This window comes from Oncorhynchus masou, chromosome 31 (genome assembly GCF_036934945.1).
Source record: "Oncorhynchus masou masou isolate Uvic2021 chromosome 31, UVic_Omas_1.1, whole genome shotgun sequence".
In the NCBI taxonomy this organism is placed as follows: Eukaryota; Metazoa; Chordata; class Actinopteri; order Salmoniformes; family Salmonidae; genus Oncorhynchus; species Oncorhynchus masou.
In genome coordinates, this window is record NC_088242.1 from 34,129,157 (window position 1) to 34,200,829 (window position 71,673).

At 42.3% G+C, this 71,673-nt stretch overlaps 4 protein-coding genes across 4 annotated transcripts in view; 2 read left to right on the forward strand and 2 right to left on the reverse strand.

Annotated features, from left to right (window-relative positions):
* The first annotated feature begins 521 nt into the window (after positions 1-521).
* fra10ac1 (FRA10A associated CGG repeat 1) lies at positions 522-17,256 on the forward strand. Its single transcript, XM_064950834.1, has 14 exons — positions 522-615; positions 1,522-1,601; positions 1,702-1,794; positions 1,889-1,934; positions 2,205-2,281; positions 2,400-2,483; positions 2,563-2,647; positions 3,651-3,696; positions 13,517-13,630; positions 13,895-13,937; positions 14,078-14,205; positions 15,734-15,784; positions 16,341-16,428; positions 16,536-17,256. The coding sequence occupies exons 1-14, from the start codon at positions 586-588 to the stop codon at positions 16,576-16,578; spliced, it is 1,008 nt and encodes a 335-aa protein (XP_064806906.1). The 5' UTR covers positions 522-585; the 3' UTR covers positions 16,579-17,256.
* A 501-nt stretch (positions 17,257-17,757) lies between these two features.
* On the reverse strand, positions 17,758-40,191 carry pde6c (phosphodiesterase 6C, cGMP-specific, cone, alpha prime). Its single transcript, XM_064952910.1, has 22 exons — positions 39,675-40,191; positions 38,090-38,242; positions 29,653-29,742; positions 29,231-29,371; positions 29,012-29,086; positions 28,832-28,899; positions 28,615-28,681; positions 28,460-28,507; positions 28,108-28,257; positions 27,860-28,003; positions 27,550-27,615; positions 27,283-27,429; positions 26,724-26,831; positions 25,404-25,513; positions 25,191-25,278; positions 23,893-23,993; positions 23,673-23,780; positions 23,477-23,540; positions 23,247-23,321; positions 23,045-23,128; positions 22,528-22,672; positions 17,758-19,610 (listed from the first exon to the last, which is right to left on the reverse strand). The coding sequence occupies exons 1-22, from the start codon at positions 40,140-40,142 to the stop codon at positions 19,561-19,563; spliced, it is 2,550 nt and encodes an 849-aa protein (XP_064808982.1). The 5' UTR covers positions 40,143-40,191; the 3' UTR covers positions 17,758-19,560.
* Positions 40,192-52,956: 12,765 nt separating this feature from the next.
* rbp4 (retinol binding protein 4, plasma) lies at positions 52,957-54,762 on the forward strand. The gene is made up of 6 exons (XM_064950835.1): positions 52,957-53,047; positions 53,276-53,395; positions 53,552-53,688; positions 53,793-53,899; positions 54,092-54,304; positions 54,470-54,762. The coding sequence occupies exons 2-6, from the start codon at positions 53,294-53,296 to the stop codon at positions 54,487-54,489; spliced, it is 579 nt and encodes a 192-aa protein (XP_064806907.1). The 5' UTR covers positions 52,957-53,047; positions 53,276-53,293; the 3' UTR covers positions 54,490-54,762.
* A 10,086-nt stretch (positions 54,763-64,848) lies between these two features.
* LOC135523861 (centrosomal protein of 55 kDa-like) overlaps positions 64,849-71,673 on the reverse strand; it is an 11,330-nt gene continuing 4,505 nt past the window's right edge. Inside the window, exons 6-9 of the mRNA XM_064950837.1 lie at positions 70,964-71,286; positions 67,351-67,422; positions 65,400-65,531; positions 64,849-65,265 (exon numbers count right to left, since the gene is read on the reverse strand). Of these exons, the coding sequence (XP_064806909.1) occupies positions 65,068-65,265; positions 65,400-65,531; positions 67,351-67,422; positions 70,964-71,286 (725 nt within the window). The 3' untranslated portion in view covers positions 64,849-65,067. The remainder of the gene's footprint in view (positions 65,266-65,399; positions 65,532-67,350; positions 67,423-70,963; positions 71,287-71,673) is intronic.

Below are 71,673 nucleotides of genomic sequence, written 5' to 3' on the forward strand. Positions count from 1 at the left end.
GGGGGTAGATATTCAGGTCCCGCTGGGCCGCAGGGAAGTCAAGTCCTTGGTCGGGGCAAAAGGGCGTGATCTTTGGCAAAGGGAGTGGGATGCAAATAGTAAGGGGAGGCAATTTTATTGCGTGCACTGGTCAGTAAAGGAAGAGGTGGGGAGCATGGGATGTAGAAGAGAGGAAGTTGTGTGGAGTAGACTACGGTTTGGGCACACAGGTTTGAATGCCACGTTGTGGATGATAGGGAGACATGAAACCACGCTGTGTGATGAGTGTTTAGTGGAGGATACGGTGAGCATAGTTTGTGAACTGTATGACATAGAGAGGGAGATATTGTGTAAAAAAGTTAGACGTTGGACAGGGTTGGAGTTTGGGGGGTGTAGTTGGGGGAGGAAAGTGGTGTCTAGGGCTCTATTTAACTTTCTTAGAGGAACAGGACGAATGAAGATAATTTAATGTAGGTAGGCTGTGACTAGCCTCCCACTCCAGTACAGTAGGTGGCGTTGTATGCACCTTAAACGTCGAATGCAATCTGTCAACCCAAAGAAGAAGAATACTTTCCAATGTAAACAAACCGTAGGCTAATCGTGAGCATGGCGAGAAATATGGACAGTCTCGTAAAGGTAGTTGTATCTCGACTTTATCTTAGGTCAGACAAAATGGACTGCTTAATAGTGTATTTATACTTGATCCATTTGTTTCATCCATGTCACATATCTAGCTGTATCTGGATCTAGTCAACACGCTAGAGTCAATGCTTTATGGCTAGCTGCACATGTTACACATTGGGTGCAACTTAGGAGACGACGCTAGCTACTTATATACTGTACCTTGCCCTACAAAAATGCATATTGACGACAGCAATGGCCATGGTCAACAGCAGCAAGTAGCTAAAGCTAGCAAGCAAGTTACCTGGCTATTACATTTGGGCGAACGTTAACTCTAGCCAGAGTCAAAGTAAAGTGAGTGCCAATTTCTCAATTCCTTGCTCTATGTCAAATGTAGTTACCTAACCAATTCAGCCCCACATCCTGACCTTCACGTTGCAGATGTTGACAAAACAGCATCCTAACCAAGTTAGCCCTTCACTGCAATGCAGCCCTGGTGTGATGTTTCATCCAGTCTGCTGAGATGGCCATTTGATAAAGCTGACCTTGTATTTTTGTATTTAACTAGGCAAGTAAATGAAGAAGAATTTCTTATTTTCAATGATGACATGGGAACAGTGGGTTAACTGCCTTGTTCAGGGGCAGACCAGGGGCAGAACAACAGATTTTTACCTTGTCAGCTCGGAGATTCGATCCTGCAACCTTTCGGTTACTAGTCCGATGCTCTAACCACTAGGCTACCTGCCGGCCACATTGAGTCACACATGCTTCCAAAACAACTAATATTTCATAAGCTACCTTTCCTATTTTTGTAGATTTAGCCTACCTGTGCTTGATGGCTAAACAATAGATTATAGGCCTACTATCGTGGGGTCTAACAAGCTATATGGCATGATGACAAAAAGGTTACTTTTCTTGCAGGTCCATGGAGGCGGAGGGTATGACTCCGACTTCAGTGATGACGAGGGCCAGGGGGAGACGTCTCAACGTGGAGTGAAAAGGTAAGGGCCAGATGACCATATAGCAAACTAAAATCCAAACAATTAGCCTACTTCAAGATACTACATACCATTTTTTTTTCTCATTAATGTTGACTTGCAGGAAACGTGAGGATGATCTTCTGCGGAAGCCCTTTCAGAAAGGAAGACACACAAAGGTGGCACATAGGGATGTTGCCACTCATGAATATGACAGGTACAGTATCGGTCTCTTTCATAATGAAGCATCGTTGCCTGATGTCAATTATGTTTTCTGTTAGTGACTGCAAGTGTTTTGTGTTCCCACACAGAGAGGAAGCCAGAAACCGACGTCATCACCTGATATCAATGAATGCTGTATCCTTCTAAAATTGACGATGAAGAGTTTTCCCAAGTAAGAAAATGATAAAAGGTCCCCCGTCGCATGTTAGAGTGCATTGTGATTGACGATTCATGTTTGGGAGTGTGTACCTGCCAGAATAGCAGCAAAGTTCCCCCTAAATGTGCTTCACCCAGCAACAATGTTCAATATCTGTTGTTTTCTCCCCCCAGGATGCAATATTAATTCAGTTCCTTATTATTCTACATGATTTTATTATCATTGATTCCCTAACCATTTACCTTCAGTTTGAGAGACATAAAAAGTTTGTCAGTGACTACATATTGTATTATGGTGGGAAAGCGGAGGATCTCAGACGCTCCACGTAAGTTTTGCTTTTGTTTTTAATGTTGCCTAATATGTGGAGTAGAGATCTTCCTAATGATACATTTCTGTGTGATATGAAAAAATGCTGACACGTCATTTGTCATTGTAAACCTAAGGGCCAATGATAAATCGGACCTGGATGTGGTGCGTGAAAACCATCGCTTCCTGTGGCGGGATGAGGATGAAGAAGAAATGACATGGTAAGTACTGTGAAACAAAATACTTTTATTTGCCACTGTTGGAAATATTGGTCACCAATAGCTGCTCTTTTCTTATCAGGGAGAAAGAACTAGCAAAGAAGTACTATGACAAGCTCTTCAAAGAGTACTGTATCGCTGACCTAAGCAGATATAAAGAAAACAAGGTATGTGGTATTTTTTTGTATTATATACAGTACCGTTCAAATGTTTGGGGTCACTTAGAAATGTCCTTGTTTTTTAAAGAAAATCACATTTTTTTTGTCCGTTAAAATAACATAAAATTGATCAGATATACAGTGTAGACACGGTTAATTTTGTAAATTACTATTGTATATTGTAGCTGGAAATGGCTGATTTGAAATGGAATATCTACATAGTCGTACAGAGGCCCATTATCAGCAACCATCACTCCTGTGTTCCAATGGCACGTTGTGTTAGCTAATCCAAGTTTATAATTTTAAAAGGCTAATTGATCGTTAGAAAACCCTTTTGCAATTATGTTAGCACAGCTGAAAACTGTTGTTCTGATTAAAGAAACAGTAAACCTGGCCTTCTTTAGACTAGTTGAGTATCTGGAGCATCAGCAATTGTGGGTTTGATTACAGGCCAGAAACAAATAACTTTCTTCGGAAATCGTCAGTCTATTCTTGTTCTGAGAAATGAAGGCTATTCCATGTGAGAAATTGCCAAGAAACTGAAGATCTCGTACAACGCTGTGTACTACACCCTTCACAGAACAGGGCAAACTGGCCCTAACCAGAATAGAAAGAAGAGTGGGAGGCCCCGGTGCACAAATGAGCAAGAGGACATTAGTACATTAGTGTCTAGTTTGAGAAACAGACACCTCACAAGTCCTCAACTGGCAGCTTCATAAAATAGTACCCGCAAAACATCAGTCTCAACGTCAACAGTGAAGAGCTGACTCCGGGATGCTGGCCATTAAAAATCAGCGGTTTCCAGCTACAATAGTCATTTACAGCATTAACAATGTCTACACTGTATTTCTGGTCAATTTGATGTTATTTTAATGGACAAAAAAAGAGTGATTTTCTTTCAAAACAAGGACATTTCTAAGTGACCCCAAACTTTAGTGTTTATGTAAGTGCGCATACATAGTGTTCTATTGGTATTATGTGATTAATGAGGATGACTGCGCTTTTCCTCCAGTTTGGATTCCGATGGCGCGTAGAAAAGGAAGTCGTCTCTGGCAAAGGTAGTCTTTATTACATTTTAAATTCAGAGACATTTATACATTATAAATGTTTACATTGATGAAAGTTCTGTTTATTCGTTTGTTGTTTATTCAGTTAATGGCTTATACAGTTCACCATTAAAATACCAATACCTGGAGTCGGGGACATAAGTTTGTATCAACCAACAGCTCTAGTCAGAAGTAATGCGACACTCTACCACTAGATGGCAATAAAGGTCAAGGCGTGCTTACTTTGACTCAGCTTTCAGGGGTTGACAACCCTGTTCTTGTAATACCACATGGCAGGCACGTAAGGTTTTTAGTTTACCTCTTTGGATTTCGACTGGGGAGAGGAGGGTGAAATGTATCCAACCACTAAGAATAGTCAGTAAGCTTAGTTGGTGAGCTGATTTCTAGAAGTAGGTGTGGTATCTGGTTGGAACAAAACTCGATGGTGCCTGCGGCGCTCCAGGATCAGAGTTAACCACTTTTGGTTAACATTAATTTCGGAAACCCAGAAATAAAATCTACCGTAATTGTGTCAGACGCTCGATTAGGTTCTGGGGGAGATGTATGAGAAAAGACACTAGATACTAACTGAACTAGCAAAGTCTCCACTCCCTTAAATGGAAACTCTCAGCCAGAGCATGGATTGGTCATTGCATTCTATTATGTGGAAAATAATCACCAGATAAATGTATTTCCCCAAAACAAATAGATGTGTGATGTCTGCCATTGATCCTTCCAAATAAATCTCCTCCTTCCCTGGTACTCAGGAAGTAACTACACAAATAGAGTAGCCATTCAATTATCCACTTGTAAATTATTTTAAAAAGCTTTGTGGATGATCGCTTTGTGGATGATCGCTTTTGTGGATGATAGAAAGTATAAATAGATTAGGTTATTGGGAAATGCTACAAGGTGAGTGCACTGAGAGACTTTAAGTAATGCATTGAACAGATCTATTCTTGCCACTCTGAGAAAGCTGAATAAGCCAATATGCTGTACCAGATTAAGTCACTCTAGCTAATCCCGCCCTTGTATTTTAGTTTACTGCTATTTTGTAGGCAGTGCCACGGGATTAAAAGGCTGACTCAGAACATCAAAGTTCACAGCCGATGCTCTGTTCTATCATTCCCTCTTCATTGGGATGCAATGACCAATCCATGACCTCGAATCTGATCGTCTACATGTGTAAGAGGCCAGTCATGTTCTCTCTCTGGCCAATGCTAGTCATACTTTAGTTTCATGCTATCTCTGTGTCACAGGTCATGTTGCTTTGGGTTAGGTCAAGTATTGATCTAATCATGTGTAATGAACGTTAGTTACCCATTTTGGCGACACCAGGAAAGATTCAGCAACAGCACTTCTTTCTTACTATACACAAGGTTTTATAGCAAGCCTTTTACAGCTGTTGTTTTGCCAAAGGGGTCATAAATCTTTTTTCACCCTCTATACAGCACAGCATTCATTTGATAAGAAAAGGACCCGATGCTTTTGTTAAAAGGACCGTCTCTCCACAGCCTTATGTTTCTGTCTTCTCCGCACTGGTGGCGGTGTCATAGGAAGGCCCAAAACAATTGTCAAAGACTCCAGTCACCCAAGACGTAGACTGTTCTCTCTGCTACTGCACGACAAGCAGTGCCGGAGCACCAAGTCTAAGTCCAAAAGGCTCCTTAAGAGCTTCTACCTCCAAGCTATAAGACCGTTGAACAATTAATCAAATGGCCACCCAGATTATTTACATTATTTACCCCCACTTTGTTTGTACACTGCTGCTACTCGCTGTTTATTATCTATGCATAGTCACTACCCGTACCTACCCTACCCGTACCTACATGTACAAATTACTCCGACTAACCTGTACCCCCGCACATTGATTCGGTACTGGTACCCCATGTATATAGCCTCGTTATTGTTATTTTACTTTTTTTTTGTACTTTTTAAATTATATCTTAACTCTTTCTTGAAATGCATTGTTGGTTAAGAGCTTGTAAGTAAGCATTTCACGGTAAGGTCTACATCTGTTGTATTGGGCGCATGTGACATAACATTTGATTTGTTCTCGTGTCTGCCGCTGGAGCGCTAGGGCCCCTAAACCCTCTTACCGTCTGAGCCTTAGTATACTGTTTACATGCCATCTGTCTTAGCTAAGACCATGTCTGTCCATCCCCATATGGCAATGGTGTGTCCGCCTACTTTAGCATGTGACAATGTGTGCTCCTTGAAACCGAGTTGACACAATTCAACAAAGTGTGTCCTAAATCAACACTGTTGCCAACCAAGCTGGTGTTTGGAGAATCCCCCAGTCTGAAGTAGGTAGGGCCTACGTCATGGTGAGACTGGAGTGTAAACCGTAGAATCTGTCGAGACTGAATGGGATGCGTGGGATAACGAGTAGTTCCGATGTTTGGGTTTTAGTCACTGGTTATTTGGATGTGTCAGGTTTGGGTTTGGCTGAGAGTTTCCTTTTTGCAAGGGCAGAGACTTCGCGAACCAGAACTATCCATTTGTAACATGTATAGACCCAATTACGCAAGATTTTAGTTCTGGGTTAACCGAGATTAGTACACATGTGAAGATGTATTGATCAAGCAAGGTCAGTAGTTCATCTTTCGACATGTCTGTCTGCAATCACTTTGTAATTCCATGAGTTGGATACTTTCTGTTCAAAGGTCCCAGACATAAAAACATGTTCGCTTATATAATATTCTAAATAGTTTATTTTGCTCACTTTGAAACAGCAGATATTGTAACGTAGACGCAGGGAGTCAGGAAACCGGTTCAAATGGCGAGTTTAATAATAGCGAACATGGAGAGTACAATACAAGAGAAGCATCCGGACATAAAAACTGAACCAATACTGCCTGAAGAGAGATGCTAGGGAGTGCTAGATAAAAGGGAAGTAATCAGGGTAGTGATGAAGTCCAGGTGTGTATCGTGATGGGTTGCCAGGACCGGTGGTTAGTAAACTGGCGACGTCGAGTGGGGGAGCAGGAGTAGACATGACAAATATGCTTTTTAAAAAAATTTTTATCGGGCAGACCCCCAATTCTGAGTGTTGGACCACTGAATCCACTGTTGACTCAAGCAGCATCAGCATTGTTTTTTATACAAACAATATTTGTGAATTATTTATGACATCATCATCATTTATCTCTTATGTCGAGAATGTTTAGACCACTGCGCTACTCGGGAGGCTGACACCATCCACATCTGATGCTGTGAGTGCACGCCGCTGGTCAAAGGCGAGCGATGAACTCTTTATGTTAATCGCTCATGTGAACCACAATCCAGAAGCTGTGTTTGAGCATTTAGAAACGTCAATAATCATTGCTTGCGATGCAGCTTTCAAAACACATGGCCCATGTCTTTTTTTAAAATTATCTCTTGCTAAGGCCTCCCGGGTGGCTCTGTCGTAACCGGCCGCGACCGGGAGGTCCATGGGTCAACGCACAATTGGCTTAGCGTCGTCCGGGTTAGGGAGGGGTTGGCCGGTAGGGATATCCTTGTCTCATCGCACACCAGCGACTCCTGTGGCGGGCTGGGCGCAGTGCGCGTTAACCAAGGTTGCCAGGTGCACGGTGTTTCCTCCGACACATTGGTGCGGCTGGCTTCCGGGTTAGATGTGCGCTGTGTTAAGAAGCAGTGCGGCTTGGTTGGGTTGTGTATCGGAGGACGCATGACTTTCAACCTTCGTCTCTCCCGAGCCCATATGGGAGTTGTAGCGACGAGACAAGATAGTAGCCACAAACATGCGGTGCGCATCAGGAGAGGGGCGGCAACTCATTCGGCCGCACCCCAACCCTGTCACGAACGGCTCTTACTCACCTGCCAAAAGAGGCAGGCTATCCCGGGCCAACCGAAGCTCCATGAAATTGGGAAGAAAACGGGGTAAATAAAAAAAAAATATGTTTTTATCTCTTGCTGATATGAAAGAGAAGGTCCTTATGCTTCCAAAACCGTACCGCAAGTGATGCGGTACGGTTTTGTTCAGACCAAGCATCGAGGCTCTTAACAAAACTCCCTCGTACAGAAGACTCCTTCGTCCAATGATTCTTAGGGGTAAATGTAATGGAACTGAGAGACGTGATCAGGGGCTAGTTTTGGGAACTGTTGTTGGTGGAACTTTTACAACATGTTTTTGGAAAGTCAAAGGGCATAGAAGCTAGCCACAGTGTGTCCAAACTAAAAGGACACTAGAGATCCATTCCAGTGAGATCATACGCTGTATCTCTAAGACGGGGCGGGGCCTCTCCCTAGAGAGTAACTCCCTTTTCATTGCTTAACATGCTTTATAATCACAGCTACCAGAGTCGTTCCACGGAAAAGAGTGCCTTTTGGGTAGTGTAATTCTTAAAAATAAAAATACATTTATAAAACTTTATTTCACCTAATTATAATATTCTGACATAAAGAGCACATGTTCCACTTCATAAAAGAAACATGTTTTCCTATCTCAAAAGGTCAAAATAAGTCAAATTACAATTAAAGTGACAGGAAAAGGGCCAATTAAAATCATCAACCCTGTTAAGGTCGACTGAATCTTTATCTTAAATCAGACATAACTCCCCTTGTGACGGGGAATGGAAGCATGTTGTGTACAACAGGGAGGGGCAATTGAAAGCAAGCGTAACAAAAATGTACTTGTTAAAAAAAATTAACAAGTACATTTGTGTGTTATGCTCGACTCTCCGTTTTCTACCACAAAACAACAAGAAAATGACAAAAAAAAAATTGGAATCAGCTCACCTTCTTTTACACTATGATTTGACTATTAGATGTTCAATGTTTTTGCTATTAAAACGAGAGTTCAGTTTACGTGACAGGGTTGACCTCAAAATGAAGGCGAAACGTAAATTAATCCCTTATCGTATGAAATAAACATTCATCTTCACAAATTACTTATGTAAATCAACAACATAGGGCAAAACTATGGTTTTACAATGATGGTGAAAGCTTGGAGAAATGTTGGGGTTAAGTGGGTTAAAATCTTCCACGAAGTCAGAAAAAACATGAGGTGGAAACATGCCAGAAAGCAGATAGTTTTTTGCATAATTTTTTTTTTTCATATAAAAAATGTGATGTATTAAATGTTCCATGTGGTTTATTTAAAGGTCACTTCATTTAATATAACAGGCTTTTAAAAGTCAATATTAGTGCACAATTTCAATTTCTACTATTGTTAGAACGACTCGCCAACATCCGGGAGAATGGAGCCTTATCTGGCTGATAAGGTGTTCATTAGCCTGCACGTGCAGCTCATGGCATGTAGCCATCTCCAGCGGCCTAAAGTCATGTTGACACGGTCTCTCTAGAAGTCACCGCTAACTCTTGTTGCTTATGCTTTTCCATTGGTAAGTATAAATCACAGCTGTCAGCATCGGAGAGAATGGTCTTTATTCTGGCAGATAAGGCCTTCACGTGAAGAAGGCAGCTCATGGCATGTTGCCAGCTCCAGCAGCCTGGGGTCAGGTGAGGTCTTAGGACTCCTAAACAGCAGGATGACAAGAAAGAAGGGGGGAACAGTCCCGGCCGCTCATCACACTTTTCCTCCTGGGCAATCTGGAGGATCCATCATTAAGCCTGCTAAAGGCATGGCCACTGGCCAGTTCCTGCTTCATGTCTCCTGCTGTAGGAGGAGAGGACTAAAATGAGCCCTGGTGGTGCAAAATAACGTTAGACCGCAACAGTAGGAACCTCGGCAGGTCAACCACAGCTCTTAACTGTTGATAGGAATGGAGGTGTCTTCTGACTAGTCACGTCCTATATACAGTGCCTTCAGAAGTCGTAAATACCCTTGACTTATTACACATTTTGTTGTGTTACAGCCTGAATTCAAAATTGATTAAACATATTTTTTCTCACCAATCTACACACACTACCCCATAATGACAAAGTGAAAACATGTTTTTACTTTTTTTTTTTAATGGATTGAAAGTGAAATACAGAAATATCTCATTTTCAGAAGTATTCACATCCCTGAGTCAATACTTTGTAGAAGCACCTTTGGCAGCGATTACAGCTTTGTCTTTCCACATCTGGATTGTACAATTATTCTATTAAAAATTCTTAAAGCTCTGTCAAGTTGGTGGTTGATCATTGCTATACAACCATTTTCAGGTCTTGCCATAGATTTTCAAGCCATTTTAAGTCACAACTGTAACTAGGCCACTCAGGAACATTCACTGTCTTCATGGTAACCAACTCCAGTGTAGATTTGGCCTTGTGCTTTAGGTTATTGTCCTGCTGAAAGGTGAATTAATCTCCCAGTGTCTGATGAAAAGTAGACTGAACCAGGTTTTCCTCTAGAATTTTGCATGTGCTTAGCCCCGTTTTATTTTTTTTATCCTGAAAAACGTAACGATTAGAAGCATACCATAACATGATGCAGCCACCACTATGCTTGAAAATATGGAGAGTGGTACTCAGTATGTGTTGTATTGGATTTTCCCCAAACAACACTTTGTATTCAGAACAAAAAGTTAATTGCTTTGCCATATTTTTTGCAGTTTTACTTTAGTGGCTTGTAGCAAACAGGATGCATGTTTTGGAATATTTATATTCTGTACAGGCTTCCTTCTTCTCACTCTGTCAATTTATGTTAGTATTGTGGAGTAACTACAATGTCCTATCACAGCCATTACACTCTAAATGTTTTAAAGTCACCATTGGCCTCATGGTGAAATCCCTGAGTGATTTCCTTCCTCTCCAGCAACTGAGTTAGGAAGGAAGCCTGTATCTTTGTAGTGAATGGGTGTATTAATAACTTCACCATGCTCAAAGGGATATTCAACGTCTGTTTTTGTTAACTCATCGACCAATAGGTGCCTTTCTTTGTGAGGCATTGGAAAACCAACCCGGTCTTTGTGGATGAATCTGTGTTTGAAATTCCCTGCTCCAACTGAGGAACTTTACAGATAATTGTATGTTGGGGTATAGAGATGAGGTAGTCATTCAAAAGTAATTTTAAACTCTATTATTGCACACAGAATCCATGTAATTTATTATGTGACCTTGTTAAGCAAATTGTTACTCCTGAACTTATTTAGGCTTGCAATAACAAAGGGGTTGAATACTTACTGACTCAATATAGTTCAGCTTTTCACTTTTTATTCATTTGTAAAAATGTCAACAAACAGAATTCAACTTTGCCTCCTAAGTGGCGCAGTGGTCTACGGCACTGCATAGCAGTGCTAGCTGGGCCATTAGAGATTCTGTGTTCGAGTCCAGGCTCTGTTGCAGCCGGCTGTGACGGGTAGACCCATGGGGCGGCGCACAATTGGCCCAGCGTCGTCCGGGTTAGGGGAGGGTTTGGCCGGCAGGGATGTTCTTGTCCCATCGTGCACTAGCGACTCCTGTGGTGGGCCGGGTGCAGTGCACGCTGACACGGTCTCCAGGTGTACTGTGTTTCCTCTGACACATTGGTGCGGCTGGATTCCGGGTTAAGTGGGCATTGTGTCAAGAAGCAACGCGGCTTGGTTGGGTTGTGTTTTGGAGGACGCACGGCTCTCGACCTTCGCCTCTCCCAAGTCCGTATGGGAGTTGCAGCGATGAGACAAGACTGTAACTACCAATTGGATACCACGAAATTGGGGAGAGAAAGGGGTAAAAAATATATACAGTGCCTTGCGAAAGTATTCGGCCCCCTTGCACTTTGCGACCTTTTGACACATTTCAGGCTTCAAACATAAAGATATAAAACTGTATTTTTTTGTGAAGAATCAACAACAAGTGGGACACAATCATGAAGTGGAACGACATTTATTGGATATTTCAAACTTTTTTAACAAATCAAAAACTGAAAAATTGGGCGTGCAAAATTATTCAGCCCCTTTACTTTCAGTGCAGCAAACTCTCTCCAGAAGTTCAGTGACGATCTCTGAATGATCCAATGTTGACCTAAATGACTAATGATGATAAATACAATCCACCTGTGTGTAATCAAGTCTCCGTATAAATGCACCTGCACTGTGATAGTCTCAGAGGTCCGTTAAAAGCGCAGAGAGCATCATGAAGAACAAGGAACACACCAGGCAGGTCCGAGATACTGTTGTGAAGAAGTTTAAAGCCGGATTTGGATACAAAAAGATTTCCCAAGCTTTAAACATCCCAAGGAGCACTGTGCAAGCGATAATATTGAAATGGAAGGAGTATCAGACCACTGCAAATCTACCAAGACCTGGCCATCCCTCTAAACTTTCAACTCATACAAGGAGAAGACTGATCAGAGATGCAGCCAAGAGGCTCATGATCACTCTGGATGAACTGCAGAGATCTACAGCTGAGGTGGGAGACTCTGTCCATAGGACAACAATCAGTCGTATATTGCACAAATCTGGCCTTTATGGAAGAGTGGCAAGAAGAAAGCCATTTCTTAAAGATATCCATAAAAAGTCTTGTTTAAAGTTTGCCACAAGCCACCTGGGAGACACACCAAACATGTGGAAGAAGGTGCTCTGGTCAGATGAAACCAAAATTGAACTTTTTGGCAACAATGCAAAACGTTATGTTTGGCGTAAAAGCAACACAGCTCATCACCCTGAACACAACATCCCCACTGTCAAACATGGTGGTGGCAGCATCATGGTTTGGGCCTGCTTTTCTTCAGCAGGGACAGGGAAGATGGTTAAAATTGATGGGAAGATGTAAGTCGCTCTGGATAAGAGCGTCTGCTAAATGACTTAAATGTAAATGTAAAGATGGATGGAGCCAAATACAGGACCATTCTGGAAGAAAACCTGATGGAGTTTGCAAAAGACCTGAGACTGGGACGGAGATTTGTCTTCCAACAAGACAATGATCCAAAACATAAAGCAAAATCTACAATGGAATGGTTCAAAAATAAACATATCCAGGTGTTAGAATGGCCAAGTCAAAGTCCAGACCTGAATCCAATCGAGAATTTGTGGAAAGAACTGAAAACTGCTGTTCACAAATGCTCTCCATCCAACCTCACTGAGCTCGAGCTGTTTTGCAAGGAGGAATGGGAAAACATTTCAGTCTCTCGATGTGCAAAACTGATAGAGACATACCCCAAGCGACTTACAGCTGTAATCGCAGCAAAAGGTGGAACTACAAAGTATTAACTTAAGGGGGCTGAATAATTTTGCACGCCCAATTTTTCAGTTTTTGATTTGTTAAAAAAGTTTGAAATATCCAATAAATGTCGTTCCACTTCATGATTGTGTCCCACTTGTTGTTGATTCTTCACAAAAAAATACAGTTTTATATCTTTATGTTTGAAGCCTGAAATGTGTCAAAAGGTCGCAAAGTGCAAGGGGGCCGAATACTTTCGCAAGGCACTGTATATATATATATATAATTCCATTTTGACATTATGGGGTGTTGTCTGTAGGCCAGTGACAAAAACGATATAATCCATTTAAAGTTCTGGCTGTAACACAACAAGGTGTGAACTAAAGATACAGCCATGTTTATGCACCTTTCCTCCAATTGAGAGCTAATTTGACTTGATTAGTAGTGACAAATGTGATAATGAAGTGCACAGGGAAACACACCCTTGTTGAGCTTTACATTGGCATTTCTCGCATCGTATTCAGACTATCCTATGTGCATAATCTGCCTTAAAATAGGTATAATACTGGGTGACTTCATACACTTGAAAATATTTCCCCCTCAGTCTGTTCTCTTTTAATGAAACCTGCCCAGATGCAGGTTTCCGAGGTTTTGCACACAAAAAACTGCAAAATGCAGGTCATCATGAGAGTACATTTTGTTTTTACACGATACAGATTATTACTCAATCACTCTCTATTGCTCTACTCTGTGTGGTATGGAAATGCAGTTGAATCCTGTTTCTGTTGTGTTGACCCTCTAGGCCAGTTTCTGTGTGGGAACAAGCGCTGTGAAAAGGAGGATGGCCTGAAGAGCTGGGAGGTGAACTTTGCCTATGTGGAGCAGGGAGAGAAGAGAAATGCACTGGTCAAACTCCGTAAGAGCTCTGTTGTTTACTGGCCGTCTAAACTAGGGCTGGGAATTTTAAATCCTCGCTCCAGTATCACGTTGAAGCGAATCGCATTCGTAAAGCCAAAAGAATAACTCCCTTCTTTCATTGTGATCCCCGAGGAAACTCCGACATGCGAAATCAACTTAGTTTACTTAAAAGTAAATGTAGCAGTCTGTCACAGTAATCATTTCCTAGGTCACATCCTCGATTCCAATTGTTTGCCATACTGACCGAGATGGTATTTTCTAGGACTCTGCCCCGAGTGCTCCTTCAAACTCAACTATCATCACAAGTAAGTTGAATCTCTAATTGTTCCTTGTCAGTTTATCATCGTCTATTGAAGACGTGGTCTCTGGCCCCTTTTTGTGCTGTCAAGATGTCACAGTTAATGTTTGACGATTGGCAGAATTGAAACAAGTGACTTTTTTCCAGGAGAAAGGAGGTGATCGCCAAGAGAAAAAGACCAAAGTCGTCTGAGGAAAATGAAGTTGAGCCACAGTCAAAAAGATCCAAGAAAGGCTCCAAGAAACACAAAAGCAAACATAAAAGGAAGCACAAAGGCAAGACTCCCCCGTTTCATATCTTTGTACAACCATGGTTATAGGTAAACGAAAATAACAGGCCATGGTGATAAAATTAAAAGTGCAGAAGGTGTTTGTACTAATGTCTTGATGGTGTAAATGTAATTAGGATTTGCCAACTCACAACCATGAACAACTTGCAGTGAGTATACCAAACATTAGGAACACCTTCTTAATATTGAGTTGCTACCCCCCTTTTGCCCTCAGAACAGCCTCAATTTGTCAAGGCATGGACTCCACAAAGTGTTGAAAGCATTCCACAGGAATGCTGGCCCATGTTGACTCCAATGCTTGCCACAGTTGTCAAGTTGTCTGGATTTCATTTGGGTGATGGACTGTTCTTGATATACATGGGAAACTGTTGAGCGTGAAAAACCCAGCAACGTTGCAGTTCTTGGCACAAACCGGTGTGCCTGGCACCTACTACCATAACCCGTTCAAAGGCACTAAAATATTTTGTCTTGCCCATTCACCCTCAGAATGGCACTCATATACAATCCATGTCTGAATCTTCTCGAGGTTTAAAAATCCTTCTTCAACCTGTCTCCTCCCTTTCATCTACACTGATTTGAAGTGGATTTAACAAGTAACATCAATATGGGATCATAGCTTTCACCTGGCTTCACCTGGTCAGTTTATGTCATGGAAAGAGCAGGTGTTATTGTTTTGTACACTCAGTTTTGTACACTCGGGGCTCCCGAGTGGCGCAGCGGTCTAAGGCACTGCATCTGTGCTTGAGGCGTCACTACAGACCCTGGTTCGATTCCAGGCTGTATCACAACCGGACGTGATTGGGAGTCCCATAGGCTGGCACACATTTGGCCCAGCGTCGTCCGGGTTTGGACGGGTGTAGGCCGTCATTGTAAATAAGAATTTGCCTAGGTAAGTGAAGGTTCAAAATAAAAAAATAAAAAATAGGCCTACTACAGTGTTGAGATATTAGGGCAATTCCATGTTAACAGTGACACTGAGACTCAGATTTTTCACTTTTAAAATGCGTGTCAAACAAAAACCAATGAAGTTAAACAAACCATTCAACTTTATGCACAAGGGCTACTTTTTAAAGATGTCCACTGAACTTTACAAAACACATTTACTGGAAGAATTGTGCAGCTGCAGAAACAGACTGATAGTACACACAGCACAAACCATCATTCTGTTACCAAACATTTCATTTGCGCTGTTCTTAAAGTACATTTGTTTTTGTGAAGTTGTGAAAAGTAGTCCTCATACACAGTTGTACGGTTTGTTTAACTTTTCAATCATAGGTTTTTGATTTTACATTTTAAAGTGAAAAATCGGACTGTGTTACTCTTACTGTGGAATTGTCCATTACATAATAGCTGAGATATTACATAATAGCTGGCTGAACACTTTTTGCTTGTTAATGACCCTTCAACGGTCATGTTGCTTCTTTTTTGTTACTCAATGTCAACTGCGCATAGTTGGCTGTCCAAGTTAAACTGACTGATCCCTTCCTGTGTTCCCCTTCTCTCTCCCCTTGCAGACCACTCCTCCCCCAGTAACTCTGAGGACGACTCCCAAGAGTCAGACAAAGGTACCGTTCGTTCTCACTCTCCACCTCCCTACTAAAGTCGAGCAGTTTATTATCTTACACCTTCAGAGCAAGCAGAACAGACTGGGCCTAGTGTCCACATTCATTACAGGTGCCTTTTAAATACCTTTTAAAACATGTGTGCGAGCTTGGCCCTTAAGCCTCAGGGGAGTCTTCCCTGCAACCCCGCAGAATGTCCGACAACGGTCATGCTATTATTGTGGCTTCGATCCATTCACACTGTCAGCTGCACTTGAAGTATGGGCCTGCTTACCCTCGGTTGTCGGTTTAACATGAATAAAAGCCCGTCGTTGCACACGAAGGCCAAACTCTAAAGCCAAGGCGCAGACCAAGGGCCATATACTCTTATACGTTTAAGTCGGGACTTGACTCTTCAGACCCTCTTCAAACCTTAAGCACTGTACCTATTTTTTGTGCTGCAGTTGAAGCTTGTTATACGTGTTTGTTTTATGAAAGCATTATGATTGAAAGTAGTACATGAAAATCTCTTGATGAATAACATTTTTCTGATTTGTATGGTCTCCTTCCCGCCCTGTAGCAGAGGGAGAACACAGTGAGGAGCCAGATAGCCTGTCAGAGGCAGACCACTGGAAAGGCCCAGCCCCCACCATGGAGGAGAAGTCCAGGTGAGCTTAGCACTCTCACATTAGCTCACCTTTACAATGTCCTGTTAGGCCTTTGGCCACTAATACCAGCCATTTAAAGTCTGACGTGACTGTTTTCTGTCTTCCAGGGAGGAGAAGTTTGACGAGTACTTTGAGGACATGTTTCTTTGACCACCCTGACCTTGGATTTCTGCCAGCAAGAGTCTACGTGTCCAGACATTGATGTTATTGATTTGGTGTTAGAAGTTGTCCTCGTTGAATATTTGAGTTTATCTGAAGCTAAATAAAATCTGTTTTTATTTATTTTTTTACAACTGAAATAAAGACTACGATATGCATAGAGTGGCATGTAAAACCACGAAGAACTGCCAAGAAAGATCAATATCAGAAAACTAGAGGAAGCAAAATATTCAACCATTGTAGTAGAGACCAAATAAAATCCAATGCATTGGAAAGTGCATGTATTAACACATCGTTAATGTTCTTCCTGTGTGGTTATAGTTGACCAATGTTCTGTCTATAGGGTTATAGATGTCCAAACCAATGTTCGATGCTGTAGCGCTACGATTTGGAAGCTGTGAATTATGCCTGAAGTGGCCCGTGTGCTCTTTTCGTCAGGAAGTTCAGATGAGTGTCCATTGCCCGGGGATTAGACACAATGGCTTTAATCTTCAGTAATTACTCTCTTCTTTCTAAAGGAGTCCACAGATACAGTGAGTTAACCTGCATGAACGGTTATCATGCGTTAAAGAGGAAGTCGACCATAGTACATATTCTACTTTGATCGGTGTATCTCTGTGCTAATTTAATAAATGTGCCCTATTACCCAATTAAAGAGTTTGGATGTCATATTACAATACTGTAGGCATATGTTGTCACAGAGATAAGATTGCATTTGATTGAATAACCGTTTGCTCTGAATTGTCCTTGATTGAAAACTGTACACTGTCTTACATACTATATGTGTCATATAGTTAATGCAGTGTACTGTTTAAAAAAAAGTGCTCTATAACGGCTGTATATGATGACACGGGATGATATTGATCAGGAAACACCTCATGCAGGCATCGCTCAAGGTGCTTACTCAAAGTGCGTCAAAGTGCATTGGTCTCGACAGCAGCGCAATTGGCTGATCTTCTTTTCCCAGGGCTAATCCAGCTTTATAGGGTAATCTCCATGCACGATACAGGAGTCATGAGGACTGTCTACCCCAAAGTGTTTCAAGTTAGTCCTGTGTCTACTGTATATCAATTTGCTATTCCATTTCAAGGGTAGTGGGTAAAATTGTTCAATTCAGTAGGCAAGTTTAAAGAATGTGACAAGAATCCCACAGACTTCGATGAATGCCTTTATTTTGTTATCATGTTACATCTCATGACACGTACATACAGTAGAATTCCTTTCATCAGACATCAAATGTCAAATTCTAATCTCTCAATGATAACGCAATAGAATTAGTAGATATACATTTTGTGTCCTTTAAACGTACGCGCAGAATAGAGTGCTTCTCATACCGTTCGCCTTATCCCATTGTGGAGCCCAAACCCAAGCAGCCTGCCCTGCCTAGCACCTCTAGGAACAGAAATTCAGAGAACCCATTTAAGATGAAGAGTGTCTGTCAAAGCCACCCTCATTGGATTACTGCTCTTGATTGATTTAATGAGGGCACGTTGCATAAGCAAGGGAGTCAAACTTTGCCTGCCCTGTGTTTCCTGCTTAGGGCAACTCATGGATGTCTCCGCAGATGTCTTGGCCACCTGTTACAGTAGGTCAAAAGGAGATTGCTTGGCAGGATTTCTAAGGAGGTTTTCTTTATGGAAATCCCGTTGCAATTCACTTTCTCATTGTTGCTTAAATACATTTTTACACCGGTCCTCAAATAAGCCTCAAATGGTCAAACAAAGAGAAGAGGAACTTTGGTCTGACTGAGGCCACATTGCAGGCTTGTCCCCATCGAACAAACATGGTGCATTTCACACACAGTAGATATAAGACTTCGGTAGCCTGCTTTATCTACAGTAAGTAGGGTATTTAAAGTTTCAAGCTGTGCAGATCTCAAAAGCCGACTGACAAGTAAACTCAATCCCATCAAATCATCTTATGGTCAGGTACCTGGAGATATTTACAACGCTGGTGGAGCCTTACCAAGGATTGCCTCCTAATAGCAAGCACAACAATTTGGGAAGGGGGGGATTGTAGGTTTCATTTTCACATATTTTACATATATGCGATGAACTACATTTCTTTGGAGCATAAACATAGATGATACAGTAGCATCATCTCAATTTTCTTTTTAAAGATGATTGAATTGCAATTGATGACACACCAATATATTATCGTCATATATATTACATTTTCAAGTTATTGGGGGAAATGTGCAGTTTAAAATTGAACACAAAGTTTGCAATGGATACCTGATGCTCAAATGTGACTTCGAACCATATCAGTTCATACAATCTAAAGACTTAGGCTTTGAACTGACTCAGCTCCACTTGTAAAATACATGAAGTAGAAAATCTCTGACAATCAAAAAATATATACTTTTGCATATCAACATAAATGCAACCTCACAAGGCTCAGGAGTGTGTACACATTTTGAGCATTGCTATTATATTAGCCCTCGGGTAAAGTCAATTGTCATTTGCTAAAACAAGTTTCAAGTTTGAGAAGTTTGAGTTTTTCCTGTTCTAATAAAACAGCTCAGTTATAAAAGTTTGCCCACTGAACTGTCCCCCTAATATCTTTATGGATCATCAGAGTATGGATACAAATGTCCAGGGAGATATTTCCCAGAACAGAATACATGTCTAAATATATTAAATACAGTATATGCCACTTGACAGATGTTAAGATGTAATGTTTGTTTCATTACTTGGATTATGTTAGTTGTTGATAAAGTCGTACCTATAGTTATCTGCGAAAGGTAAGCTCTACTTTAAGTGCGCTGTCAAGATATGGTAATGCATGAGCTGCGGGTACATCTGCGATGAGTGTGTCGATCCATCAGGATTGGCTTATCAAGTCCTGAGAATGAGGGGAAGTGATTAAGTCAGTCCACACAGGGACACATCTTCACACGGTCTCCCCACTGACTGCTTGCTGCGCCCAGGGATCCTCTGCCACACGGCCGGGACTGGGGCACAATCCAGGAGGTTAGGCGATGGTGCAGGTCTTGGACTTTCCAACCTCTGCTACCTCCTCTACTGTTCAAACAGAAAGCAGGACAGCAAGGCAGCAAGCAGCAACAACATACACGACAAGACAAATCAAATTTTTAGATTGATTTGTGTTCATAGCAAGACAGCAAGCAGCAAGATAAAGAGTAAGAAGGTGGTCTTAGTTTGTTGATACCTCAGTTAAGTTATCTTCAGGGGCGGACTGGCCATCTGGCATTTTGGGCAAATTCCAGATGGGCCGGTCCGTTTTCAGCCCTGTCTGACATGTTTAGCCCAGGCCTGTCTAAAAAAATGGTCCGGTGGCCTGCTGTGCCACTGGTGGCTTGGCATCTGTGTGCATGGACAAACTTTAGGCACTGTGTCGAAAAGAATGGTATGCTATTTACCGGTGTTGCTATTTCTTGGGAGATTGTACAATAGTGTTTCTTGCAGGGTTTGGTCCATTCTGCAAATAGCCCTTTAATTCAATTGTTGAATTATAATTGGCCACAATAGAATATAATTTATATCAAAGTGGCAATCAGCACTTGAAACAATAGCAAAGCGTACACCCCACCCCTGTTATGGTAAAAAGCTGAGGGATGGGCCTGGAGAAATGTTACCACTCTGAAATTCATTAACAGAGCTATGGATGCAAGGACTGACCATCTATGATATCACAAATATACTTTTTACCATGTTTTGACGCTATGCAGTGTTTGTTACATTTACTTTGTTTACAGACATTGGATTAAAGCAAGATTATATTTTGGTTTCGGACAGTTGAACTAAGCTCATAAGGCATTTATAAGTTATATTCTTCAAGAATCAATAGGTATATATAATTAATTTATAAGTCCACAAATGGTTGTAGCAACTGCAAATTTAATTCAATAAATATGTTATGGTTAATGTCTTCTATACATCACTATATCACTTTATTAAGCACCCTTTGGGGGATTAAAAAAAAGTATGTGGACACCTGCTCTCCGAACATCTCATTCCAAAATCATGGTCATTAATATGGAGCTGGTTCCCCCGTTGCTGCTATAACAGCCTCCACTCTTCTGGGAATGCTTTCCACTAGATGTTGGAACATTGCTGCTGAGACCTGCTTCTATTCAGCCACAAGAGCATTAGTGAGGTCGGCACTGATTTTGGGCGATTAGGCCTGGCTCGCAGTCGGCATACCAATTAATACCAAAAGGGGTTGAGGTCAGGGCTCTGTGCAGGCCAGTCAAGTTCTTCCACACCGAACTCGACAAACCATTTCTGTATGGACTTTGCTTTGTGCACGGAGGCATTGTCATGCTGAAACAGGAAAGGGCCTTCTCCAAACTGTTGCCACAAAGTTGGAAACACAGAATTGTCTAGAATGTCATTGTATGCTGCCGCGTTAAGATTTCCCTCCACTGGAACTAAGGGGCCGAGCACGAACCCTTAAAAACAGCCCCAGACCATTATTCCTCCTGCATCAAACTTTACAGTTGGCAGTAAGCGTTTGGGCAGGTAGCATTCTCCTGGCATCCGCCAAAGCCTGATTCGTCCATCGGACTGCCAGATGGTGAAGCTTGATTCATCACCCCAGAGACCGCGTTTCCACTGCTCCAGCCGACAGCTTGGCATTGTGCATGGTGATTTTAGGCATGTGTGTGGCTGCTCGGCCATGGAAACGCATTTCATAAAGCTCCCGGCGAAAAGTTATTGTGCTGAAGTTGCTTCCAGAGGCCGTTTGGAACTGAGGACAGATGATTTTTTTACACACAACACGCTTCAGCCCCCGTCGATCCCATTCTGTGAGCTTGTGTGGCCTACCACTTTGTTTCTGAGCCATTGTTGCTTCTAGACGTTTCCACTTCACAATAACAGCACTTACAGTTGACCTAGGCAGCTCTAGCAAGGCCATAAATTTGACGAACTCACTTGTAGGAAATGTGGTATCCTATGACGGTGCCTCGTTGAAAGTCACTGAGCTCTTCAATAAGTCCATTCTACTGCAAAAGTTTGCTAGATTTTTTTTACACCTGTCAGCAACGGGTGTGGTTGAAATAGCCGAATCCACTAGTTTGAAGGGGTGTCCACATACTTTTGTAGATATAGTGCATCTGATCTTATACAAATGTTTTAAAAAATTGAGTGCACATACACTGAGTGCACAAAACATTAGGAACATGTGCTCTTTCCATGACGTAGACTAACCAAGTGAATCCAGGTGAAATCTTTGAACCCTATTGAGGTCACTTGTTAAATCCACTTCAATCAGTGTAGATGAAGGGAAGGAGACCGGTTAAAGAAGGTTTTTTAAGCCTTGAGACAATTGAGACATGGATTGTGCATGTGTGCCATTCAGAGGGTGATTGAGGCGGCAGGTAGCCTAGTGGTTAGAGCATTGGGCCAGTAACTGAAAAGTTGCTGGATCGAATCCCTGAGCTGACAATATCAAAATATGTTGTTCTGCCCCTGAACAAGGCAGTTAACCCACTGTTTCCTGGTAGGCCGTCATTGTAAATAGGAATTTGTTCTTATTAACTGACTTGACTACTAAAATAAAAAAATGGGCAAGTTAAAGATTTAAGGGGTGTCAGGTGCACTGTTTTGAGTGCGTCAAGAACTGCAATTCTGCTGGGTTTTTCATGCTCAACAGTTTCCCTTGTGTATCAAGAATGGTCCCCCACCCAATGGACATCCAGCCAACTTGACACAACTGTGGGGAGCATTGGAGTCAACGTGGGCCAGCATCCCTGTGGAACATCCCTTTACGAGTCCATGCCCTGATGAATTAAGGCTGTTCTTAGGGCAAATGGGGTTGCAACTCAATATTAGGAAGGTGTTCCTAATGTTGTGTACACTCTTGTTACATTCAATTCAAAATAGAATTTCAATTCATGGGTTGAATTGAATTTCATTCAAAATTGACTCCAACCCTGATTTCTTGGCTGAGACCTGACTGTATTTCAAAAGTTACCTGCTGGTGCTTCAAGCTTCTTTTTCTCTTCTTCAATGGCCGCCATCTTGGCGGCGTGGATGTCGGCCAGCTCTTTCCAGTTCTTTAGGTTGTTGTTCAGCCCATCAAACATTGGGGTGATCTCTACATGGAACCTCGAGAATTCCTGCACACAAGTAGGCCCCATTATTGCAAGCATTCTCGTGCTCGGGACTGTCACTCAACCTGACATATTCCTCACAGTGCAAAAACATTCCCGCTGTGGAGTTCAGCTGATGCAAACTTGAAGATGGATAGGCTTACTGGTCACTCATGGTGGTCTAAACTGGATGACCTCCTCACTGAAGATGACATTGATGGTTCACAGAGACACTGATCTCATCTATTTTTCGAAGGATGATTCCGTTTCCAAAAACAATTGATAGAACATTATACCCAATGACAAATTACACAAGCTGAGTTCTTTCTAATCAACAGATTCCAATGAATTAAGACACAAAACAGGGCTTTGTTGAGTTTCAACCAGCCAGGCAGTTACCTTGTATACGAACGCACACACAAACTGAATGAAACCGCACTGCATCTTGGGTAACTCCGCTGCACAGTTTCTGTCCATCATGGGCTGAGGATCAATGAAATTAATGGGGAAGATCAACTCAAACAGAGAACGAACAAAAATGTGTGATTACTCTATAAACATATAGTATATTGTAAAGAAACAGGGGTTTTCACAAACTCACAATGGGTTGCTGATCGAGAACAGACCTTTCCAAGTCACCTTGCTCCCAGAACTCAGCTGCGACCATTAGAGCCACCTAGGAGGTAGATAATTAATGGAAAAGATTGTGTCAGTACTCATTTAAACATCAGAGCATCCTGTGGTCTATATTGTCTTGAGGAAATTGGGATATATATATGTCTTTGCTGTGTTGTTTTGTTTCATGACATGGTGGACAGAAATATTATCCACCTTGCTCTGGACCTCCCATGGTTTGGTGATGGCAGACAAGTCACAACCTGTCATCATCATGGCCCTGATACACAAGAAGGTTATATCGTTATATTAATTCATATTATGTAAGAAACCGAGAACTGCGACAATGTGCACAACTGCCTCAAGTGTAGTAAATCCCTGAGATGGAGGAAAGAATAACATTCCTACTCACATGATAATTTCCTTCCTGATGGCGTTGTTGGAAATGTGCTCGATTTTGTCCTTCTCGGTTTCCATTGGCTCAGTGGCGTTCACAATATTCTGGAACATTGTTCTTTTTCTGGGGGCCAGACCAACAGTCAAGTTAGAACATTGCACACATGAAAAGTGATACTAATTCAGTATATTTAAAAGCAGCTATATCAGAGACCATAACAATTGTAAAAACCCACTTGAAGTATAAAGCCAGATCAGTGGCGATGATGCAGACGTCAAACAAGTGCTGTACAGTCTCAAACTGGCGCTTCTGGAGATTCACAAAAATGTTCAGGCTCTGAAGGGGGAGTAGAGAAAAAAGTAAGAATTCAACTCCCACAATTACCTTGTATGCAAACGCTGGCCAAAAGTAGTGCACTATGTAGGGGTAGCGGGTAGCATAGCTTTGCCATGCTTGCTTTGCTCTGACTTCCCTTATTTTGCTCTGCTCTGCCTTGCATGCTACCTCAGGGAGTGACGCCCCTGCCCCACGCGAATCTCGGGCTCAGCTGGCTCCGGCTGACAGCACCCGGTTAGGGCCCCCACCCAGGGTTACAGGAAAATATAGGGTAGACTGGGCTCTCAAACCCTGGTGTGCAGCCAGTCCAGGAGATGGACAACTCCAATTACAAAGCCACAAGTCCTCAACGGCTGGCAAGGCGGATACAGGAGTCCTATCTCCCAAACGGCTGGCAAGGCGGATACAGGAGTCCTATCTCCCAAACGGCTGGCAAGGCGGATACAGGAGTCCTATCTCCCAAACGTCTGGAAAGGCAGATACAGGAGTCCTATCTCCCAAACGTCTGGCAAGGCGGATACAGGAGTCCTATCTCCCAAACGGCTGGAAAGGCGGATACAGGAGTCCTATCTCCCAAACGTCTGGCAAGGCGGATACAGGAGTCCTATCTCCCAAACGTCTGGCAAGGCGGATACAGGAGTCTTATCTCCCAAACGGCTGGAAAGGCGGATACAGGAGTCCTATCTCCCAAACGTCTGGCAAGGCGGATACAGGAGTCCTATCTCCCAAACGTCTGGCAAGGCGGATACAGGAGTCCTATCTCCCAAACGTCTGGCAAGGCGGATACAGGAGTCCTATCTCCCAAACGTCTGGCAAGGCGGATACAGGAGTCCTATCTCCCAAACGTCTGGCAAGGCGGATACAGGAGTCCTATCTCCCAAACGTCTGGCAAGGCGGATACAGGAGTCCTATCTCCCAAACGTCTGGCAAGGCGGATACAGGAGTCCTATCTCCTCAACGGCTGGCAAGGCGGATACAGGAGTCCTATCTCCCAAACGGCTGGCAAGGCGGATACAGGAGTCCTATCTCCCAAACGGCTGGCAAGGTGGATGAAGGCGGCAACTGATAACTGGCAAAATTGTATGCACTCACTACTGTAAGTCGCTCTGGATAAGAGCGTTGGCTAAATTACTCAAATGTAATAGGGAACAGGGTGCCATTTTGGCCACAACCGTAACAGGAGTCGGGGTCTCGAACCTCCTCAGCCATGAGCGTCTTGCTATATTCCAGATGGTGCCTCTCCATGATGGAGGATCCGTGCAGTTTGGCTAAAGGCGATCCACTCCTGCAGGTCAGAGAGAACGGTAACACAATCATTAGACCGCAAACAACACCTTCCAAACCAAGAACAGACAACTAAACAGTGATTATTTAGAGAGTGGTTAGGTAGATAAACAGAGGGGGTCTTACTTTGTCTGGTATAAGTTGTTGGTCCCCCTGTGGTCAATATCGTGGCAGAATGCAGCAGCCACCATGGCGAAGGCATCCAGGTCAGAGTAATATTTCCTCAGTCTGCCTGTCTGAAGAAGCAAAAGGGTGGTCTGATTCATTATCAAACAAAATGGGAGGGGTGGGGTGATCCACTATCGAACAAAATGGATGTGTCAGGTGATAGGTCAATTATCATTAGTGGGCAGCCTTTGGTTGGCATCATCAATGTTTCTCTAAATAAATAGCAACTTTGAACTACTCTTCTTTTGGTGATTTAATGTCCAGATATTCTGCACAATCTACACTTAGCCATGTACAGTGCAGTGAAAAGTATTTGCCCCATTTCTAATTTTCTCTACTTTTGCATATTTTTCGATACAGAATGTTATTAGATCTTCAACCAAAACCGACTATTAGGTGAAGGGACCCTGAGTGAACAAATAACACAACAATTTCATATTTATTTCAGTAACAAAGTTATGCAACACCCAATGCCCCTGTGGGGAAAAGTAATTGCCCCCCTTACACTGGTTGTGCCACCTTATGCTGCAATGACTCCAACCAAAGGCATAGTGGTGCCCATGTCATCCAAAAAGTTATACTTTTGACTCATCTGTCCATAGAACTTCCTTTCAAGAGTCTTGATGATCATCCAGGTGCTTCAAGGTGCTTTTCGACCATCTTGAGTCAACGTTTTCCACGTTTTGGACATTATGTCTGGCGAAAACCAAGCACTGCATTCCACAATAAGAACCTTATACCAACAGTCAAGCATGGTGGTGGTAGTGTGATGGTTTGGGGATGCTTTGCTGCCTCAGGACCTGGATGACTTGCCTTAATAGAAGGAACCATGAATTCTGCTCTGTGTCAGAGAATTCTACAGGAGAATGTCAGGCCATCCGTATGTGAGCTGAAACTGAAGCGCAGCTGGGTCATGCAGCAAGACAATGATCCAAAACACACAATCAAGTCCACATGAAAATGGTTCAAAAGTAACAAATGTGAAGTTTTGCAATGGCCTAGTGAAAGTCCAGACCTAATCCCAATTGAGATTTTGTGGCAGGACTAGACACGACTAATTCATGCTTGAAAACCCACAAATGTTGCTGAGTTAAAGCAGTTCTGTATGGAAGAGTGAACTCAGGTTCCCTTTATTTAATATTACATTTCAGTTGAAGATCTGTTAACAGTATCAAAAATATGAACAAATTGAGAAAATCAGAAAGGGGGAAAATAATTGTTCATGGCACTGTAGGTATCAGGTGGTATTATTGGTACTGAAGGAGTAGAGGGACTCACCTGTAGAAGACAGAACATGGTCTGGCCCACATTGAAGCCGTGTCTCCAGTTGTGGTAGGTGATGTCACGGTAACCTTTCCGGACAGTGTACATCCATCGGGTCAGGGTCTGGTTGTACATGTGGAGAGGAAACAATTAGCCATGACTTTACTAATGATCTATATCAGTGGTTCCCAACCTTTTTCGGTTACATTACCACCAACAGAATGTTTCTCTGCCCGGAGTACCCCTGAAGTACCCCCTCATGTGCATTTTACCAGTAGGCCTATGGTCTCATGAGTCTTCTCAAGTAGTGGATGGTCCTAGTGCCCCTGGTTGGGAACCACTGCTCTATTTGACCAAACCAGTAGGACATGGCCTTGTATTTGGAAAACATTAGGCTCAACAAAATAAATTAGATACCAAAAAGGCAAAAGCTTTGTTAATATATTGAGTCATGTACAGTACATACATTGCATGCATTCTGGGGACACGTAATGTATAATGCTGAGGTCACAACAAAATAGATAACTCTGAAATGAATATGATTGTTTTACTAGCCAGGGGCTTCATGACTGACCTCTGCGGGCACTTTGAACTTCTCCACCACATTCAGCTCAAAGAAGCAGCGAATTCCACACATGATAAGGCCGTGCTCTGTCACAGGGAAGTCACTGAAGGAGAACAGCAGCAGGTCTACGTCTATGGCCACGGGGCAGTTCGATCTCTACAGAAGGGCAAAATAATAGCCATATATTTATTGATTGATCATTCAAAACACCACTCTGGGCTACATTATCACTGTGTCTCTACCCACTTTCACTGACAGTCTTATACATGGTCTTACCAAGAGCTTGTACATCTCTTTCTGGTCACAGTCCTCTGGTTCGGCATCAAACTTCTCCTTTGTGTTCTGTGGAAAGAGAAAGGGGTGAAATAAAATAAAAAAACATGAGCTGGCGCACACCCAGAGAAAACTATTTTATGTAGAGGTCCTGACTAACGGCAGATCAACTATGAGCTATAAAAAATAAAGAGTCGCACACTAATTCTGTTTATATTTATTTTTATTTTTATAGCTTAAAGAGAAAAGAGTATCAAAGGTTTGTCCCATGAGGCTAGTTTCCTCTATGAATCTAACATGTCTCAGGTCTCACCAGGATACTCTGCATTTCAGTGTTAGTGCATCTGCTCTGACACATGAGCATCTCCTGGGCGATGTCCTTTCTCCACTCCATCCTGTTCAGTCTGTCGTACGTGTCGCAGTTGAGCACCGACCATCCCAGGAACTGAGTGAGGGCCTGGAACAATGCAGACAGGCATTTACCACCTCATACATTCACATGTAACTCATGACAGAATTTATGAGTGAAGTGGTTGATATGACTGATGTCTATGCACTCACCTCAGTGATCTGTTCGTCGTGCTCATCAAATGGTTTACCATCTTTCCTGTTGAAGAAAGTGGCAATACCCACGATTTCTTCCTTTTTGTTGACGATGGGAAGGGACAAGACGTTCTTGATGACGAAACCTGACTCATCCACAGCCTCTTTCTGAAAGACAAAACAGCATGAAGTCGATTTGTAAACACTTTGAGAATTATCCCCAGAATATTGCATTTTAGGAATACAACACCAATCTGAGGGCTGGTGGTCCTCTTCAAATAGCACGTGTTGCTGAGGACTCAATATATTGTAACACCAAGGTCATCCTATACCTAATACCATCCATCCAATTGGGGCCCAGACTCCTCACCTGGAAGGTGAAGTAGTCATCAGCGGCAACATTCATCATGTTACAAATCTGCAGGGGAAGAAGAAGACCTATTTCAGTAAAATCCCTGTCTACAGTAGGCCCTACATGCTTGTGGATAATGTATGGACTACATGCACTCTTTCACATCAACTTACAAAGCCATTCTCAGAAACATAGGTGGGGAGCCCACTGACCAGGGCCCAGTGGTCAATTGGAGGTCCCCTGCATGGAACAGAGGGAGGTAGTAAGAGAGTGAGTGATAGGTTTTGGTACTTTGAGACTTTTTGTGTTCATTCAGAGAGCATAATAATAATAATAATAATAATAATAATAATAATGAATGATTTCTAACAAGAAGCTACTGGTATTTACGGTATGACTTTGATTTCCTCTTTGGGTCCTTCTAAGAGATAGTCAATAATCTTGTAGAAGATGACTTCCTGCAGACGCACAGAACAACAGTCACCGGCTGTGATTGTGCCATAGACAAGGCAGTAGAGGAAAGAGCAGAATGCTTGGCGAAAATCATATCAAAGGAAAATCGGTCCTTACCCTTCCGTCGGGGGTCTTTGGTCCACTGTATGGCGGTACGTCTCCCAGCTTCACTGGCCACTCATCGTAGAACTCCTGCATGAATAGAGGGAAGACAGCAGTCAGGACTTCAGTGTATCCATTTAGCAACCACAGAGGGAGCAGATCCAAAATGGCACCGATATCAAGACAGTGACAAAACAGCAATATGCCTCAGCATATTATACACTAGTAGCAAACCTTCTCTTTGGTCATGTCCAAGAGGCCCACAGAGTATCTTTCACAATTGAGGTAGATTCTCACAGTGTACAGAGCTTTGTGGAACTGTCTCTCAATGTCTGTCAACTCTTCAAACACTTTGCTGGCAGACCACAGAAGTACCTAGTGAAACAAATGGAGCAAAATTAATCATTTTCTTTAGGGAAACTGTTATAGTGGAATAACATGGCTGTACAGGAAACTTTAACTGATATGATGATATATTATGATTATCATTGATGTATTACTGATATATTATACCACTCATCTTATCATCTTATTCTTGTTTCAGACACTAATAGAAAATTCCCCTGGTGAACTGTGTCTTTGTATTCAAGGGCCAGCATGATTGACACAGTTGACGGACAGCTCATGTTGAATGATGGGGTTCACTGGATTCTTACCTGACTCCTCCTGGATTCCACGTTGAACATATATGCAGTGTGATGCTGCAGGGCAATGACGTGTGCAAAGACCATGTACTTGTTCCAGAGCTGAAAACCAAATCCAATGAAATCAATCATCAGTACAGCAGACAGGCATTCATCTGAGGTGATGTCCAGACTACTGATGTCATACATCCCACACACCGTGCAACATTGAATATGCAGTATCGCCACTTCTCATGATCGAGAGAGAACCTCATAGTTTTGTGGCAGTATCAGTGTGGCTTTTAATCAGTTGAATTATATGGCAAAACATTTGTTTCCGCCTAAATAGACATACCAAAACGTATTTAATTTTCATGAGTTGGTCATAAACAACAAATGGTAAAGTTGCATAGTTTTATAAAGGTCTGGAACTCACCTTTCTAGTAAAAATAGTTATTAATTGCTGTGGTGTACTCACTTTGTAGGACACAAGCTCAAGTACAGTATATGATTTTCTTCCTATTTAGGTAAAGTGGGGCATTAGGGCTTGAAATGACTGAAATGCTTTCTAAATATAGCAACAATCACATTATAAATGACTTAATACAAGATTTCACATTTCTTAGAACTGTAAAATAAATATGATTATACTTAGTGACAGTTAAAGGATTACTATTTTCCAGAAAATGTATCAAGTTTCCATACCAGGATAATTCAATAATAATTTGATAATGACGCTGATGGAGATGGCTGTCATTTTACGATCCCGTAACTCTATGATTACATTGAATCGTACTACACCGGCTTTGACGCTCGTCGGATGTGGCAGGGCTTGCAAACTATTACAGACTTCGAGCTGCCCAGTGACACATACCTACCAGGCGGGATAAATTACTTCTATGCTCGCTCGAGGCAAGTAACACTGAAACATGCATGAGAGCACCAGCTGTTCCAGGTGACTGTGTGATCACGCTCTCCATAACCGATGTGAGTAAGACCTTTAAACAGGTCAACATACACAAGGCCGCAGGGCCAGACGGATTACCAGTACGTGTAATCCTGATCATGAGCTGACCAACTGGCAAGTGTCTTTACTGACAATTTCAACCTGTCCCTGACTGAGTCTGTAATACCAACATGTTTCAAGCAGACCACCATAGTCCCTGTGCCCAAGAACACTAAGGTAACCTGCCTAAATGATTACCGACCCGTAGCACTCATGTCTGTAGCCATGAAGTGCTTTGAAAGGCTGGTATAGGCTCATATCAACACCATCATCCCAGAAACCCTAGACCCACTCCAATTTGCATACCGCCCCAACAGATCCACAGATGATGCAATCTCTATTGCACTCAACACTGCCCATTCCCACCTGGACTATTCTATTCATTGATTACAGCTCAGCATTCAACACCATAGTGCCCTCAAAGCTCATCACTAAGCTAAGGACCCTGGGACTAAACACATCCCTCTGAAACTGGATCCTGGACTTCCTGATGGGCCACCCCCAGATGGTGAGGGCAGGGAACAACACATCTGCTACGCTGATCCTCAACAAGGGGGGCCCCTCAGGGGTGCATGCTCAGTCCCCTCCTGTACTCCCTGTTCACTCATGACTTCTTGGCCAGGCACGACTCCATCACCGTCATCAAGTTTGCCGATGACACAAAAGTGTTAGGCCTGGCAACCGACAACGATGAGACAGTCTATAGGGAGGAGGTCAGAGACCTGGCCGTGTGGTGCCAGGACAACAACCTCTCCCTCAACGTGATCAAGACAAAGAAAAAGGAGGACTGAGCACACCCCCATTCTCATCGACAGGGCTGCAGTGGAGCAGGTTGAGAGCTTCAAGTTCCTTGGCGTCCACATCACCAACAAACTAACAAGCACACCAAGACAGTCGTGAAGAGGGCACAAAAAAGCCTATTCCCCCGCAGGTGACTGAAAGGATTTGGCATGGGTCCTCAGATCCTCAAAAGGTTCAACAGCTGCACCATCGAGAGCAACCTGATTTATTTATATAAACAATGGAATTATTGATATCAAAAATGCGTTTCTCCATTGAATCCCATGGGGAATTATCGATACCAAACATTCCTATAGGATTGTAATATCTTGTCACCCCAATCAGAATCCTAGTAGAACATATTTTCTTAATTGAACCCATTAAATGATAGTTTGTTGTCATTTGTTTCAGTACAAAAAGCAACTGTTGTATATTAATTTCAGTTTTATTCACCACCACAATATGGGAGATATTCAAGGCTGTAAGTTCATTTACAGTCTGACCACCAATACAGTACACCTTTTTCAACAAACTCTCCAAAAATCACTTGAGTTATTTGATATGATGCTTATTCATGCAACTTCGTGTCTTTGAATTAGACATTACAATATGACATACAATACTATAGACAATGTTACAATAACATGAGATGTTTGGGGGGGTTTTCCCCTTAGAATGTACAGAATCTTTACATTCCTTATATGCAAATAAAAAGTAGAAGGAAAATAACTGTTTAGGTACAGTAGCACAAAGATAAGCATTTATTTCATTTTATATAGTTGAAGTTGGAAGTTTACATACACCTTGTCCAAATACATTTAAACCAAGTTTTTCCACAATTCCTGACATTTAATTCTCGTAGAAATTCCCTGTCTTAGGTCAGTTAGGATCACCACTTTATTTTAAGAATGTGAAATGTCAGAATAATAGTAGAGAGAATTATTTTTGTCAACTTTATTTCTTTCATCACATTCCCAGTGTGTCAGAAGTTTACATACACTCATTTAGAATTTGGCAGCATTGCCTTTAAATTGTTGAACTTGGGTCAAATGTTTCGGACAGCCTTCCACAAGCTTCCCACAATAAGTTGGGTGAATTCTGGCCCATTCCTCCTGACAAAGCTGGTGTAACTGAGTCAGGTTTGTAGGCCTCCTTGCTGCACACGCTTTTTCAGTTCTGCCCACAAATTTTCTATAGGATTGAGGTCAGGGCTTTGTGATGGCCACTCCAATACTTTGACTGTGTTGTCCTTAAGCCATTTTGCCACAACTTTGGAACTATGCTTGGGGTCATTGTCCATTTGGAAGACCCATTTGCGACCAAGCTTCAACTTCCTGACTGATGTCTTGAGATGTTGCTTCAATAAATCCACATAATTTTCCAGCCTCAGCCTGGTGTGATCATAACAACATACAGGAAGTCAAGTCCTTCTGTTCACCTGACTTAGAATTCCTCACAATCAAATGTCGACTGTATTATCTACCAAGGGAATTCTCTTCGATTATAATCACAGCCGTATATATTCCCCCCCAAGCAAACACATCGATGGCCCTGAACGAACTTTATTTGACTCTATGCAAACTGGTAACCACATATCCTGAGGCTGCATTCATTGTAGCTGGGGATTTTAACAAGGCTAATCTGAAAACAAGACTGCCTAAATTGTATCAGCATGTCGATTGCGCAACCAGAGCTGGTAAAACCCTAATCATTGTTATTCTAACTTCCGCGACGCATATAAGGCCCTCCTCCGGCCTCCTTTCGGAAAAGCTGACCACGACTCCATTTTGTTGCTCCCAGCCCACAGACAAAAACTAAAACAAGAAGCTCCCGCGCTCAGGTCTGTTCAACGCTGGTCCGACCAATATGATTCCACGCTTCAAGACTGCTTCGATCACGTGGATTGGGATATGTTCCGCATTGCGTCCAACAACAACATTATAGGGCCTCCCGGGTGGCGCAGTGGTTAAGGGTGCTGTACTGCAGCACCAGCTGTGCCACCAGAGACTCTGGATTCGCGCCCAGACTCTGTCGCAACCGGCTGCGACCGGGAGGTCTGTGGGACGACGCACAATTGGTCTAGCGTCGCCCGGGTTAGGGAGGGGTTGGATGCGCGCTGTGTTAAGAAGCAGTGCGGCTTGGTTTGTTTTTGTATTGGAGGACGCATGACTTTCAACCTTCGTCTCGCCTGTACATGGAGTTGTAGTGATGAGAGCGATTGGATACCATGAAATTGGGGAGAAAACGGGGTAAAATATTAAATAAAAAAAATAAACAACATTGACAAACACACTGATTCGGTGAGTGAGTTCATTAGAAAGTGCATTGATGATGTTGTACCCATAGCAATGATTAAAACATTCCCAAACCAGAAACTGTGGATTGATGGCAGCATTCGCGTGAAACTGAAAGTGCGAACCACTGCTTTCAACCAGGGCAAGGTGACCGGAAACATGACCGAATACAAACAGTGTAGCTATTCCCTCCATCAGGCAATCAATCAAACAAGCTAAGCCATCAGTATAGAGACAAAGTAGAGTTGCAATTCAACGGCTCAGACACAAGAGGTATGTGGCAGGGTCTACAGTCAATCACGGATTACAAAAAGAAAACCAGCCCCATCGCGGACCAGGATGTCTTGCTCCCAGACAGGCTGAATAACTTTTTGCCCGCCTTGAGGACAATACAGTGCCACTGACACGGCCCGCTACCAAAACCTGCGGACTCTCCTTCACTGCAGCCGAGGTGAGTAAAACATTTAAACATGTTAACCCTTGCAAGGCTGCAGGCCCAAACGGCATCCCCAGCCGCATCCTCAGAGTATGCGCAGACCAGCTGACTGGTGTGTTTACGGACATATTCAATCAATCCTTATCCCAGTCTGCTGTTCCCACATGCTTCAAGAGGGCCACCATTGTCCCTGTTCCCAAGAAAGCTAAGGTAACGGAGCTAAACGACTACCGCCCCGTAGCACTCACTTCCGTCATCATGAAGTGCTTTGAGAGACTAGTCAAAGACCATATCACCTCCACCCTACCTGACACCCTAGACCCACTCCAATTTGCTTACCACCCAAATAGGTCTACAGACGACGCAATCGCAACCAAACTGCACACTGCCCTAACCCATCTGGACAAGAGGAATACCTATGTGAGAATGCTGTTCATCGACTACAGCTCGGCATAACACCATAGTACCCTCCAAACTCATCAAGCTCGAGAACCTGGGTCTCGACCCCGCCCTGTGCAACTGTGTACTGGACTTCCTGACGGGCCGCCCCCAGGTGGTGACGGTAGGTAACAACATCTCCACCCCGCTGATCCTCAACACTGGTGCCCCACAAGGGTGCGTTCTGAGCCCTCTCCTGTACTCCCTGTTCACCCACGACTGCGTGGCCATGCACCCTCCAACTCAATCATCAAGTTTGCGGACTACACTACAGTGGTAGGCTTGATTACCAACAACGACGAGACGGCCTACAAGGAGGAGGTGAGGGCCCTCGGAGTGTGGTGTCAGGAAAATAACCTCACACTCAACGTCAACAAAACAAAGGAGATGATTGTGGACTTCAGGAAACAGCAGAGGGAACACCCCCCTATCCACATTAACGGGACAGTAGTGGAGAGGGTAGTAAGTTTTAAGTTCCTCGCCGTACACATCACAGACAAACTGAATTGGTCCACGCACACAGACAGCGTCGTGAAGAAGGCGCAGCAGCGCCTCTTCAACCTCAGGAGGCTGAAGAAATTCGGCTTGTCACCAAAAGCACTCACAAACTTCTACAGACACAATCGAGAGCATCCTGTCGGGCTGTAGCACCGCCTGGAATGGCAGCGGCTCCCCCCACAACCGTAAGGCTCTCCAGAGGGTAGTGAGGTCTGCACAACGCATCACCGGGGGCAAACTACCTGCCCTCCAGGACACCTACACCACCCGATGTCACAGGAAGGCCATAAAGATCATCAAGGACAACAACCACCTGAGCCACTGCCTGTTCACCCCGCTATCATCCAGAAGGCGAGGTCAGTCCAGGTGCATCAAAGCAGGGACCGAGAGACTGAAAAACAGCTTCTATCTCAAGGCCATCAAACTGTTAAACACCACTAACATTGAGTGGCTGCTGCCAACACAATGACTCAACTCAAGCCACTTTAATAATGGAAATTGATGTAAACATATATCACTAGTCACTTTAAACAATGCTACTTAATATGTTGACATACCCTACATTACTCATCGCATATGTATATGTATATACTGTACTCTATATAATCTACTGCATCTTTATGTAATACATGTATCACTAGCCACTTTAAACTATGCCACTTTGTTTACATACCCTACATTACTCATCTCATATGTTTATACAGTACCCTATACCATCTACTACATCTTGCCTATGCTGTTCTGTACCATCACTCATTCATATATCTTTATGTACATATTCTTTATCCCTTTACACTTGTGTGTATAAGGTAGTAGTTTTGGAATTGTTAGGTTAGATTACTCGTTGGTTATTACTGCGTTGTTGGAACTAGAAGCACAACCATTTCGCTACACTCGCATTAACATCTGCTAACCATGTGTATGTGACAAATACATTTGATTTGATTTTTGATTCTTGATACCATCTATTTTGTGAAGTGCACCAGCCCCTCCTGCAGCAAAGCACCCCCACAATATGATGCTGCCACCCCCGTGCTTCACGGGTGGGATGGTGTTCTTCGGCTTGCAAGACTCTCCCTTTTCCTCCAAAATATAGATGGTCATTATGGCCGAAGAGTTCTATTTTTGCTTCATCAGAACTGTCCCCATGTGCAGTTGCAAACCGTAGTCTGGCTTTTTTATGGCGGTTTTTGAGCAGTGGCTTCTTCCTTGCTGAGCGGCCTTTCAGTTTATGTCGATATAGGACTTGTTTTACTGTGAATATAGATACTTTTGCACCTGTTTCCTCCAGCATCTTCACAAGGTCCTTGGCTGTTGTTCTGCGATTGATTTGCACTTTTTGCACCAAAGTATGTTCATCTCTAGGAGACAGAACGTGTCTCCTTCCTGAGCGGAATGATGGCTGTGTGGTCCCATGCTGTTTATACTTGTGTACTATTGTTTGTGCAGATGAACGAACGTGGTACCTGCAGGCGTATGGAAATTGCTCCAAAGGATGAACCAGACTTGTGAAGGTCTACAATTTTTTTCTGAGGTCTTGACTGATTTCTTTAGTTTTTCCCATGATGTCAAGCAAAGAGGCACTGAGTTTGAAGGTAGGACTTGAAATACATCCACGGGTACACCTTCAATTGACTCAAATGATGATCAGAAGCTTCTAAAGCCATGACATAATTTTCAGGAATTTTCCAAGCCGTTTAAAGGCACAGTCAACTTGGTGTATGTAAACTTCTGACCCACTGGAATTGTGATACCGTGAATTATAAGTGAAATAATCTGTCTGTAAACAATTGTTGGAAACTGACTTGTGTCATGCACAAAGTAGATGTCCTAACCGACTTACCAAAACTATAGTTTGCTAACAAGAAATTTGTGGAGTGGTTGAAAAACGAGTTTTAATGACTCCAACCTAAGTGTATGTAAACTTCCAACTTCAACTGTATATTTGTCAGCTATGCATACAGAAAAGGGAACACTCCCTTTGTCCTCTTGATGTTGGGATAGGGAGAGGGAAATAAAAAACCTGAAGATAATTGACTGGGTTCGAGCCCAGGCCGCGACCAGGAGGTCCATGGGCGATGCACAATTGGCCTAGCGTCGTCCGGGTTAGAGAGGGTTTGGCCAGTAGGGATATCCTTGTCTCATCGCGCACTAGCGACTCCTGTGGCGGGCCGGGTGCAGTGCACACTAACCACGTCGCCAGGTGCACCGTGTTTCCTCTGACACATTGGTGCGGCTGGCTTCCGGGTTGGATGCGTGCTATGTTAAGAAGAAGTGCGGCTTGGTTTGGTTGTGTTTCGGAGGAAGCATGGCTTTTGACCGTCTCTCCCGAGCCCGTACGGGTGTTGTAGCGATGAGACAAGATAGTAACAACTAACAATTGGATACCACGAAATTGGGGAGAAAAGGGGTAAACAAAATATATTTTTTAAGAATGTAATGTTATGCCAGCCAACAAAATCATATCGGAGAAAAAAAACATTGAATTTCTACAGGATTCTGAGTGGCTCACTTGATAGAGTATAGCACATCCAATGCCAAGTTTTTTGGGTTCGATTCCCACCGGGGACCAGTATGAAAATGTTTGCACTCACCACTGTAAGTCTCCCTGGATAAGATTTTCTGCTAAATGACTAAAATGTAAATAGAAAAATCCTATCTGATTTTGGAACTTGGATTTCATGTTTTTTTTATTTAGATTAGTGTTTTTTTTTTACTACGGAGATATGGGGCTTTCTGACACTATAAGACACGGGACCCTACGACGTTCACAGTGCGATTTGTCCACCAAAATGTCAGTCGGAACCGATCCAGAACCACCCAAATAGGGGACTTAACATCATGAATATTGATTACTGGGGTAATATAGGTTATACAGTATCTGTATACATCATGTGCTGTGTGAATTGTGCTATTATATATTAATTGTACATTTAAAAAAAAAAATATTCCCATAATTACTAACACGGAGAAACCTTTCTAAGACTGTTATTTTTCTTTTGAGAGCTCAGGACTTACTTCCTCGTCGGCTTTTGAGAATTCTTCGGCCCCAATTTTGTTTAGTGCCATTACAACACCAAGGCATTCTTTGTCAGCCATGATGGGGTATGTGAGCATGTTTTTGGTTTTGTATCCTGTCTGCTTGTCCACAAAGTCACTGAAGCGGTTATTCTGGAAGTGAAAAAGAAAAGAGTATATTGGATCAAGACATTAGCTACGTTCACACTGCAATAAAGCCCAGGGCTAACAGTCTCCTTAGCCCTGGGCTAAGATAATGCCATGTGGAAAGGCCTATTGAGTACAATTAACAGTCGCTTGATTAAATAAATGACCCCTGCTAGCTATGGTTTTTGCAGCCTGCACATAATGGATGTCATGTGAATGGCCCAATTCTATAACCATTGTCTTAAAAGTAATAAAGATGATTTTCAATCAATGAAAATATCATGGGCTAATCAAACGAGAAACATTATGGACATACACTGGCTAAAAAAAGCATAGATTGAACCCCTACTTGAATTCTGTAGTTAATTTATACATGTAATAAGGGTGTTCATCCAGTAATCTACAGTATGTTGACCAATTGCAAATACAGATTTGTTTTAGCTGGTTGGCATTTATTGTCATGAATCTTGTCCTGGAGGCAGCTCTGCAGAATGGTCACTAGCTGGCACAGCCACAAATGTAAACCTCACCCCAACCTTAACCACACTGCTTACACTAATGCCTAACCCTAACCTTACTGTAAATTATGTCCAAAAAGCACATTTTAGTTTAATGAATTTGTACGATATAGCCAATTTTGACTTTGCAGCTGGCCCATCTCGCAGAACTCGCTCAGTTTGCCTCCAGGGCAAAATTTATGACAATAAATGTCAACCTGCTTTCTCTTCAGTCATCCATACTGTAACGTCAACATCTTTGCAGTCATACAACTGGACATTTTTGTTTTGAATATGATACAATATATTATCATGATGACTTGAATTAAATTATACAAGTATATATAATACATTAATGTATTCAATTAGCAAATCAACCACATAATGACACTTGTAGGGCTTCTGGAGGTAAAAGCAATTTTCTGCACTACACAGCGGAATAACAGCCATTAAAATCACAATTTTATTGTAGAAACTCAGTGGTCAACATTAACATTTAGAATGAATCCCTCATTCCATCATACTTGTAAATTCACTTATACTTGTTGAAGCTGACTTTACTGTAGACCTAATCAGACTAGGACGTTTGCCTTGGTCAGACTTCTGGATAATCAAAACTATTAGGCAACACCTTCAAGAAATCCATCAAGTGAATTTAACAACAATAGCACACAGATAACAATCATTAAACTTCATGGGCCTACTCCTTCAGAGACATGCATGAACACTTTATATTTCTTTAACTATCTTCTCAAATCTGCATCAATTAAAATGTCTAACCGATGTGAGAAACAAAATACATTTTTAAGAATTTAGATCTGACACAAACAATTGTGTGTAAACTGCGACTGCTTTTGGACATGTTATGGGTGCTTTGGTGGCGTATGTACAATCTTTACACACACTTTAGCGGGTGGGCACCTGCTGACAATGGCACTCACCTTGGTAACATCCGGAATGTTTTGCATCTTTTTGGAATGCGCTGTGTATCCAACTACACCCATATCGATTGGAAACACAATCTCACCAGTGGGGTTGACAAGGTTCTCCTCAAATTTGGTGCTAGGGGTGACATTGAAGAGCATCGTTGTAAGCTCAGGTATTCCGTTTCTAGATCGAAGATCAAAGTAACTGCACCGGTCGGCGTTCAAAATCATGCAAACTCTCTGCAGGACCTTGTGCAATGCTTTTTCCATAACGATTTCTGATTGCATTTCTTTGACAAGGTCAAAGATGAGGTTGGCCTCCTGAATTTGGGAGATATCTTTGAACGAAGTCGGATCTTTGATCTCAAGATTTTCTGTGAATGCTGTCGAGATTAATTCGGGGCGCAACTTTTTATCAAAGTACTCTTTAGCGAACTGGGGATTGTTCTCCAGGTACTTTTCCACACTATCCTTGTCTCCCATTTTGAATTGTTTGCTTTTCCCTCCCTTCTCTTACAGACGCATCACACGGGAAAGTCGAAAGGGAAGTGTAAAAGGTGCTTAGTTAGTGGCCTCCGTTTGCGCCGACGTGCATCCTCTGCTGTGGTCCCAGACAAATCACCAAAACGTCCTGTACTACGCTACAAGCTGACTGAATGTGGTGGCTTACAGGCTGAAAGGATCAAAGTGTCCGCTAATTAATGTGACGTCATGAAATTAAAGCCCTTAAGCTTTCTTAACCTGCAAATCCCAACACAGATCATTTTATATTGGACAATCCAATCTGAGGCAAGGGAGGCAGGTTGTTGGAGCTCTATCTCTTACTGCAGCTGTGGTATAGAAAGTTCATTTTGGGACAAAATGGTTGACTCATCAATAGACTTTTTACCCAATTGGCCCACAGAGTAGGACATTTTTGGACAGTTGACCTTGAAGAACAATGCTTCAGTTCCCCACTATAGTTCCAAGCAAATATTCCAGCTGCAGAACTCTCTCTCACAGTGATGTATGTTCATAAGAATACCCTACGCTATATTTCCAGTCAAACTGAAGCCAATTGAGTAATAGCATCAGTGAAGCAATTCAAAAAAGAGCTCAATTAAATCAGTTCCCTCTATAATGTTGTTGGGGTTCGTTCCTTGTCAATCATTGGCTCATTGGTGAAACTAGCATGCTGACAATATCTTTAATTCATTCATTAAAAAACCTTTATTAATGCAATTGCAGACAGAAGTTGACAGCAGGAACATGCACATGTTCCCGAGTAAGTTCTGAAAAATATAAAAGGTCCCAAGTTATTTTATTAAACCCGAAGTCCAGCCCTTGTGATGCCACTGCATACGCCATTACCTTCTACTCACCAAACCAAGCCCATGCATAAACAGCTATATAAACTTGCAAGAGAATTACAATAGTTACAGTGTTTTCTAAGGCCTAGGCAATAAATGTCCACTCCCCAAAGTTGATATATTGTGGAATGTCTGACTAGTCTCCTACACTCCCCTGCAGAGTTCTGTCTCAGTCACACATTTCTCAGAGGTGGCTCTTTATAAGAGGCAGAGAGACATGAAAACAACTGTGGAACAATACCAAACCTCTATAATGAATATATATTGTTAATCTGTAGTCTAGGATCCTATAAATGTAAGGAGGGCAGGGTCTTATAACCCCTCACCGTCTTTTAATACAACATAAGCATAATCAATTATTATAATACATCAAACATTTGGTACAGCCCATATCATGACCACTAGGTGAACCCGACAATGAACCCAGCTCATTTTAGTCTTGGTATGGTTCAAGTGTGATAAACATACTGCAGAACAAAAAACACCTAGACATTATGTCCACAATTGTAATGGGGTGCATACTGGCGGCAGAGAAGTCAGGCGCAGGAAAGCAAAAACTGATTTACACCGGTGTTGTTTAATCAACATAAAACCACCGTCAACAGAACAATACATGAAATGTGTCAAACAAACCCCGGTAATCACCAGCATACCGTGCACAAGCATGACAAGAAGCAATTCCGGACAAGGACATGGGGTGGGGTGGGGGGTGGGGGGTAGAGGGTTAAAAACACAACATGTAATAGATGGAATTGGAACCAGGTGTGATGGAAGACAAGACAAAATCAATGGAAAATGAAAAGTGGATCGGCGATGGCTAGAAGGCTGGTGACGTCGACCGCCGAACGTCGCCCGAACGAGTAGAGAGAGGGACCAACTTCGGCAGAAGTCGTGACAACAATGTTGGTAGAAGTATTTTATCTTAATTCTCTTAATCTCACTGTCCTCATAGGGCAATCTGGAAGCCTTGCTAAGTGAGGAAAATTAGAGATCTGATAAAGATGGTCCAAACAAAGGTGTGCTTTTATTAGATTGTCTGGCAAGACAGGACGGACAAAGTTCCCTTGTCTAATTTCACATGTGGGATTAAGACAGGCTCATGATGCGTTTACGGCAGGGGTAGCAACAGGCGGCCGTCAAATCCGGCCTGTGAGTGTGTTTTTTTCACCCCCTTTGCTATGAAGCCCCTAAATAAGATCTGGTGCAACCAATGACCTTCAGAATTAAATAAAGTCCACCTGTGTGCAATCTAAGTGTCACATGATCTCAGTATATATACACCTGTTCTGAAAGGCCCCAGAGTCTGCAACACCACTAAGCAAGGGGCTCCACCAAGCAAGCGGCACCATGAAGACCAAGGAGCTCTCCAAACAGGTCAGGGACAAAGTTGTGGAAAAGTACCAAGAGAGGGCCGCCCACCAAATCTCATGGACCAGGCAAGGAGGGCATTAATCAGAAAGGCAACAAAGAGACCAAAAATAACCCTGAAGGAGCTGCAAAGCTCAAACAGTGGAGATTGGAGTATTTGTCCATAGGACCACTTTAAGCTGTCCACTCCACAGAGCTGGGCTTTACAGAAGTGGCCAGAAAAAGCTAATTCCTTAAAGTAAAAAATTAGCAAACACATTTGGTGTTCGCCAAAAGGCATGTGGGAGACTCCCCAAACATATGGAAGAAGATACTCTGGTCAGTTGAGACAAATTGAGCATTTTGGCCATCAAGGAAAATGCTATGTCTGGCGCAAACCCAACACCTCTCATCACCACGAGAACACTATCCCCACGGTGAAGCATGGGGGTGGCAGCATCATGCTGTGGGGATGTTTTTCCATCAGCAGGGACTGGGAAACTGATCAGAATTGAAGGAATGATGGATGGCGCTAAATACAGGGGAATTCTTGAGGGAAACCTGTTTCAGTCTTCCAGAGACTTGAGACTGGGACAGATGTTCACCTTCCAGCAGGACAATGACCCTGTTAGGTGGAGCGGCACAGGGAACCCAAGAGCAGAATCAGACGAGGAAACTGGGAAGAATTAACCAAGGTATTTATTGCAAAACAGGGAGAGATGGAGTGCAGGCCAGGGGAAGCTCGGGTGGGATGTAGGAAACCAGATGTGGAGGCTGAGGTTGGAAGAATTGGGACAGGGTAAGCAGGTTCGGAGTTGAATCCAAGGGAGTAGTAGTGTGCCGAAGCCAGAACAGTATAGCAGGGTGGTGAGACGTGAAACAGGAGACAGGGACCAGATTCAGAGTGGCGAAACTGTAGTGGAGAGGAAAAACAGCATCAGACAGGGAAAAAGGCACAGCAGGGTAACAGGATCTTGAATAAAAACAAATAGCTAGAAGCATAAACTGACTGAGCAGAGATTACGATCTGGCAGAGTGGAAGTGGCAGGACTGAGTATTTGTAGAGGTCTTGATTTTGGAACTGGTTACAGCTGGTGGGGATCTGCTCTGACTCCAGCACATCTGTCTCCACCCACACAATCACACACACAGAGAGAGAGAGTGAGAGTACGGGGTGAGTGGCTGCAGGTCAAGGAGACACTGGATGAACAAGAGAGGGCGTGGCAGGAGCAGATGTGACAGACGCTAAGAATACTACTAAAACAACACTTGAGTGGTTTAAGGGGAAATATTTAAATGTCTTGGAATGGCCTAGTCAAAGCCCAGACCTCAATCCAATTGAGAATCTGTGGTGTGACTTAAAGTTTTTTGTACACCAGCAGGAACCCAGGAACCCACCCCCCCAAAAAATCTATTTTAATTCCAGGTTATAAGGCAACAAAATAGGAAAAATGCGAAGGGGGTGAATACTTTCACAAGGCACTGTAGTAGGAAGTCCACTATGTGCAGCGTACCCTGCACTAACATAAATAACATGAGCATATCTACTTCTGCTAAGCTTCCCAGTAAAGCAATGAAAACAATCAAGCATCCCAGTAAGTATCTTAAGATGCAAGGTTCATGAAATCAATCATTTGCTAGTAACAGATGATATTCATATGACAATCTCTGAAACTCATTTAGATAATACCTTTGATGAAAGCGTGGTAGCAATACATGATTATAACATCTACAGAAAATACAGAAATGCCAAACGAGGAGGTGTGGCTGTTTATATTCAGAACCACATTCATGTTAAACTTAGAGAGGATCTGTAATATGGCTACAGGTTCCTCTGCCTCACCTAAAGCCCATTCTGGTCAGAATCTGCTATAGACCACCAAGTGCTAACAGTCAGTATCTGGGTAACATGTGTGAAATGCTTGATAATGTATGTGATCTCAACAGAGATATATTTTCTGGGTGATTTAAATATTGACTGGCTTTCATCAGGCTGTCACTCAAGAGAAATCTTCAAACCAAACTGTAACTAGTGCCTGCAACCTGGTTAAGGTTATCAGTCAACCTGCCAGGGTAGTTACAAACAGCATGTATTGATCACATCTTTACTAATGCTGCAGAAATGTACTTTAAAGCAGTATCCAAATCCATCGGATGTAGTGATCACAATATAGTAGCCATATCTAGGAAAACCAAAGTTCCAAAGGCTGGGCCTAATATAGTGTATAAGAGGTCATACACTTAGTTTTGTAGCGATTCCTATGTTGTTGATGTAAATCATATTTGTTGGTCTGTGGTGTGTAAAGAGGAGAAACCAAATGCTGCTCTTGACTCATTTATGAAATTGCTTATTCCAGTTACTAATTTGCATGCATCCATTAACAAAAATTGTTTAGTTGAAACGGATGAGGCGAAAGGAATGGCAAATAAGTCTGGCTGCTCAACCGATTTGCTAATGTACTGCAAATTGAGATATCATGTTTATTCCAAGAACACAGGATGAGATGTTACTATCCTTTGTGCAAGCACTTCCAAGAGTTAATGAACAGTGAGCGTGGTGAAATTTGGGGAGCGCATCGTCAGTAGTGTACCTTTGGTTCCTAGGGTGTTTCGGCCTTTCACACTATACACCCTCCCCAAAGGCGGCCAGCAACAGGGTGATCAATCCTACGCTTGCGTCCCATTCCCAATTAGTCATAGGAGTTGCCTTGTTGTTGATAGCCAACATCCCATGGGACTATGCATTGCAGGGGCGTCCTCCTCCCTGAGTCAAGCATTGTTGACCGCATACCTCCTGGCCCTCTCACTTCGGGGCCCAGCTGGGGTCTTTCCTCTTCATCCAGAGCCACTGACTGCTGCCTTCTGCCGCCTCTGATACAGCTTTGATTGCCGAACGCTGGCTCTGGCCCTTAATTCCCAGGTCTCTAAGCAGTCTGGTTGTAGATGTAGCCACAAAACCCCTGCAGCCCACCTCCACTGGTCGGACTTCTGTGTTCCAGCCATGATGCCGTTCTTCGGCAGCTAGATCAGCATAGCGCAGATGTTTTCGCTCATAAGCCTCATCTACTGAGTTTTCCCAGGGTACTGTGAGCTCAATGATGAAGACCTTATTGAGTGAACGGGACCAGAGCACCATGTCAGGTCTTAGGGTGGTGGTTGCGATCTCCGGACGAAACACAAGTTGCCGGCCAATGTCAGCTAGCATTTTCCAGTCGCGTGACTAAACTGAATAAAAAGAAGAAACTACACTATGAAACAAAGATACATAACATAAAGATTGATAGTACAAAGCTTTGGAGCACCTTAAATTACATTTTGGGCAAAAAGGCAAACTCAGCTCCATCATTTTTTGAATCAGATGGCTCACTCATCACAAAACCCACTAATATAACCAATTACTTCAATGATTTTTTCATTGGCGAGATGAACTACATAGAGCCATGGCTACATGAAACTCCATTCCACATCAGGTAAGTGATGCAATCAGTAGAATAAAAAAAACATAAAAAAATACACCTTATGGATCAGCAGGGACCGTGAAGAGACAGACACAGGCACTGACATACATACACATGATAAGACACACACTCTACACACGCGCACACATGGATGTTGTGTTGTAAATATGATAGTGGAATTGTGGCCTGAGGGAACACACTAAATGTTTTGGGGAAAGTATTATGAAATGTAATATCATGTCATATTTTAAACTGTATATAACTGTCTTAATGTTGCTAGACCCCAGGAAGAGTAGCTGCTGCCATGGCAGCAACTAATTTGTATCCTTAATAAATACAAACACAATATGTGATCATGTCTCAATGTAATCAAGGTATGAAATGATTGTTATACTCCTTATACAATCTATTTTTGTGTTTACTTGTGGTCAATTTGCAGTGTACAAATTATTATAATTATGTTCTGGCCCCCCCGACAATCCCCTTGGACAAAAATCATCTCACGGCTGAATCTAGTTGCCTACCCCTGGTACGGTGTACAAAAGGTCTTTCTCTCTCCCAGCCAACACAGCATGGCACTGAATCAAAGTCAGACAACAGGCCAAAGAAATAGCTGCATCACTTTATCCCAGATTAAGTAAAAGTGATTTGTGGGATGTCCTCCCTGAAAGAGAGCGAGAGAGCAATAGAGAGAGAGAGCGAGAGACGGGGATAGTCTGACACAATGGAATGGATTAGTTACATGGACACCCTACCTAGGAGTTAATCTCAGCCATATGGTAATAGTCTCGCTGGCTGCAATGAGACAAATAAGCAAACATTCAATGTTATCACGCTGAGGAAGCGTTCTTCGTGTCCAACAAGCTTTTTATGCACTTCACCCTGTTCTGAACACCTCCAAAACAATGGTCATGTGGTTCGGTAAGAAGAATGCCCCTCTCTCCACATGTGTGATTGAGGGTTTAGAGTTTGAGGTAGTCACCTCATACAAGTACTTGAGAGTATGGCTAGACGGTACACTGTCCTCATCTCTACCTTCTTGCACTTTGTGCGGTTGTCTGTGCCCAATAAGGTTTGTACTATGTTTTGTGCTGTTACCATGTCGTGCTGCTGCCATGTTGTGTTGATACTGTGTTGTTGTCATGTTGTGTTGCTTCCATGCTGTGTTGTCATGTGTTGCCACAATGCGGCATCTTAGGTTTCTCTTTCTGTAGTGTTGTGGTGTCTCTCTTGTCGGTATGTTTTGTGCTACTTTTTTATTTATTTTATTGCAACCCTGTCTCCACAGGAGGCCTTTTGTCTTTTGGTAGGCCGTCATTGTAAATAACAATTTGTTCTTAACTGACTTGCCTAGTTTAATATACATAAGAGGAAGAAAAAAAGAGACACTGTCAAAGCGTTAGACAACATTAGACACTCATAAACTTGATAATTAAAGGCTGCAATCAATTTGTATTGGATGCATTCAAGAAACTCTCCCATTCCTTCAAAACCTCTCATTTCAGTAGTGTGTGAACCAGTTGCTGCTTATCAGTTATTTTATTGTCACCAGCCTCCACGTGGAAAACATGTGGCACTGTGTTCAGAAAGGCCACTCTGCATGCACTGTGCTGTCACACTGGGATGCCCCACCACACCAGCCAGGTGACTTGTGTTGAATAAAAAACACCATCCGCTACCTGCAGTATAGTAGACATGTAGGAACTTAATTTAATCACTCTTTTGTTGCTGATAATTTTCTTGCACAGCAGGAACTGCAAACTTGTAGTGCATTTGAGTTTTAGAAAGGCTTCTAAAGTTTGTTATTTCTATTTTGACATTCCAGACTTGATTTGCCCTCGTGAAAAATGAACCCCTAGAAAAAAAGGCCTTGATAGCAGTGGCCCACTAGCTGTCTAGAGCATATCAGACTGTTAGCTGAAGAGGTCCATCAGCCAATTTCTTGGGCTACTATACCAATTTTGCCAATTGGCCTGCACCATTTTACTACACGGAGCCCTGCTGATCCATCACGACTGGTTTGCCAACGTAAACACACAGGGGGGCTACAACAGACATCTTCCGTCGCGACGTCCCTCTAATGACCTTCTGCTAGCCTGCTAGCCCCAGCCCGCTATCTGTCTGAATCGCCGTGCCTCCAAATCGCCTAGCTACTCACTGGACCAATATGATCACTCGGCTACCCATGCCTCTCCCTAATGTCAATATGCCTTGTCCATTGCTGATTTGGTTAGTGTTTATTGTCTTATTTTACTGCAGAGCCCTAATCAATATGCCTTAGCTAACCCTTTTGTTCCACCTCCCACACATGCGGTGACCTCACCTGGTGTAAATAGTGGCTCCAGAGACAATACCTCTCTCATCTTCACTCAATGCTTAGGTTTACCTCCACTGTATTCACATCCTACCATACCTTTGTCTGTACATAATGCTTTAATATATTCTACCACGCCCAGAAACCTGCTCATTTTACTCTCTGCTCCAAACGTACTATACGATCAGTTCTTATAGCCTTTAGCCGTACCCTTATCCTACTCCTCTTCTGTTCTTCTGGTGATGGAGAGGTTAATCCAGGCCATGCAGTGCCTAGCTCCACTCCCATTCCCCAGGCGCTCTCATTTGTTGACTTCTGTAACAGTAAAAGCTTTAGTTTCATGCATGTTAACATTAGAAGCCTCCTCCCTAAGTTTGTTTTATTCCCTGCATTAGCACACTCTGCCAACCCGAATGTCCTAGCCGTGTCTGAATCGTGGCTTAGGAAGGCCACCAAAAACCCTGAAATTTCCATCCCTAACTATAACATTTTCCGACAAGATAGAATTGCCAAAGGGGGCGGAATTGCAATCAACTGCAGAGATAGCCTGCATAATTCTTTCTTACTATCCAGGTCTGTGCCCAAACAATTTGAGCTTCTACTTTTAAAAATCTACCTATCTAGAAACAAGTCTCTCACTGTTGCCGCTTGCTATAGACCACCTTCTGCCCCCAGCTGTGCCCTGGACACCATATGTGAATTGATTGCCCCCCATCTATCTTCAGAGCTCGTGCTGTTAGGTGACCTAAACTGGGACATGCTTAACTCCCCGGCCATCCTACAATCTAAGCTTGACGCCCTCAATCTCACACAAATTATCAATGAACCACCAGGTACAACCCCAAATCCGTAAACACGGGCACCCTCATAGATATCATCCTAACCAACCTGCTTTCCAAAAACACCTCTGCGGTCTTCAACCAGGATCTCAGCGATCACTGCCTCATTGCCTGCATCTGTAATGGGTCAGCGGTCAAAAGACCACCTGTCACGGGATTCTTCCTGGGAAGGAGAGGAGGACCAAAATGCGGCGTGGTTTGTGTTCATCTTGATATTTAATGACGAAAACACTGAACACTGAAACACACTATACAAAACAGTAAACAAATAACGACCGTGAAGCTAAATGAGAACTGTGATGACACAAGCAATCAACATAGACAATCACCCACAAACAAACGGTGAAACCCAGGCTACCTAAGTATGATTCTCATTAAGAGACAACTAATGACACCTGCCTCTGATTGAGAACCATACTAGGCCGAAACATACAAATCCCCAAATCATAGAAAAACAAACAGACTGCCCACCCCAACTCACTCAAATTCTTGGAAGGAAATTGACCTCATTCCGTCAGTAGAGGATGCCTGGTTATTCTTTAAAAAGTGCCTTCCTCACCATCTTAAATAAGCATGCCCCATTCAAAAAAAATTAACCAGGAACAGATATAGCCCTTGGTTCACTCCAGACCTGACTGCCCTTGACCAGCACAAAAACATCCTGTGGCGTACTGCATTAGCATCGAATAGTCCCCGCGATATGCAACTTTTCAGGGAAGTTAGGAACCAATATACACAGGCAATTAGGAAAGCAAACGCTAGCTTTTTTCAAACCGAAATTTGCATCCTGTAGCACAAACTCAAAAAAGTTCTGGGACACTGTAAAGTCCATGGAGAATAAGAGCACCTTCTCCCAGATGCCCACTGCACTGAGGCTAAGAAACACTGTCACCACCGAAAAATCCACGATAATTGAGAATTTCAATAAGTATTTTTCTACGGCTGGCCATGCTTTCCACCTGGCTACCCCTACCCTGATCAACAGCCCTGCACCCCCCACAGCAACTTGCCCAAGCCCCCTCCATTTCTCCTTCACCCAAATCCAGATAGCTGATATTCTGAAAGAGCTGCAAAATCTGGACCCCTACAAATCAGCCGGGCTAGACAATCTGGACCCTCTCTAAAATGATCTGCCGAAACTGTTGCAACCCCTATTACTAGCCTGTTCAACCTCTCTTTCGTATCGTCTGAGATCCCCAAAGATTGGAAAGCTGCCACGGTCATCCCCCTCTACAAAGGGAGAGACACTCTAGACCCAAACGGCTACAGACCTATATCTATCCTACCCTGCCTTTCTAAGGTCTTCGAAAGCCAAGTTAACAAACAGATCACCGACCATTTCGAATCCCACCGTACCTTTTCCGCTATGCAATCTGGTTTCCGAGCTGGTCATGGGTGCACCTCAGCCACGCTCAAGGTCCTAAATGATATCATAACTGCCATCGATAAGAGACAATACTGTGGAGTGGTATTCATTGACCTGGCCAAGGCTTTCGACTCTTTCAATCATCACATTCTTATCGGCAGACTCAACAGTCTTGGTTTCTCAAATGTCTGCCTCGCCTGGTTCACCAACTAATTTTTAGACAGAGTTCAGTGTTTCAAATCGAAGGGCCTGTTGTCCGGACCTCTGGCAGTCCCTATGAGGGTACCACAGGGTTCAATTCTCAGGCCGACACTTTTCTCTGTATACATCAATGATGTTCCTCTTTCTGCTGGTGATTCTCTGATCCACTTCTACGCAGATGACACCATTCTGTATACTTCAGGCCCTTCTTTGGACACTGTGTTAACTAACCTCCAGACGAGCTTCAATGCCATACAACTCTCCTTCCGTGACCTCCTACTGCTCTTAAATGCAAGTAAAACTAAATGCATGGTCTTCAACTGATCACTGCCTACACTCATGCAGCCAAACATACCCTCATAAAACTGACTATCCTTCCGATCCTTGACTTTGGCGATGTCTTATACAACATAGCCTCCAACACTCAGAAAATTGGATGCAGTCTATCACAGTGCCATCTGTTCTGTCACCAAAGCCCCATATACTACCCACAGCTTCATATTTGCTGCCAAACCCACTGGCTCCAGGTCATCTATAAGTCTTAGCTCGGTAAAGCCCCGCCTTATCTCAGCTCACTGGTCACCATAGCAGCACCCACCCGTAGCACGCGCTCCAGCAGGTATATTTCACTGGTCACCCCCAAAGCCAATTCCTCCTTTGGCTGCCTTTCCTTCCAGTTCTCTGCTGCCAATGACTGGAACGAATTGCAAAAATCACTGAAGCTGGAGACTCATATCTCCCTCTCTAACTTTAAGCACCAGCTGTCAGAGCAGCTCACAGATCGCTGCACCTGTACATAGTCCAGCTGTAAATAGCCCATCCAACTACCTCATCCCCATACGTTTTTTTCTTTCTCCTTTGCACCCCAGTATCTCCACTTGCACATTCATCTTCTACACATCTATCACTCCAGTGTTTAATTGCTAAATTGTAATTGTTTCGCCACCATGGCCTATTTATTGCCTTACCTCCCTTATCGTACCTCATTTGCACACACTGTATGTATACATTTTTTATTGTGTTATTGACTGTATGTTTGTTTATTCCATGTGTAACTCTGTGTTTGTGTCGTACTGCTTTGCTTTATCTTGGCCAGGTCGCAGTTCTAAATGAGAACTTGTTCTCAACTAGCCTACCTGGTTAAATAAAGGTGAATTAAAAATTAATTAATTAATATCTACAGTGCCTTGCGAAAGTATTCCGCCCCCTTGAACTTTGCGACCTTTTGCCACATTTCAGGCTTCAAACATAAAGATATAAAACTGTATTTTTTTGTGAAGAATCAACAACAAGTGGGACACAATCATGAAGTGGAACAACATTTATTGGATGTTTCAAACTTTTTTAACAAATCAAAAACTGAAAAATTGGGAGTGCAAAATTATTGTCACAAAAGGTTAAAAAGCTTCACAGGTGACTGTAACCAACCTGATGAATTGTACAGTTGGGGTTGTACTTCATAAAGTCACAAAACACCTCATAACGTTACAAAAAAATTCCCAATATGCTTTGTCTTGCCCCTACACATACTGTATATATCTAGTTTGGAATACTATATTACATACTCAGCAGGTAAAAAGTATGACTTTTTCATGACTCTGGCACTGGTTCAGCCATTATTTGGAGCAACAAATTATGCTTTTTGCGGTTAGCCGTGCCAAGTTACATAACGGGGCCCCTGAGTTGCGTTTGTACGATCCTAGAATAAAAAAGTTTGCTGGCGTGTTATGATCAATGGAATTCAACAATTTATTAATTCTGTTTGATCACTCACTGTATTCTCTTTTCCAAGTTCCAAATGATTAGTTGAGATTTCAGGGGAAAGCACACAACAAACAGTCAGGCCCTTCCCCGTAATCAGATCAGCATTGATTGAGTGGCGTGAATCCAAGAGGATCTGGACTTTGGTTTGAACTACAAGGTATTTCTCTTTGATATTGGTTGCCTAGCAAACCAGAAGTCAATGGGTTTTTTTTCTCCACAGGCTATCCTATAGGATAGCAACCATTAGAGATGTCTTGGACATACAGCAATAAACAATGTACTGTACATGATTGTCTAACATGGTTTTCCAGTGAAAAGTGAAACATTTCAAGAAAAGTGGAGAAATGACATGACTAACCAGAAAGAACATTGTGTAGCTGTTCCAGGGGGAAAAAACGTGCTGAAACATGCCTTTTAAAAGTCTGGATCTGGACATTAACGTGGGCCTCGTACTGCTGAAGTATAACATTTCACGGTTAGTGATTGATATGTAAAGCATTCAAGACGTGCTCTTGGCTTTACCCACAACAGCTCTTTCATTAGGCAGCAAAAACACATGTTTGGGACAAGGGTCAAATGGGAGTCTTGTTTGGAGTTATGTAATGTTTGCCCACTTTGAGGGGAGGCTCCTGCTTGGGGGCTGTCTCACATCTGCAGTTGCTCTTACACAACCCTGGTTGTGGCGGGACCCTACACTATAAAAAACCCTGTCTGGAGAGGAAAAGTACCTCAGCCCTTTTTTTGGACAAGGTATGTGCTACATGGATAGTAGGTTTTTACATCTATTCCGCTTGTGTTTTTTTTTTTCTTAAACAAAAAAAACTTTTTAAAATAACTTTTCACATTTTGGATTAGTTTGCACGCTTTTTAGAGTGAAGCTGTAATGGAGTTGGATATGGCTCTTCTATTGACCTGATGGGATGTACGGGTGATAATGTTGTGATATTTTTTTATGACTCTGGGCACTGTCTTCCACAGATCCATCAACAAGGCAACATGCTGAGGATCTGTGTGGCCCTCTGTGCCCTGGCAACATGCTGGGCACAGGACTGTCAAGTTTCAAACATTCAGGTCATGCAGAACTTCGATAGGAGCAGGGTAAGAACACAATTCTAATTTCGGAAATGTAACTTCTCATAAAGTATCTCTGCTCTTGTCCAATTTGATCTATCAGCTTTGGGATGTTAAAGAACGGAACTGGAATGTCATTGTATGGCATGCAGGGATTGATAGAGCTCTCATTTTATCTTTCAGTATACGGGTAGGTGGTATGCTGTGGCCAAGAAAGATCCTGTTGGTCTGTTCCTCTTGGACAATGTCGTCGCTCAGTTCTCAGTAGATGAAAGTGGCAAAATGACTGCAACTGCCCACGGCAGAGTTATCATCCTGAAGTGAGTTCTGTTCACTTACAAATGATAAAAATTGTTCCTGAACATCATTATGCTTTCACTTCCACTGAACTTCCCCATTTATCCTCCCCTTTTCCTCCCTTTAGCAACTGGGAAATGTGTGCCAACATGTTCGGCACCTTCGAGGACACTCCAGACCCTGCCAAGTTCAAGATGAGATATTGGGGCGCTGCTTCATACCTCCAGTCTGGAAGTAAGAAAGACTATAGGCTCAAACTCAAGACGAACGTCTCCTATTGTTGTGCAGAATATTCCATTGAGTTACTCCATCCCACGTTGATGATAACTTAACTCTTCCTTATTAGTATATAATAGAATGCCATTGATGAAGCCTGCTGTTAAACCAACCATTGCTATGATTCTGTCTCCTCTCTCCTCCACATAGACGATGACCACTGGGTCATTGACACCGACTACGACAACTACGCCATCCACTACTCCTGCAGAGAGGTTGACCTGGACGGCACCTGCCTGGACGGATACTCCTTCATCTTCTCCCGTCACCCCACTGGCCTTAGGCCCGAGGACCAGAAGATTGTCACAAACAAGAAAAAGGAGATCTGCTTCCTCGGCAAATACAGACGCGTTGGACACACTGGTAAGAGTTGTAATAACTACATTTAAAAATGAAAAGTAATACTTTCCAAACAAACGATTGTGTAGCAAGCAATTGTGCAACTTTGGGTCTCTTATTGAATCCAAATATCAGTTATAAGTTCATTATATGCCGTATGTGTATATATGTTTAATTCCTCCGTTGCAGGTTTCTGTGAAAGCAGTTGATCTTTAACTACCCAGAGGGATATCGTGGGAGTAGAATTCCACACGACTGTAAATATAAACCATGTTCCACAACAGCAACAAAAACAAACCATCCATCACAAACCAGCCCCTTCTAGCAGTTGCGGAACTTTGCAATTACCAAAGATGACACCAATCAACCAAAGCAAATTATGTGTATCTGAATGTACAAGGGAATGGGATACTTTACTGATTGTCATTGCATGATGTAGTCTTGAACCTTTTTTTGAAATAAAACACCCCACATATGTACTAGTTCAGTGTTTATTTTGTATTATTAGTATCAATGGTTTCAGTCATATTTTGTGCTCTGATGTCATCAGGTTTGCTTGCTATCCATACAACTGCATTGTCCCACATGGTTTCCATTCGACTGTGACAAACAGACAACGAATACTCAAAGATTGTGTTGATAAAGGACAATGGCTATAATCTTTATTGCAAATGTTTGTACAGTGCATAACAAATAAAGAGCAAAAGACATATTTTGTATACAGGCCAAAACAAAAAAATAGAATCAAAGCTACCCAATTGTCTGAACAAAAAGTAAATGATATATGTTTCTCTGTTGCAAATTGTCACAAATTGGCATCAAACACAGAATGATTCATAACACAGTGCTTGGAACCAACCATATGGATATTCTGCAGCAGTAACCTTACAGCTAAGACCATGTTGTCACATTCCTTGAATAGAGACACCTCAACCTCTTTTCCACTACCCAGAGAAGCCTCGCTAATCCTTGGCCTTAAATCGTTTCAGTCTGGGCTATAGGATTTGCTCATGAAATCTCATTCAAGCTTTAGTTTTGCAAAGTAAGAACTGAGGCGGAAGTGGGCCTTGTTCACACATTTATAGTACCTTCAGAAAGTAAGCACACCCCTTGACTTTTTCCAAATGTAGTTTTGTTACAGCCTGAATTTTAAATTATTTTGTGTCACTGGCCTACACACAATACCCCATAATGTGAAAGTGGAATTATGTTTTTGACATTGTTACAAATTTATAAAAAATGTAAGGCTGAAATTTCTTGAGTCAATAAGCTTTCAACCCTGTTGTTATGGCAAGCCTAAATAAGTTCAGGAGTAAAAATGTGCTTAACAAGTCACGTAATAAGTTGCACGGACTCTCTATACCACATATGTCAGAGTCAAGGCCCGCAGGCCACATCCGGCCCGCGAGAAGGTTTTTTACGGCCCCTGGGATGATCTTGATTTATTATTAGAACCGGCCCGCAGACCGCAGCAAGCCGGCAGCCCGCAGATCTTTTACACGCACCAATACTACATTTCCCACAATGCAACGGTGACGCACCGAGCAGTAGGCTGCTTCATTTCAATATTTATTGGCACAGCAGTCGTCAGCATCACAGTAAAATTAACTTTCAGATACCCATCAAAAATGGCAAAACGGAAGGTGGACACTGAGAACCGGGGTTTCAAACAAGGTGGGAGTCGGAGTATATGTTCACGGAGGTAGCTGGAAAACCTGTGTGTCTTCTGTGTGGAGAAAGTGTGGCGGTACTGAAAGAGTATAATCTGAGACGACATTATGAAACGAAACACGCGGACAAAAACAAGAATATGGACATGGAACAAAGGCTACAAAAGGCAGAGGAATTAAAACGAGGCCTCAAATCTCGACAGGCTCTGTTCAAAAAAGCCAAATCACAAGGCCAGGCTGCTGTCAAGGCCAGTTTTATTTTGGCAGAAGAGATCGCTAAATCAGCCCGGCCATTTACGGAGGGGGATTTCATCAAAAACTGCATGATTAAAGTTTGTGACGAAGTTTGCCCAGAAAAAAGGCAACTCTTTTTAAATGTGAGTCTGAGCAGAAACACCATTGCCGAGAGAGTAGACCAGTTGTCCATCAATCTAAAAGAGCAGCTTGTGAAAAAGGGAAAAGATTTCATTGCATATTCCTTGGCTGTGGATGAGAGAAAGGAATAAAGGAAATTTGTCTTTTGTGTCTGTTGAAAATTAAAGATTACTGACAGAGCCATAAGAAAATATTGCTTTATTTATCTGATCATATTGGAATATATTTGTTAGGTTTTCAGTAGGTTCAATTAGGTTCACTAGACTATATGCGTCATTTAAAAATTTTTCAATGAACATTCGAACAGTCCGGCCCTCGGCTTGTAGCTAAATTTTTTATTTGGCCCTCCGTCCATTTGACTTTGACACCCCTGCTCTATACAATAATAGCGTTCAGCATGATTTTTGATTGACTACCCCATCTCTGTACCTCACACACAATTATCTGTAAAGTCCCTCAGTTGACCAGTGAATTTCAAACACAGATTCAACCACATAGACCAGGAAGGTTTTCCAATGTCTCACAAAGAAGGGCGTCTATTGGTAAAGGGGTATAAAAAAAGCAGAAAAAAATAAATCCCTTTGAGCATGGTGAAATTATGAACTACACTTTGGATAGTTCCTTCCTAACTCAGTTGCCGAAGAGGAAGGAAACCACTCAGGGATTTCACCAAGAGGCCAATGGTGACTTTAAAACAGTTAGAGTTCAATGGCTGTGATAGGAGGAAACAGAGGATGTATCTCCACAAAACTAACCTAAATGACAGAGTGAAAAGAAGGAAGCCTGTACAGAATGAAAATATTCCAAAACATGCATGTTTGCAATGTGGCAAATACATTACCTTTATGTCCTTAATACAAAGTCTTATGTTTGGGGAAAATCTAACACAACACATCACTGAGTACCATTCTTTATATTTTCAAGCATTGTGGTGGCTGCATCATGTTATGGGAATGCTTGTTAACGGCAAGAACTATGGAGTTTAAAAAATAAATAAATAAAAGAAATAGAGCAAAGCACAGGCAAATCCTAGAGGAAACCCTTGTTCAGTCTGAAACTGGGAGACAAATTCACCTTTCAGCAGGACAATAATTTAAAACACTTGGCCAAATATACATGTTTTGCTTAAAATAGACTTGCGAATCTATGGCAAGACTTGTAAATGGCTGTCTAGCAATGATCAACAACCAACTTGACAGAGCTTGAATAATTTTTTTAAGAATAATGTGCAAATATTGTACAATTTAGGTGTGCAAAGCTCTTAGAGACTTACCCAGACAGACTCATAGCTTTAATCCCTGCCAAAGGCGATTCTAATATGTATTGACTCATGGGTGTGAATACTAATGTCAATGAAATATTTCTGTATTTCATTTTCAATAAATTGGCAAAAAAGTCTAAAAACATGTTTTCACTTTGTCATTATGGGGATGGTGTATAGATGGGTGAGAACATTTTGAATAAGTCAAGTGAATACTTTCTGAAGGCACTGTAACCATTGACTATTTACCATTACCCAGTGCAGCTGTTTTTATCTCAATATCAAATCATTTCTGGGTAACAATCTAGTAACTTACTGTGCTAGTTTTTCATAAAATTTGTCAAAGAGAGAAAAATGTATTTTTGTAAAAACAATATTCTCAAGCAAAAAAATTACTAGGACTAACTGAGAGTGGTCTGAGTGGAGGGCACCAAAGTGGTGCATTAACCACAGATAGGATTGTGGTGTGGGTATCAATCCAGCGGTCAGATTTATTTCATACATTTACAGCGTTAGTTTAATCAGCTGTCAACCAGAAAAACTGAATTTTGACTTCCCTGTGACTTTAACACTTTGATGGAATATAACTTATGGATACAAACAGTTCTTATACAGACAAAGTACAACTTAAAAAATATTTTGGCCATACTTTCAAACATTAGAAAAAGTTGAATTTGAACCTGGACCTCAAAATACACATCACCCAATTACAATCATTGACGTAGTTGCACGTGATATAATGCTACATTGTAGCTGGTCCCATCAGCTAACATGGCACACGTTAGCCCTATGGTAACATCACCAGCTGACAGTGATTAGTTCCTGTAGCAAATTCCGCATCCAAGATCTTAGACTTTATATCCACCAACCAATGGCATTTCTTAAAGGTCATTCTGAGAAGTAATTTCTCTCTCATGGCTAACTACCAGGAAGTTTGAAAAGACAGGCTGATTGGGCGGGGAGCTTATATTCATGAGCTCGCCTTGACTGACAGCTCTTTGAAACACCTATGTTGAGCAACTTGGATGCAGTGAGCAGTGTTGCAGTAAAATCATCTCAAGCACATTTTGTGACCCAAAGGAACTCATATAATATTGCAATTGCATCAATGATATAATTTATTTTAATGCATGTCTCCTGTAATTCACAGCAGCACTGATGCATGTGTTGACTTGACAGCTGAGTCGGAGTTTTGAACAACCCTTCCCCCCGTTTTGTTACATGCTGGCTGAAGACGTAGCTAGCCAGTAACTAGCTAACGCCAAGACACAGATGAAGACCTAGCTAGCCAGTAACTAGCTAACGCCAGACACAGATGAAGACCTAGCTAGCCAGTAACTAGCTAACGCCAGACACAGATGAAAGAGGAAACATATAAATACCTTTGCCATAGATGAATAGGGTACATACAGTCAACATTTGGCACCAGTAGAGTAGCTATCTAGCTATATAAACCACGGCCCTCTGCAAACACATCTTCTCCGATGTTTGTGACAAGGTGGTACTTATTTAAATTAGATAAGCGAATATCATGTTGCCATTGGTGTATTAAAATGAGAGTTAAGGTAACATGTGGGAAGGGACCAGTAAGTTTATTATCAAACGTAATCAGTGTAGAAGCCAGTCATTTTCCATACTTTGGTCATAATACTTTGATCTGGTTTCCGTCAAATATCATCCTATTATCATCTAATTTCCTGTTGGAACACAAATATATATGCCCCAGTCTAAGGACATTTGCACTCCGAAGCAGGTTCACCTCCCTGACCAAGGTCCTTCTTGCTCTGTTTAGTCGACAGCCAACTCTAGGCAGAGTCTGGGTAGTTCCATTTTTTTTTCACTTCCCAATGATGGAGACTACTGTGCTCTTCACAATTCTATCTCAGAGATCTATGGACAGTTCCTTGGACTTCATGGGATAGTTTCTGCTCTGGCATGCACTGTCAACTGTGGGAACTTCTGTAGACAGATGTGTTTCTTCCTAAATCAAGTCCAAACAATTGAATACGCCACAGGTGGACTCCAATCAAGTTGTTGTGACATCTCAAGGATGATCAAAATAAATTGGATTGACCTGAGCTCAATTCGGAGCGGCATAGCAAAGGGTGTGAATACTTATGTAAATGAGATATTTCTGTATTTCATTTGAAATAAATGCACAAACATATAACGTATAAATTGTTTTTTCCCTATGTCATTATGGGGTTATTGTGTGTAGATGGGTGAAAAAACATATATTTAATACATTTTGAATTCAGTCTGTAACAACAACATGTGGAATAAGTCCATTTCACACAGATGCATGTGTTTTTATAGCAATAAAGATGTAGAAGGATTATACAACATGTAAGTTTATATTCGTATGTTGTATATAGAAAGTTAAAGGCACTCGTGGTCTTCTCAAATAGCTGTAATTGACATGTTTACTGTAATCACTAATTGGTGGTGTGATCAACTAAGGCCAGAAGCAGTGAAATACAATGGCTGTAAGTTCGAATCCGACTTGGAGCAAGGTTTTTATTTGAGGAAAAAAACGCTCCACTGTTGGTCCTCGAGTCAAATAACGCATACAGTGCATTCGGGAGGTATTCATACCACTTGGCTTTTTCCACAATTTGTTATGTTACAGCCTTCTAATATTGATAAAATAGTTTTAATCCCTCATCAATCTACACACAATACTCCCATAATGACAGAGCAAAAACAGTTTTTTAGATTTTTTTTCCACATAAAAAATAAATCAAATGAAATACCACATTTACATAAGTATTAAGACCCTTTACTCTGTACTTTGTTGAAACACATTTGGCAGTGATTACAGCCTTGAGTTTTCTTGGGTATGACGCTACAAGTGTGGCACACCTATATTTGGGGAGTTTCTCCCATTCTTCTCTGCAGATCCTCTTAAGCTCTGTCAGGTTGGATGGGGAGTGTCACCGCACAGCTATTTTCAGGTCTCTCCAGAGATGTTCGATCAGGTTCAAGTCTGGGCTGGGCCACTCAAGGACATTCAGTCACTTGTCCCGCAGCCACTTCTGTGTTGTCTTGGTTGTGTGCTTAGGGTCGTTGTTCTGTTGGAAGGTGAACCTTCACCCCAGTCTGAGGCCCTGAGCTCTTTGGAGCAGGTTTTCATCAAGGATCTCTCTGTACATTGCTGTGTTCATCTTTCCTTCGATCCTGACTAGTCTCATAGTCCCTGCCGCTGAAAAACATCCCCATAGCATCATGCTGCTACCTCCATGCTTCACTGTAGGGATGGTGCCAGGTTTCCTCTACACGTGAGGCTTGGCATTCAGGCCAAAGAGATCAATCTTAGTTTCATCAGAACAGAAAATATTTTTCCTCATGGTCTGAGTCTTTAGGTGCCTTTTGGCAAACTCCAAGCGGGCTGTCGTGCCTTTTACTGAGGAGTGGATTCCTCTGGCCACTATACCATAAAAGCCTGATTAGTGGTGTGCTGCAGAGATAGTTGTCCTTCTGGAAGGTTCTACCATCTCCCCAGAGGAACTCTGGAGCTCTGTCAGAGTGACCATCGGGTTCTTGCTCACCTCCCTGACCAAGGCCCTTCTTCCCTGATTGCTCAGTTTTTCCTTGGAGGCCAGCTCTAGGATGTGTCTTGTTCGTTCCAAACTTCTTCCATTTAAGAATGACACAATCCTGTCTTGGAGCTCTACGAACAATTCCTTCGACCTCATGGCTTGGTTTTTGCTCTGACATGCACTGTCAACTGTGGGACCTTATATAGACAGGTATGTGCCTTGACAAATCATGTCCAATCAATTGAATTTACCACAGGTGGACTCCAAACAAGTTGTTAGCAATATCTCAAGGATTACCAATGGAAACAGGATGCACCTGAGCTCAATTTCGAGCCTCATAGCAAAGGGTCTGAATACTTATGTAAATAAGGTATTTCTGGTTTTTATTTTTAATACATTTGCAGAAATGTCTAAAACCTGTTTTCGCTTTGTCATTATGGGTTATTGTATGTAGATTGGTGAGTATGATTTCTTCTTTAATCCATTTTAGAATAAGGTTGTAACGTAGCAAAATGTGGAAAAAGTCAAGGGATCTGAATACTTTCCGAATGCACTGTATATGACAAAGTAGATGATTAAATGCATATAAAACATTGCGTGTACACGCCCATGTAAAATAGCCTATGCAATATGACATATCAGTATGTTTATCTGCAAGGCTCCTCATTAAATTCATTCTTAATCCTCATTTACAACCTGTTGGCTGCACTTCCCTTCTCAACACGCTAACATAATACGATGGATTACTTTCCTCTTCAGGGATTCTTTTGAATCTACCCATCTCTCGTGCCAGAGGGGGGGGGGGCCGGATCTTAGCTACACACAAACTAACCTTTTGCCTTTTGTTAGACTCAGACTTACTTATGGGTCAGGCCTGTAGTTCTCTTTGATAAGAGTATATGTTCTAAGTTTAGGTTTAAACCAAATATCAGCTGCCCATTTTTCCTTTTTGATCAGAAAGAGCTTGTCCTTGCTTTGGACCACATGGCAATTTGTTCCTGAATATATACATACCTCATATCAGTTTCACAAAACAATGACTCATTCTCTAGCCCACGGATAGTTAGGAGTAAGCTTCTAGTCAAATACATTTTGTGATTCTGTGTTCTGGCATATGTATCAGTCTATTCCATAGATGCACCATGTCACCCTTTTGCCTAACTACTCTGCACACTGTTCCCAACTCATACCTCCACAGACGGCCAGGTTTGGAGTCAGTTTGTGCACACACCAAGAAAGCTGTGGCTTGCTCTGTTTTGAACATTGTTACAATTAGTACGTACTTTGGATCCCCATACCCCAACAGGATAGGCCATCACAGGACAAAGGATTTATACAGCTGAGAATAAGCACAGTAACCAAGGTCCTTACTTAATTTTGTTTAACACTGACCCCAAGGCTCTACCTGCATAATTTGCTAGTGATCTCATGCCGTATTTAAAGGTCATGTGATCATCCATGTTATTTATAGAGCCCAGTGTAGAATAATGGGGTTGTACCAAAACAAAAGTTGTGTGCACTTCTCTGCATGCCCTTCTTTCTGAAATGAGCAACCTGGGTCTTCTCTCGATTTATCGTTAGTCTCCATTTAGTACACCATAAATTAACAATATCCAACATACACTGGAGGTCATCTTCGGTCTCAGCAAGGAGAACCATGTCAACAAGATGACCAGGAATAGATCCGCAACTTCAGCACCAAGTTAAGCATGTTTGATTTGTAGGGCAAAAACAAACATTTAGTGCAAATAAAGTGGGTTTTGAGTACATCTCCCTGCTTCACACTGTAAGGGGTTGGAAACCAGACAGTCCTAAGGTCACTGACCTGGACACATGCAACTGGAGCCCGATAAAGAGCTTTCATAGCATCAGAAAACCTTACATGAATTGCCATTTTAATGAATCTAAAAGCAAGGTCTCTATTCACCCAATCAAAGCGTTCTGAAAATCAATAAATCAGACAAAAGTTGGTTCTCTCTTGAATTCTAGCCCGGACCACTGAAGAGACAGTATAGCTATGGTCTCTACACGCTCAGGCTTTCCTAAAGCCGCTCTGTTCATCTGGAAGCTGACCGGACAGTTCTAGATAGTGGGAGAGCCTATTATTTGGGATGCAGGACTACATGAGGTGCTAATGTGACTAATCCTTCATTAGTTCAAAGGGATTTTAGGGTCGTTTTTGGAAGATTTGGGGATAGGGTTGATTATGGATTGGTACCATACAGATGGAATAATGCCATTCTCAAAACAAGCCTGGAAGAGTTCAAATAGTGTTTGGAACAACATAGGCGATTACAAAACTTCATTAGACAAATCAATTAATGTAGCTTTCTTTGGTTAAGCAAGCTAAATCACCTTTCTGATCTCCTCTAGATTAAAACAGGTATTCAGATACTGGTTAGGGGAGTATGACTGTCTGTATTTCCTCCTCCAACTTAAATCTAGCATAAAAGTGCTGTTATCGCCTGAAAATAAAATCTCTTTCCCATTTCCCCAAAACAATATCAGTTTGACAGTGAAACTCGCCATTTTGCAGTGCAATTTTGATGTGAAATGTATCTCCCTCCAAAACCGTTGTGGGTTGTTGGTCTGTAGCTGTAAATAAATGTAATTCTAGATTTAAAAGTAGAAAAATACTAATGTGGGATTTAAACCCTTGCCACAATCTACGACAACTGTGAGCTATATGAGCAGTCAGTCAAATGCATGTGATCCATACTGAACAAAAATAGAAAAGTAACATGCAAAGTGTTGGTCCCATAGGTCATGAGCTGAAATAAAAGATCCCAGAAATGTTCCAGAAAACACTGATTGGCTGTGCCTGGCTCCCCAGTGGGCGGGCCTATGCCCTCCCAGGCCCACCCATGGCTGCATCCCTGCCCAGTCGTGAAAACCATAGATTAGGGTCTAATGAGTTTATTCCAATTGACTGACTTCCTTATATGAACTGTTACTCAGTAAAATCATTTAAATTGTCACGTTGCATTTATATTTTTGTTCAGTATAGTTGTTTATCAGAACGTGCATTTGGACTTCTGTTAAGGATGCTTTCATGAATAAGTGTTGGATCATGTTGCAGATATTATTTGGCCGATACGGAATTTGAACCGGATATAATCACGGCCAGCTGTGCAGATTATCACAGGGCAAAGTCTGCCAGGTTATCTGATTGGAACAGCTAATGTAACGTTTGATCACCTGTACGTCGACGATTGTAATTCGCTGAGGCAGATTGAGAGACTGAGCAAGTGTTTAAAGTTAGACTTTTCTAATGTTCGCAAATATGGCCTGTAATGGGACATTTTAATTATATGTCTCCAACCTTGTGAAACTGTCCTATTATAATCTCATGTTCTTGGGAGTATCAACCTGCATTGCAATCCAGCATGCACCTTCATCCTTGTATAAAGTTCTGCCCAAGAACAGGAAACTATAAAGATATGCGCTTATCACCAAATACTGTCTACACTGCTCTGTGTAACTCTTATTCTCAGAGCTCAGAAATAAAGAATATCCACCACAGGCCCCAAAGAAACTGGGTGGGAAATACTTTTCATGTGGTTCTAAATCAGCTTCAGGTAGCCTAATCTGTTCAAAACAAAACCCTTAAATAAAATGAAAGACAATACAATATGCAGATAGACAAAGGAAAACTACTTAAAAAGGCCATAAATAACTCTTTTACATAAGTCCTATATCAAAACAATCCACACAACATTTTCCATCTAAAAAAAGATTTCAGAAAATTGTTTATTCTTGTCAAAAAGTCACTGAAGACTGGTAAACACATCTTCAGGATCTTACAGTTAGATCACTGATGTTTCACTTTAAAAACAACACGGCATGAACAAAAAAAAAAGTGTAATGTAAAAATAATATCTTAAAGACAAAAGTAAGACAGACTGGACAGATGTACTCCCTTTTTAATCCCGTATAAGCTGTTCAAGTGAAACAGTAGTCGAGGTGGGCCAGCAGTTCTCTGTGCTGACTGGTGGCGTATGGAGCTCTGCACTTTGGACACTCCAGGAAACTCTCGTCCAGGAGGTTTTTGGAGGTTGAGGTGGGATCCTCAATGGACAGCCTCTCAAACTCAGGCTTGTAAGAACTTGGCTCAGAGAAATGAGACTCGCTCTGCTGTTTCTACATTAAATACAAAACAATAAATTGGTTTACAGTTGCTTATCTGAAGACAGCAAATGTATTCATGATGACTCATTTGAAAAGCAGAAATGTCAAAAGAATTGATGCGTGAAACAACATTTCACAACACTTACTTGATTGCTAGATTCGAGTCTTGCGATTTGGTCCCGAGCCTTGCGCAGCTCTTTCAGGACCTTGTGCAGCTGATGCTGTAAACTCTGTCGATCAAGCTTCTCGTTCTCAAAGTCTTTGGCAGATAGCTGGATCTTGGGGGAATAGACAAGAGCAAATCAAGAGAGCACTGCAGATTGGAGGTCGACCGATTATGATTTTTCAACGCCGATACAGATTATTGGAGGACCAAAAAAAGCCGATACCAATTTATAAAAATAAAAAAATAAAAAAATAAAAAAAATTAAAAAAATCGGCCGATTATTTATTTATAATAATGACAATTACAACAATACTGAATGAACACTTATTTTAACTCAAAATCAATATAGCCTCAAATAAATATTGAAACGTTCAATTTGGTTTAAATAATGCAAAAACAAAAGTGTTGGACAAGAAAGTAAAAGTGAAATATGTGCCATGTAAAAAAGCTAACGTTTAAGTTCCTTGCTCAGAACATGAGAACATATGAAAGCTGGTGGTTCCTTTTACATGAGTCTTCAATATTCCCAGGTAAGAAGTTTTAGGTTGTAGTTATTATAGGGCTATTTCTCGCTATACCATATTTGTATTTCATTAACCTTTGACTATTGGATGTTCTTATAGGTACTTTAGTATTGCCAGTGTAACAGTATAGCTTCCGTCCCTCTCTGCACTCCTACCTGGGCTTGAACCAGGTACACAACAGCCACCCTTGAAGCAGCTTTACCCATGCAGAGCAAGGGGAACAACCACTCCAAGTCTCAGAGCGAGTGACGTTTTAAATGCTATTAGCGCGCACCCCGCTAACCATTTCACATCGGTTACATCAGCCGAATCACTGGAGTAGATAGGCTTGAAGTCATAAACACTGGCAAAACACACAAAAGTGCTGTTTGAATGAATGCCTACGAGCCTGCTGGTGCCTACGACAGCTCAGTCAGACTACTCTATCAAATCATAGACTTAAACATAACATAAAAACACACAGAAATATGAGCCTTATGTCATTAATATGGTTGAATCCGGAAACTATCATCTCGAAAACAAGACGTTTATTCTTTCAGTGAAATACGGAACCGTTCCGTATTTTATCTAACGGATGGCATCCATAAGTCTAAATATTCCTGTTACATTGTACAACCGTCAATGTTATTTCATAATTATGTAAAATTAGGCGGCCCAAACTGTTGCATATACACTGACTCTGCGTGCAATGAACGCAGGAGAAGTGACACAATTTCACCTGGTTAATATTGCCTGCTAACCTGGATTTCTTTTACCTAAATATGCAGGTTTAAAAATATATACTTGTGTATCGATTTTAAGAAAGGCATTGATGTTTATGGTTAGGTACACATTGGAGCAACGACAGTCCTTTTACACGAATACGCACCGCATCGATTATATGCAACACAGGACACGCAAGATAAAGTAGTAATATCATCAACCATGTGTAGTTAACTAGTGAATATGATTGATTGACAGTTTTTTATAAGATAAGTTCAATGCTAGCTAGCAACTTACCTTGGCTTACTGCATTCGCGTAACAGGCAGTCTCCTCGTGGAGTGCAATGTAATCAAGTGGTTAAAGCGGTGGACTAGTTAACTGTAAGGTTGCAAGATTGAATCCCCCGAACTGACAAGGTAAAAATGTGTCGTTCTGCCCCTGAACGAGGCAGTTAACCCACCGTTCCTAGGCCGTCATTGAAAATAAGAATGTATTCTTAACTGACTTGCCTCATTAAAGATAGGAGTAAAAAAAAAAATCAGATTGTTATGAAAACTTGAAAATCGGCCCCAATTAAATTGGCCATTCCGATTAATCGGTCGACCTCTACTGCAGATCTTGGATGTTCCATTGCATAAGCTTTGTTAAATAACTGATTATTTCACAATCTAGAGTCAGGAATGGTTTACGTTGCCAATACATACATGTTGCTCCAGTATAGCAACTCTTCTCCGCTCCTCGTTTTGGTTTAACAGAGTTTTCTGGAGTAGATTCACCTGATGAGAAAAGTATTTGTCTTAAAAATAAAATAAGGACATTGGAACAGTGGGAAAGTGTACAGGGGGGCGAAGGTCATAGATGGGAAAGTGGCAGAGAGAAAGGGATCAAACTCCCTTCTCCATCTCTGTTGAAGTCGGAAGTTTACATACACTTAGGTTGGAGTCATTCAAACTCGTTTTTCAACCAATCCATAAATCTCTAGTTAACAAACTATAGTTTTGGCAAATCGGGTTAGGAAATCTACTTTGGTGCATGACAAGTCATTTTTCCAACAATTGTTTACAGACAGATTATTTCACTGTATCACAAATCCAGTTGGTCAGAAGTTTACATACACCAAGTTGACTGTGCCTTTAAACAGCTTGGAAAATTCCAGAAAATTATGTCATGGCTTTAGAAGCTTCTGATAGGCTAATTGACATAATTTGAGTCAATTTGAGGTGTACCTGTGGATGTATTTCAAGGCCCACCTTCAAACTCAGTGCCTCTTTGCTTGACATCATGGGAAAATCAAAATAAATCAGCCAAGACCTAATTTTAGTTATTTATTGTAGACCTCCACAACTCTGGTTCATCCTTGGGAGAAATTTCCAAATGCCTGAAGGTACCACGTTCATTTGTACAAACAATACACAAGTATAAACACCATGGGACCACGCAGCCATCATACCGCTCAGGAAGGAGACGTGTTCTGTCTCTTAGAGATGAATGTACTTTGGTGCGAAAAGTACAAATCAATCCCAGAAGGAAACAGGTACAAAATTATCCATATCCACAGTAAAACGAGTTCTATATCGGTATAACCTGAAAGGCCGCTCAGCAAGGAAGAAGCCACTGCTCCAAAACTGCCATAACAAAATCCAGACTAAGGTTTGCAACATGGGGACAAAGATTGTATTTTTGGAGAAATGTTCTCTGGTCTGATGAAACAAAAATAGAACCGTTTGGCCACAATGACCATCATTATGTTTGGAGGAAAAAGCAGGAGGCTTGCAAGCCGAAGAACACCATCCCAACCGTGAAGCACGGGGGGGGGCAGCATCATGTTGTGGGGGTGCTTTGCTATAGGAGGGACTGGTGCACTTCACAAAATAGATGGCATTATGAGGTGAAAAACTATGTGGATATATTGAAGCAACATCTCAAGACATCAGTCAGGAAGTTAAAGCTTGGTTGCAAATGGGTCTTCCAAATGGACAATGTCCCCAAGGATACTTCCAAAGTTGTGGCAAAATGGCTTAAGGACAGCAAAGTCAAGGTTTTGGAGTGGCCATCACAAAGCCCTGACCTCAATCCTATAGAAAAATTGTGGGCAGAAGTGAAAAAGTGTGTGAGAGCAAGGAGGCCTACAAACCTGACTCAGTTACACCAGCTCTGTCAGGAGGAATGGGCCAAAATTCACCCAATTTATTGTGGGAAGCTTGTGGATGGCTACCTGAAACATTTGACCCACGTTAAACAATTTAAAAGGCAATGCGTCCAAATACTAATTGAGTGCCTGTAAACTTATGACCCACTGGGAATATGATGAAAGCTGAAACAAAATCTCTCAACTACTATTCTGACATTTCACATTCTTAAAATAAAGTGGTGATCCTAACTGACCTAAGACAGGGAATTTTGTGAAAAACTGAGTTTAAATGTATTTGGCTAAGGTGTATGTAAACTTCCAACTTCAAATGTGTGTGTTATAGATATACACTGCTCAAAAGAATAAAGGGAACACTTAAACACCACAATGTAACTCCAAGTCAATCACACTTTTGTGAATTCAAACTGTCCACTTAGGAAACAACACTGATTGACAATAAATTTCACATGCTGTTGTGCAAATGGAATAGACAACAGGTGGAAATTATAGGCAATTAGCAAGACACCCCCAATAAAGGAGTGGTTCTGCAGGTGGGGACCACAGATCTCAGTTCCTATGCTTCTGGGACATCATGTCTCGCGCTATCCACCAATGCCACGTTGCATCACAAAGACTGTCCAGGAGTTGGCGGATGCTTTAGTCCAGTTCTGGGAGGAGATTCCTCAGGAGACCATCCGCCACCTCATCAGGAGCACATACATATATACACACACCTGTCAGCAACTAGTGTGGCTGAAATAGCCAAATCCACTAATTTGAAGGGGAGTCCATATATATAATATTATATATATGGACTCCCCTTCAAATTAGTGGATTTGGCTATTTCAGCCACACTAGTCACTGACAGGTGTATAAAATCGAGCACACAGCCATGCAATTGCCATACACAAACATTGGCAGTAGAATGGCCTTACGGAAGAGCTCAGAGACTTTCAACGTGGCACCGTCTTAGGATGCCACCTTTCTAACAAGTCAGTTCGTAAAATGTCTGCACTGCTAGAGCTGCACCAGTCAACTGTTAAGTGCTGTTATTGTGAAGTGGAAATGTCTAGGAGCAAAAACGGCTCAGCCGCAAAGTGGTAGGCCACACAAGCGCACAGAACGGGGCCGCTGTGTGCTGAAACACGTAAAAATCATACATCCTCGGTTGCAACACTCACTACCGAGTTCCAAACTGCTTCTGGAACCAACGTCAGCACAAGAACAGTTTGTCGGGAGCGTCATGAAATAGGTTTCCATGGCCAAGCAGCCGCACACAATGCTAAGAACACCATGCGCAATGCCAACTTCCGGCTGGAGTGGTGTAAAGCTCGCCGCCATTTGACTTTGGGGAAGTGTTAACGCGTTCTCTCGATGGATGAATCTAGCTTTACCATCTGGTAGTCCGGACATATCTGTGAATGGCAGATGCCAGGAGATCACTACCTGCCCCAACTGTAAAGTTTGGTGGATGAGGAATAATGGTCTGGGGCTGTTTTTAATGGTTCGGGCTAGGCCCCTTAGTTCCAATGAAGGGAAATCTGAATGTTACACCATACAATCACATTCTAGACAATTCTGTGATTCCAACTTTGTGGCAACAGCTTGGGGAAGGCCCTTTCCTGTTTAAACATGACAATGCCCCCGTGCACAAAGCAAGGTTCATACAAAAACTGTTGAGATCGGTGTGGAAGAGCTTGACTGGCATGCACAGAGCCTTGACCTCAACCCCATCAAACAACTTTGGGATGAATTTGAACGCTGACTGCGAGCCACCTAATCGCCCAACATCAGTGCCCGACCTCATAAATGCTCTTCTGGCTGAATGGAAGCAAGTACCCACAGCAATTTTTAACATCTAGTGGAAAGCCTTCCCAGAAGAGTGGAGGCTGTTATAGCAGCAAAGGGGGGACCAACTCCACATTAATGCCCATGGTTTTGGAATGAGATGTTTGACGAGCAGGCATCCACATACTGTTGGTCATGTAGTGTATGTGGTCTGGCACAGAAAACTGTCATTAAATCCCCAACCATATTGAACTGCTAAATTAAACTCCAACCTCTACCCGGCAACTTTTCCACAGGCCGTGGTTGCAAAAGAGAATGCTTTATAATCAACTCACCTGGTCAAACAACGTTGCATAATAAACACACCAAGACCACATCTCCCTGGCGTATAACTATACCTGCAGCAGCAGCTCAGCAGACCTCTTCCTCTCCTCCTCCAGCCTGGAGTCCATGCTGTCCAGCTCAGACCGCATTCTGTCCGCGCGGTCAGCCGAGCACTTCCTCTCCTCGCCGACTGTGTGTCTGCTGCTGAGGCGCTCGGCCCGGAGCTGCTCCCGGGCCTCGACCAACTCCATGCACCGCTCCTCGTACCGCTTCTGGAGCTCGCCCAGCTCCCCCTGGGCCCGCGCCGCCGCCTCCTTCTGGGCCTCCACGTCCTGCTTGGCCTGCAGCAGCAGCTTGTCGTAGTGCTCCTGCAGCTGGGACGAAGACTTCTCTGGTGCTGGGGGAAAAGGAAGCAGGGTTAGAGTCTTACATGCTCCTATGCCAGGGGTGTTCAACTCTTACCCTACGAGGTCTGGAGCATGCTGGTTTTCTGTTCCGCCTGAAATTTAACATTTCACCCACCTGGTGTCCCAGGTCTAAATCAGTCTGTGATTAGAGGGGAACGATGAACAAAAGCAGTGGAACTGGTTTCGGGGTCCAGAGATGAGGTTGAGGGCTCTATGCAACACTTATAAAACAGCCACTAGGAAATACTATTTTCAAGTACTGTGCTTTACCAAAGCAATAGCTAATTAGTAATGGTTAATTAATAGCTAGTTGACAACAGATAATTAATTACATTTCTAGGTTAATAAGCATTAGCCCCTAGAGTAGGGGTATTCAA

What these genes read in the sequence shown, in the direction of transcription:
- fra10ac1 (XM_064950834.1), top strand. Translation starts at nt 586, where the DNA reads ATGGCGAGAAATATGGACAGTCTCGTAAAG. An exon ending in GCCACTCATGAATATGACAG is followed by an intron (nt 1,795 to 1,888) that starts GTACAGTATCGG and finishes GTTCCCACACAG; the next exon opens with AGAGGAAGCCAGAAACCGAC. An exon ending in GATGAAGAAGAAATGACATG is followed by an intron (nt 2,484 to 2,562) that starts GTAAGTACTGTG and finishes TTTTCTTATCAG; the next exon opens with GGAGAAAGAACTAGCAAAGA.
- pde6c (XM_064952910.1), bottom strand. Translation starts at nt 40,142, where the DNA reads ATGGGAGACAAGGATAGTGTGGAAAAGTACCTGGAGAACAATCCCCAG. An exon ending in ACATTCCGGATGTTACCAAG is followed by an intron (nt 38,243 to 39,674) that starts GTGAGTGCCATT and finishes TTTCACTTCCAG; the next exon opens with AATAACCGCTTCAGTGACTT. An exon ending in CATGGGAGGTCCAGAGCAAG is followed by an intron (nt 23,322 to 23,476) that starts GTGGATAATATT and finishes TCTACCTCCTAG; the next exon opens with GTGGCTCTAATGGTCGCAGC.
- rbp4 (XM_064950835.1), top strand. Translation starts at nt 53,294, where the DNA reads ATGCTGAGGATCTGTGTGGCCCTCTGTGCCCTGGCAACATGCTGGGCA. An exon ending in GGCAGAGTTATCATCCTGAA is followed by an intron (nt 53,689 to 53,792) that starts GTGAGTTCTGTT and finishes TCCTCCCTTTAG; the next exon opens with CAACTGGGAAATGTGTGCCA. An exon ending in TTCATACCTCCAGTCTGGAA is followed by an intron (nt 53,900 to 54,091) that starts GTAAGAAAGACT and finishes TCCTCCACATAG; the next exon opens with ACGATGACCACTGGGTCATT.